General features: G+C 43.8%; 1 protein-coding gene across 1 annotated transcript; it reads left to right on the top strand.

Moving 5' to 3' along the window:
• The first annotated feature begins 10,695 nt into the window (after positions 1 to 10,695).
• UMODL1 (uromodulin like 1) lies at positions 10,696 to 62,015 on the top strand. Its single transcript, XM_066571800.1, has 22 exons — positions 10,696 to 10,771; positions 16,640 to 16,882; positions 23,556 to 23,717; positions 24,116 to 24,222; positions 26,113 to 26,305; positions 27,131 to 27,272; positions 28,425 to 28,540; positions 29,813 to 30,067; positions 31,644 to 31,756; positions 34,206 to 34,425; positions 37,901 to 38,038; positions 38,582 to 38,656; positions 38,702 to 38,818; positions 42,584 to 42,696; positions 47,970 to 48,183; positions 50,794 to 51,272; positions 52,062 to 52,204; positions 53,761 to 53,997; positions 54,852 to 55,011; positions 57,583 to 57,670; positions 60,148 to 60,355; positions 61,904 to 62,015. Exons 1-21 carry the CDS (start codon positions 10,696 to 10,698, stop codon positions 60,333 to 60,335), a joined length of 3,579 nt encoding a protein of 1,192 aa, XP_066427897.1. The 3' UTR covers positions 60,336 to 60,355; positions 61,904 to 62,015.
• Positions 62,016 to 69,889: the final 7,874 nt, after the last annotated feature.

Genomic DNA, 69,889 nt, shown 5'->3' with positions numbered 1-69,889 from the left:
TTCCTGGCACTTGCTGCAGCTCTTCAGAGTGCAAAACTGCCTCAGCCATGCTGGTTCTGACATGGACATGTTGCTTTAGTTGTGGATGGAGCATATGAGAAATCTTTTCTTACTGGACCCTTGTTATCCATAAAATATCCTTGTTACCACGAGGATACTTCTCCCAGCATGAGGTTTCCACCTTGCTGGTGAGGAAACCTCTTCTCCACATCCTGAGGAAGCGTCAAATACCGGCACTGACATCAGGGTGATTTTCTCAGACTGATGATTAAGGTTTTACCCATCTGCTGCTGTTTATAAGCCCTCAGGGCTCATCCTGTGAACATTTCCAGTGCCTAAAATTGTCTTAAGTATTTTTGTCCCTTTTGCTTCTGGAGGGACAAGGCCTATCAAAACCACATATTTTGCAAGCAGGGAATGATGCTGCCCCTCAATGTTTTTCCTTTTGGTTTGAAACAGGGGCATTTAGGCCAAGTGTTCATTTATTCTCATCAGCAGCCAAGCTTTTGCATTCTTATTTAAGCAATAAATTGCAGCAAAGGCATGGAAGTTTTGTAGCCTGTCCTAAAGCCTTTTGTGGCTTTGCCAGTGGGTCCCAGTCCATCCACCCCATCAGATCTCTGAGAGGAACAGTGAACCAAACAAAAATGTGGTAGATACAAACTTCTTTCATTTGCCTCCCACTTTTCAAGGCATGCACATCTCTTATCTCTCATTAAGCTGATTTCACTGATTCAGGTAATTAAATCAGCAGGGTTGCCTTTTGGAGGAGGCTGACACACCCTTGGCTCCCACCTTTTTTCAAATAAGAATTTGAGGCTTTAGATCAGTTTGTGAGCTCTGTCTCTCACATTGGACAATACTGAGTAGTTTTTAGAATATGATAGAAACTAATTGCAAAGATAGAGAGCAATTAAATATGTGTGCTGATTTATACTTGGCATTTTAGTGATAAATGAATGTTAATCACAGCAACAGTCATGCTCTCATCATCTCTTAGTGGCAGCATTAGCATTATTGTATCCATAAACAGAAATCCCTGTCATTTTCAGCAGCAAATAACAAAGAAAATCCTCCCTGCCCCAGAGCTCTTGCAGTCCAAATATCACAAAGGACAGGGTTGTGTGTCTCCTTAACCAAAGCCAGATGTTTGATTTCAAGGAGGGAATTAAAATCTATTTTCGCTAGGGATTTTTTCTCATGCAGAAGGTCATCATGGGAGAAAGCATGCAGGAAGTTCCCCTACTGGCATTTGTGCTAATTAAGGGTGCAGAACAGATTCAGTAAATAACCCACTGCTTTCTCAAGCCAATAAACATTTTGAAAATCATCTTGTGAGCTTTAAATATCCACTCTCAATATCTAACAAAATAAGTTTTGTTGTGGATTTTTTTTTCTTTTAGTTAAATAGAGTGAGATAATTTTAGTTGGGTTTTTTTGTGGAAAGAAAAATCATGAAAATTATTTTCCTCCTGTTTTACAGTGCATGACCACATATTTCTCTTCACCTGAGAATGCCAAAACCTGGTGTGAAGTCTCTTGGCATTCCAAACATGGAACATCCTTGCCAGGCATTTCTCATTTTTCCTGATTAGCTTTGCAAAAAAGGTGATAGATGGTTTCTTTTATGGGTTACCAAACCAGTGATGCAATATATAATCTTTATTCCAAAGCATTTACATTTCTGCTTCTCCTGTCAGCACTCTGGTACCATAAAGAAACTGCCAGTGTTTGTGTCAGCACTTGATGCTGTTAGGAGGTAGGAATGATTTTCTTTTCCTGAGTACCTGGAAAATCCAAGAGTGCTGCCTAACTGAGGCAGGGGCTGCACTTTGGAGAGGATGTGGAAAGAGCAGGAGATTTCTTGGCATCAGAAGTGGAAATATCAGTGCTGAGAAACTCCTGGAGACAGAGGCTCTTCCCTGGAGTGGTGTGAAACTCCTGCTCTGAGCATGGAGCTGCACAGCCCTGGAGGTGCCTTCCTTGGGAGACACCTGTGGGCTGCTGTTGGAACCCTGGATGCTGGGAATTTTAAACTTTATGTGCTTAAAGGCACAGACCCACGAGGGAACACTGCAATTGACCTGAGGCTGTGGAGAGGACTTCCAAAACTGATTGATAGCACTGGGATTACAGGTGTGTAGTTGGTTAGAGGTGTGTAATACCACAGGGTGGAAAACTCAGAGTTTGGGGTTTTAGAATATAGTAATGAATATGAAGCAAAATGGAGGTTTTAGGGTGGAGGCAGGTTGTTCTTCTTCACCTTCTTCTTCATGGGTTTGGGTGATGTTTTGTAATTGGACAGAAGAGTCCTCATTGTGGGCTTTGAGTGATCAGTTATTGGGTTAAAAGGGAAAGTAATTTAGATGTCATTTCTTAATTGGATAGTTTAGCCTTAAAATACCTCGTAACAAGAGTTGGTTAACCATTTTGTGCCTTGCTAATGAAAGGCTGCAGAACTCATGGTTGTGAGGCTGTTTCAGTGATAAGAAATAATAAACACCTGAGTCCAAACATGAAACACCATCTCAAGTGCCTTCAGTCCCGACCCAGAGGAACCCACAGGCCACTCTTGGACTTCCACTCTTCCCCTGCTCAGCTCCCAGGTGCTGATGGAACAAACCCTGTTGGGAGCTCTGTGCAAGCTGGAGCTCTGCCCTCCTGTGTTTCAGCAGCAGCTTCAGCCCAGCAGATGCTCCAGAGCGCTCAGTGGGTGAAACCATGGCAAGAGCCCACGTGCCAGGGTGCAGAGCCAGAGCAGCAGCAGGAGCCATCCCCAGCCTGGATGAGCCCAGCACTGCCTTCTGGCAAGGCTGCATTGCTGCTCAGACTTGGCTTGTTCCTGACAGGCACCTGGTGCAGGGGTTCTTACAAGGAGTTGGCAGCCTTTATCTGGGGGAAGGGTGTGAGCAAGGCCGTGGAAAACCCAGAGATGCTTTAATTGCACGGATGATTTAGTATCAATCTAAAAATAAAAGAAATAAAGCAACAGTTACCCTTGACAGCCAGCCAGGATTTTCTTTTAAAGAAAAAGAAGAAAAAGGAAAGGCATTTCTTCACTGTGAGATCTGTGAAACCACCAGTTAATTTTCTGTTTGTTCAGAATCCCCTCAGACACACAGATTGGGGTTCATAACTGATCTGGCCATTACACCTTGGCAGAAATATTAATACATGTATTCTTATCCTTGCAGCCCAAATTTCCCTGTGCCTCAAACTTTCATTTCATACTGGCTTTAATAATTTGTTGTTTCAGTCATCTGGTGCTTTTCTGCCCACATTAAAAACTCCCCACTTCCTTTGTGCTGAGTAATCCAGTATTTGTTCTGGGTTAGTCACAATTACAGGTATGAACAGGGAGGAAAAAAGAAACAATACACCTCCCCTAAACTACCTACTTTGTTCCTCCTTCCAAACAAATCTATTTAAATGTTGGTGTCTTCCAACCAGGTTAAAATGTGCTGGTTTTTTGCAACCCTGACTGAATTCCTTACTCAGTATTCACGCAGTAGGAGCAGGATGCTATCCCACACCTTGTCTGTATCTTAGGATCCCTAAATCCAGTGTTTCTGCTTTGAAGGGCTCCTCCTTCATGGGCTGCTTTTAGTTGAGCTGGCTCAGGAGCACACAAAACAATGTGCCTTTAGGTCCTTCAAAATGAGAAGTTTCCTAAAAACATTTAAATTTAATGCATCAATAGAAGCTCTGACACAAATTGTGAAACAGGTTCTGGGGTTTTGACTACAGATTCACCTCTGAAACAGTTTAGGAAAATCTCTCATCAGAAAGGTGTGCTTGGGTCTGTGTCTATGTGTCTGTAACTCTTAGCTGGCAGTGAGGGTTAAACCTTATGTTGACCAACAGCAAAAAGCAAATTGTGTGTTTTGGTTTCAGATCTGCTGAACAGGGGCAGGTTTTGCATCTGTGTGCAGGAGACTGATTCACAAGTGGAATTTCCAGTTGCATGCAAAGTCATCTGTCCTTCCCATCTGTATCTCAGCTGTGTCAGAGAGGATTTGGAGGGATAAAAAAGGTGAAGTCATCCTTTTCCCAAGAGGAGCAGCAGGTGCCTTCAGTCAAAATCGGGTTCCAGGCAGCAGCAAGGGCACAAGACAGTGAAGCAGGGCCAGGTTTTTGGGCTGGTCCCTGGTGTGGGCTGTTTGTGAGCCCTGTGGCATCCATGGGGACGTGGGATTGGTGTCAGGGCCCATTCCCAGACCTGCAGGGATCTGATCAAGTGGGATTGGTGTCAGTGCCCATTCCCAGATTGGCTGCAGGGACAGATCAAGTGGGATTGGTGTCAGTGCCCATTCCCAGATTGGCTGCAGGGATCTGATCAAGTGGGATTGGTGTCAGTGCCCATTCCCAGATTGGCTGCAGGGATCTGATCAAGTGGGATTGGTGTCAGTGCCCATTCCCAGACCTGCAGGGATCTGATCAAGTGGGATTGGTGTCAGGGCCCATCCCCAGACCTGCAGGGATCTGATCAAGTGGGATTGGTGTCGGGGCCCATTCCCAGATTGGCTGCAGGGATCTGATCAAGTGGGATTGGTGTCAGGGCCCATCCCCAGACCTGCAGGGATCTGATCAAGTGGGATTGGTGTCAGGGCCCATTCCCAGACCTGCAGGGATCTGATCAAGTGGGATTGGTGTCAGGGCCCATTCCCAGATTGGCTGCAGGGATCTGATCAAGTGGGATTGGTGTCAGGGCCCATTCCCAGATTGGCTGCAGGGATCTGATGGCTCAGCAGAGCCAGGACAGGCTCAGTCCCATCAGCAGCTGCTGGCACAGGCCAGGTCCCCACCTGGATGGGACCTGAGGTGGATTGGTCCTTGTAACCCCTGGGGGATGCTGAGCAGGAGAGCCTCTGTCTCTCCACCCAGTAAAGCTCCACAGCAAAGGGCAATTCCCCTTTCCAGGCTGCTTTCCCTCAAAACCACCTGGGTTTAGAGCTAAAAACAAGAAGCAGGCCACGTAATGTCTGAGCTGGGATTTACTCCCCTGCAGCACTGCCAAGTCACAGATGAGGTCTGATCAAGCCTCCTCTGCTGCCCAGCTCGTGTTGGGGATGGGATCCTGCCCTGGAAGTGCTGGAGGGAACAAGAGCTTCCCTGTGCTGGGATTGCACAACCTCCTCTGTCAGAGGAGCAGGGCCAGGCAGAGCTTCAGCCTGACCTCTGCCTGACTCATGTTTTTTCCTCCTGTTACCAATAAGAACTTTTTCCTCGTGAGTCACTTTGAAACAGTTTGTGTGTGTTCAGGGGAAAAAAAAAAACCAAAAACCAAAGCAACAAAACTCAAAGATTTTCCTGAGGAATGGTTTGTTGGTGAGACAGAACAAATCACTGGGTACTGTCAGGGACTGTTCTGCCTGCACAGTTCAGTTAATGAGCTCCTAGGGCTGTCAGGGATTTTTTTATACTGTCATTTGTGTATGTCCCTTCCTTTTAATGCTTTCTTCTCTGAAATGCAACAGTGAAAAACACAAGTGCTACTCTTCCACTCTTTGGATTCCTGAAGCTCAGGGAAACAATGACCCCTTCAAAAACTTGCCAGTTTAGCTGTGTCCATCCTAACACAGACATAAAATGTGCTGGCAAAACTGTACTTGTTCTCTTCCACTTTCTTCTCAGGTCACAGAAACAGGAGCACATTTATAATGTTGTAGCTGTGACTCTTAAAAGGTCTGAAATATTGGGATTTCTGCCCCCTCCCATCTCCATGGCTTCCTTGCAGTGGCAGATTTGACCTGTGTGACTCACAGCCCAAGAGCTCTGTGGCAGTGAATTCAAGTCCCTGAAATCACAGACAAGTGTTTTAACTCTGAGAGCTGAGTAGTTCCTGAGAAATTCTTTTCTCTGCAGGGAGTCAACAGTAAGGTGTTCATTGTATGTATTCATTTTCAGAAGCAGGAATAAGTTTGTATCCTGATGGCAGGAATGATTTGGTTTTTGTATTTGGCTGCAAAAAAATTATTTCTGGCTAAGTCAGCCTGTTCCTCTCTTCTAAGGACCCACTGGCCTTGCTGATTGATTTAAGCCAGTTTTGACAGATCAGCTGCAGACTCAAAGACAATTAATTTTCTGTGGTTTTGGTGAAGTTTAGGAATATCAAATAGGGAAGAAACCTTAGCACTGCCCCACTGAGGGAAAGACTGGCTTGAGCTGAACCCTTGCTAAACATCTGAAATGCCACAGCAGGAGCAGTTTTAAGACTGCCCTGATGGTGAGACAAAATTCACTGGGCACCAGAAAATGCAGTCATGGTGCAGAAATCAGGTGGAAATCAGGTCTCATCTGAACTTCTTGTCACCTTCATTGGCAGAGTGGTTTTGCCTTTGCCTTCCTGTCCTGGATTTGTTCATTTCCACCGTGAGATCTTCAGGACTGGTGAATGGACTCCATCCCTTCCCACAGTGGCCACAGCCTGGACTGACAGGCTGTAATCAGGCTGAAACTGTGTGAGCCTGGTGAGGTCTCTGAGTATTTACTGACAGCTGATTTTGAGAGGTTTTTGAGTGGCCAGAAGGTGAAGGAGGTGGCTCTGCCCCTCTTCTCTGCCCTCGTGAGACCCCACCTGGAATTCTGCATCCAGCTCTGGGATCCACCAGACAAGAAGGATGTGAAGCTTTCAGGGTGTACCCAGAGGAGCCCACAAAGATGATCAGAAGGCTGGAAGCCAGTTTGAGAGAGCTGGGGTTGTTCATCCTGGAGGAAAATGGCTTTGGGGAGAACTTGGAGCATTTCTCAGTGACAAAAGGGGGCTTATAAAAAGGAAGGAGATTTTTTTTTTATATGGCCGAATAGTGAGGGGGAAAAGGGCAATGTTTCAATGTTTTTAGCCTGAAGGAGGGCAGGTTTAAATTAGATTTATGGAAGAAATTCTTTACTGTGAGGTTCTGGCACACATTGCCCAGAGAAGCTGTGGATGCCTCATCCCTGGGTGTGTTCAAGGCCAGGTTGGGTGAGACTTGGAGCACCCTGGGATAGTGGAAAGTATCTCTGCCCAAGGCAGGGGTTTGGTACAGGATGAGCTTTAAGGGTCCTTCCAGCCCAAGCCATTCTGTGATTCCATGATTCTAGGTTAAATGATTTAATAGTTCTCAAGCTTTAGATCCTATTCATCTACAGGAAGAGGAGTAGGACCAGCCAGGTGCTGGCTCCTGAAGCACAGAGCAGTTTTTTGTCATATTCCCAGTGATATATTCCTCAAACATAAATTCCCAATGAGCTCATAGCCCTGTTCCCCTTGTCCATATCAGTCTGTCCTGAAATGTCATGACCATTTTTTGCATCTGAAATAATGATTGCTTTATAGACAAAATAATACAAAGCAAGAAAGAAATGTTCCAGCAATGACCTTTCTGTGTCAAACCCCTTGCCTAGAGAAGATCAGGATCTTCTAAGTGACTAATTAAATCAGAAGTGAATCTGTCTAAAGCAATAAATGCTGAAAAAGTATGATGAGAAAGCCTGCTGCCAGCCACAATATTTCAATTACTGACAGTACAGTCTAGGAGAGTCAAATCCCATCTCTAAAAATCTGCTTCTTGATCCTGTAACATTATCCACAAATGGATTTCAATGTGGCTCTTAGCCCTTCCTTGTACAAATGGCAAAATTTAGATCAGTTTAGACATTAGAAATGTAACTGCAGAAAGTATAAACAGCAGAGCTGGGAGAAATGATCAGCTCCAGATGACTGTGCCAGGAGCACTGGGATGAGCTCCTTCCAGGCTGGAGTCCAGCTCACTTCCAGCACCACACAGCCAGGGCTTTGATTCTCAACATCTCCTTTTCCTTCTCTATTCCTGTCCTTCCTCACCACCAAAAGAGAGAGTGGGCAAATCTTCTGCTGGAGTCTTGAGACAGAATCACAGAATCATTTAGGCTGGAAAAGACCTCCAAGACCATCAAGTCCAACTTTTGACCCATCCCCACCTTGTCCCCAGCCCAGAGCACTGAGTGCCACATCCAGGCCTTCCTTGGACACCTCCTGGGATGGGGACTCCAAACCTCCTGGGCAGCCCCTGCCAATGCAGACAACTCTTTCAGTGAAGAAATTCCTCCTGATGTCCAACCTGGACTTCCCCTGGAGCAGCCTGAGGCCATTTCTTGTTCTGCCACTTGTTCCCTGGGAAACAGCCAACACTTACTTAAAAGGGATAAGGGAGAAAAGACCAGAAATTCATCTGAGAAATACAAAGATGGTAACTAAAAATGGAGTAATGTGCAGTCACCCACACATGTACAGATGTTCAGTTATCCAAAATATTGATGAATCTGTAGATTCCTCTGTTGGCTTGTGCTGAGCAAGTGCAACTGATGACAAAGAGCACGTGCTGCTGCAGGGGATGCAGGACATCATCCTAAACTTGCTGCAATTAATGCAGGACAAGAATGGGGCTGGAAGATGCGAAAAGGGCTGGACAGGACACTGTTTGCATCCTTAATTGCCTGAGTGGTCTTTTCCAGTGTCTGGATTGTTAAAAAGTAAATTGCTGTGAGCCTAACTGATGGTATTTGAAGAAATAATGCTGATATAAAGCAGAACCTCAAAGAATTTGCAAATTGCCAGGTAAATCCTGAAATACTCATGATTTCTGTAGCCATTTCTTGTTTGGGTTAACTGTTCACTGACTTTTATCAAATTTTTATTTGGAAAGGAGGTTCTGCACATTCTGTATTTAGGAGCCATTGACTCACTACTGCCATGGAGGTCCAACTCAGATGCAATCCAATTCACATGTCAGTCTGGCATTACCTATATCTGAAATTGGACAATTGTTCTTCTTTATGGGAGGGACCAAGTAATTTCTAAGGGTTTCTAAGGCTAAAGATCTGGTTTTTGTCAGTGCTAGCCAAAAAAATTTAACCAAGGTATTTTTCCTGAAAATTTAGATAGTTAAAAAAAAACAGATCATGAAGAGAAATATTTATATTTGACCATTGAATTTCACTGGTCTAGGTCCTCTTTCTTGTGATTATTTATTTCTTAGTCTGGGTTTTAAGTCAGATGTCATCCCCTGCCCAGCCTACATCCAGAGGCTTCCTGCTGCCTTCCTGGCAGGAGATGTAAGTGGTGCATCTTGGATACAGCCTGGCAAGACATCCTGGTGCTAAGGTGCACATTCTCCTTAGATCAGAAATGTTTCTACATTTATTCTTTTTTTCTTTTTAATTTTTTTTTTATTGAAGCACTCTACAATACTGATTTTTTTTTCTTTCTCCTGGGAAAGCTTTAATTTTCCATTGTTTTTCTTGCTTTTCATTTTCTTTTCCCCATGATAAGCTTGATATTTGATTTTCCAAGCCAGAAGAACAGCTCACAAGTGCCTCAATGCTGCTCCAGGCCCCATCTCTGCTACCTGAACATTCACAAATGAGAGGGTCTGTGGTTCCAGGTCCCTTTCACTCACATGAAATTGTCTGCAACACTGTGAAACGTATTGAAGTGTTTTTCTGAACATATTGCCTCAGCTCCAAGAGCTGTACCTGTGATTTTTCCATCCTTTAGTGTCAGCTCCTCATAAAATATCATCCTGTGTTCACTCCTTGTCTCTGCCTGAGCCAAGTGACATTGCACTGAAGTTATTGTCATGTGCTGCAAAGCTGGAGGCACATCTATCTTGGGAATGTGCCTTGATTATTTAGACAATGAAAAAAAAAAAAGGGATCTTTGGTTTTTCAGACCTGATTCATGCCCTGCTTAACAAGGCTCTTGATTGCCTGGCATTGCTCTGTCTTAGGGGATGCTGGAATTGCAGTGAAATGAGGAGCACAGTGACAAACAGCTTAAACTCAGGAATGAACATGCACAGAGAGATTTGCTTTTACTCTTAGTTTGCTTTCAAAATACAGAAATAAAGTCCTTCAGAGTAATACCACCTGATGTGTGGACAGGAACTGAATTCAGGATGTTTATACCTTGTGACCGTGTTCACAGGGGTTCTTGGATGAGGGAAGAGATGAGGATCTGACTCCATGTTTCAGAAGGCTGATTTATTATTTTATGATATATATTACATTAAAACTATACTAAAAGAGTAGAAGAAAGGATTTCATCAGAAGGCTGGCTAAGAATAGCAAAAGAAGGAATGATAACAAAGGTTTGTGGCTCAGACAGAGAGTCCGAGCCAGCTGGGCTGTGATTGGCCATTAATGAGAAACAACTCCATGAGCCCAATCCCAGATGCACCTGTTGCATTCCACAGCAGCAGATAACCATTGGTTACATTTTGTTCCTGAGGCCTCTCAGCTTCTCAGGAGGAAAAAATCCTAAGGAAAGGATTTTCCATAAAAGATGCCTGTGACAATATCTGGTTTTTGAGGTGTGTCAGTCTGGCTCCCAGATGTTGAGTGTTTAAGGGGTGAGAGGGAATAAATGCTCTGAAGGATGAACAGGACTAAAGCAGAAATTTAAAATGCCATTTTTCTCAAAGTCAGGCTGGGGGGGAGCCAAGTAGAACAGGCAGAAGAGGAAAATTCCCTGGAGAGAACACAGAGGAGAGAGAACCAGCAAAATTCCCAGTGGAGCATATTTGTTTCTGTTGCCAGCAGTTATCACCTCCCTGCAAAAGGAAAAAACCCAGAGCACCTTTTCCCCTAATCCAAAAGACTACCAGTGAGGACAGCCAAGCTCTGCCACCTTGGAAACAAAGAGATAAGGAAGGTTTATCTAGGATTGGCCCTGCAATGGCCAGGATCACCCTTATTTCTGTTCTCGTCCTCTGGGCAGCCACACAGCAGGGAAGGGGAGATGAAACTACAGGTGAGTGATGCAAACCTGGCCACAGGACTGCTTAGTTTGGATGTTGCATAGATATTTCTTTCAAGTAAACCAGCCAAGGTGGCCACTCTCCAGAGAACTGGCAATGTCCCACTGATCATTTGAGAATCCTCTGTTGATAATTGAACAGAGAAATTCTGACCAAGCAAAAAATGCAACCTTTGTCCCCAACCTTTCATCCCCAGGCAAAAATCCTTGTCATTTCCTTTGTGCCAGAAATGAACAAGGAGAATTTCTGCTTTGTCTTCAGTATTGTGCAAATTTTTATGAAACTTGTCTTTAAAATAAGCATTAGCAGGAAATGTGCCTGGCAGATTCCTGGGGATGGATGAGAGGAAGCTGTATAGGACATGCTTAAATTTCATCTGTGGTATGGGCTGTAATTTTGAAAAACCCTAACCCAAATGTAACTTCTAAATGAACCCCTAATTTATTCTTAATTTCTGGTTTGATTCATTTAAATGAGAAAATATGATTTTTGACTGCTCTTCCTTGCTTTTCTTTACTTATGTGGTTTTGTGAGTCTCAGTTAAATATAAACCATATTTCTTAGAACCTTGCAGGCTTTTCTGTTATTCTGTTCAAAGCCACAGCTGAAAAGAGATTTGCAGACATTAGGACCAATAGAATTCCCACCCCAGTGCCATTTAAAGTAAATGGTGTTGACTTTGAAATTTGGAATTTGTAGAAAAATCAAGTCCATGATCCTTTTTTCATTCATGTTTTGGAGCATTGGCATTTCAAAACTGAGCTTGAATCTGCCCTCCATGAACCTGTTCCAACAGTTTATTTTTGAGGTTATGCCAAGACAAGAAAGGGGCTTGTCTTGCAGTCTGACTGCTCTCCAGTGAGAAAAGATTTGGCAGATCCCAGCTCACAGTGGCTCCTGTGGCACCTGAGTGGTGAAGTTTCCAGAATTGCAGCTCTGTCTGTGGCATCAATGCTATGAAGCATTTTTTTATTGCTGTCTTTTGGTCGTGCTCTCAGTTCTGATCTGGGTTTAACCTTGAGTTCCAAGGAGCCCATTCCCGTGCAGCCTTTGCTTTCCTCTCAGTGTTTGTTCCTATTGACAAAGGGTTTGCTTTAGTTGTTTATGCTCTTGCTTTACATAAAAACAAAACTGATATTTTCCCTGATGGTGCTGAAAGCTGGTGGTTTCTGAGACAAAATTCTAAAATCCAGAAATGATAGGTGTAACACATCCATAATAATGGCAGGTGACTGCCTTCTGCTGTGCCATTGACTTCAGCTTTGAGTCACTGAAAACAGCAGCCAGGGCATTTCAATTCCATTTGACTGTGCCATAATCCCATAGATGGGAGTAATGAGAACAGAAAGCCAATTTGCTAAAGAGCCCAAATTGATCCAAGCCACATTGCTCAGCAGCAAACTGCTGTCAGCAAAATAATTGAACTCTGTGAGTGCCAAAGCTTGTTTTGAATGGTCTGGAAGTGATGGATGGGGCAGAGGCTGGTGGTGCTGCACCTTTCCCTGACACCTTCAGTCCAACTTCTTGCACTGAAGGCATCTTTTTGTACCACCACAGCCTCATCTCAGAGCTCCTCTTTAGGCTTTGGCAGCCTCATTCTATACCTACTGTGTGTGTGTGTGTATATATATATATATATATATATATATATATATATATATATGTACCTAGTATCAATGTTTAAGTATGAATTATGACTTCATATCTGCTCTGACAGCTGTAGCTTCCAATTATAAACTGTGTCTAATTCTACACCATCTTATTCTCAGTTTCATACCTGTATTTATGTTGCACATTGCTGTAGAGACTAAGCCAGCTCAGCTGACACTGGAATTTTTAGCTTTCCAGTGCTGCAGCCTCAGCTCTGCATGGACAGCACGAATCCTCAGTGCTCTCCTTACTCAGATTTTCCCTTCCAGTCCCTGCTTTGCTCTTGCCAGGCTTTACATGAGCTCTGGAGAAAAGGAGGGATCATGGGCATGAGGAACAAGGCTGAGCTCTTGCTTCTCACCTGCCCTACTCCCCTCAAATCTGATTTTATACTATAACAGTCCGATTCCTTAATGTAGGAGTTCCTCTTTCTCATTTTCATAGAACAGTACTTGTCCTGCCCTACTCCCCTCAAACCTGATTTTATACTATAACAGTCTGATTCCTTAATGTAGGAGTTCCTCTTTCTCATTTTCATAGAACAGTACTTGTCCTGCCCTACTCCCCTCAAACCTGATTTTATACTATAACAGTCTGATTCCTTAATGTAGGAGTTCCTCTTTCTCATTTTCATAGAACAGTACTTGTCCTGCTCCTGCCTCCTTCCCTGGTTACAACAGATGTTTGTGCACTTTCTCCAGGGAAAGGCTATAACCAAAATTATTTAGGTATTAATTCTGTTCCACTCTGGTTATTTAGCCATCCAGGTTACAAACAAATTTTTAAAAAACCCCAAAAAACAAATTAAAAAGTTGGAGCAAGACTTTTTTTCCCCCCCACACCTACATGCCTAGGAGCATTTGCAGAGAAAGGTATTCTTGGAGCAGTGTTAACACATGGCAAGGCAATGCTTTCCAAAATGCAGTGACAGCTGCCTGCTTCTTGTCAGGCACTTGTGCCTCATGTGAGGTGCTACTGGATCAAACACATTGAATAAAAGGCAGCCCTTGAGCTCTGATTCCTGCTCCAGAACCCACATTTGCTGTCCTTTCCCATTCTCCCAGAGAGTTATCCTAAAGTTAGCCAGAGGCAGAGGTCCCCTTGCTTTCTCTGGCTCTCTTCTCCTTCCATTTCATCCTGCACAGCCATGTCCTGGTCAGAGCTCCATGCCAGCCTTGGGGCTCCTCTCCTGGCTCAGGCAGGGGCTTGATCCAGGCTTTGAGCCAGCCTGGGTGTCCTCTGTCCCTCCTGAGCACCTCCCTCCGCCCCCTGCTCAGGGACAGAGAGCAGCCTGGTGCCTCTCAGGGCTGTGCAGACCTCAGCAGTGTCCCCAGAGCCCCAGGGAGCAGACACGGGGGTGTCCTGCTGGAGGCTGGCGGGGAGGAAGAAGCAGGGATGAGGTTTCCACTCTCAGTATTTTCCTGCTGACCTGCTCGGAGCAGCAGCACAGAGCCCCTGGAGCCTGTGGGAGCTCTCTGGCTCTCCCTGGAGCACAGTCCAGCATCAGCTCTGCCTTTGGCTGCAGGAGGAAGGCACAGAGGAGTGAGGCAGAGCAGGGCTGGGCTGCCACAGGCCATTTCTAGACACCAAAGTCTATTCCATGTTTTCTTCTGGACCGTCCCTGCACTGCAAATGGATCCTCCTCTCCAAAGCTCTTTTCCTAGTCCTGCTCAAATTGCACAAATGCTTTTTGTTTAGCTGTGATAAAAGCACGGGATTCCTAAAAGCCTAACAATTTTTTTTTCCTTCTTGAATTGTTTTTAACACATTTCATGTTTTCAGACAGGAGATAAGTTGTACAAATACGATGAACTGTAAATGTTTTAATTGTCTGCCTGTTGTGTATATTGTGTTAGCTTCAGTCTGTCTGTTGGCTGACCCTGGTGCCCTCAGAGCTCTCAGAAAAAAAGAAAACAGTCCTGCTATATTTGAATCTCTGCAGCTAATTCATATTTATCCTTATTAAAGTTTCTTCTGCTTTGGCTGGAGGATGATGCAGGCATTTTAATTCCATCTGATCTATTTCCCAAGTGGGACACAGGGTGACTCAGCCCCTCTGGCTTCTATAACATCTCATTAGGAGCCAGCCTGATGTCTGTGACATGACTGTAGGTTTCTTACTGCTAATTCTTAAACTCCATCTGCTTTTGTTACTGTTGTTGGGGTTTCTTTCTGCTGTTTGGTGCTGGGGTTTTTCCCCTATCTCTGCTGAAGTATTTCAGTTTTAAGCAAAGCACCTTGTGGCAGTTCCAGTTGTTGGTTTCTCTGGGTCTGGATTGAAGGCACTTGAGATGGTGTTTCATGTTCAGACTCAGGTGTTTATTATTTCTTATCAGTAAAACAGTCTCACTGCTGTGAGTTCTGCAGCTTTTCATTAGAAGGCACAAAATGGCCAACAATCTCTTGGTACAAGGACTTTTAAGACTGAACTCTCCAATGAAGAACTGACACCTGGATTATTTTCCCTTTTAACCCAATAACTTTATCCCAAAGAGCTGCAATGGGGACTTTTCTGCCCAATTACAAAATGCCACCCAAACCCATGGAGAAGGAGGAAGAAGCATGAAGAAGAAACCCAGGACAACACCCCGTGCCCTCCATCTTGCTTCCATCCACAACATACTAAAAACCCCAAAAACCTCAATTTCTCACCAAGTGATACACCTACATTACTCTCTATAATTTATTTCACACTTTTGTGGATTCTGGTCTATCTTGAAGTCTGGGAAACTTTCTCCATGAATGAGGGTCAAAGTCAGTGCATCCCTGGGGGTCAGGGCACCCCAGAGCAGACAGAGAAATATTCCCACTGCCCTGGGTTTCCACAGCACCCAGCAAGTTCACTCCTCATCAGAAATGGTTTCAGAACTCTGGAGGCTGAGTCCCATCCCCAGACCTGTGTGAAATGATGCAGTTAATGACCTTATCACTGACTTTGTTTGTCAATGAAGCACTGCAGGTTTCCAGTGGCTGATCAACAAGGTCTGCTACAAATGCAGAGAGGCAGTGTAGGATCTCCAGGAATACCTTTTGTGTCAGATACCTGGAAGTGCTTCCCCGTGATGTATGAGTACCCAGATTTAGCCTAGGGTGATGTCTGAAGGATGTCTTATTCCAGACATCTCCTGTGACTCATCTGCCCATGAGTTCCTCACCCTTTGTTCCCTTTACAGTCAGTGGGGAGTGATGAAGGTTTTGGCAGCAGGAGGCTGGAGTGGGCTTTTAAACTACTTGGATGACTCTGCCCTGGAAGTGCCTATTGTGCTGTACTCTTAATTTATATTAACATATGTAAATTTCTTTAATATTAACTTGAGTTAAATTGCCCTTTTTCTGCCTCACTCCTGAAGGCACCAAGAACTCTTTGAATTTTCTGCCAATCTTCATCCTTTCATGACCAAAGTGATGCCCATGACAAGCAGTCACTACCAATTCTTTCTTGTGTCTGTTTTTTGAAGAGATGTTCTTCCCAACGTCTGCCTTCCTGGGAATCATTCATCTGTGTTGGTTCTGTCACTGCTTTCTTATAACTCTGTTTTCCACTGGATACTGCAGGGAACTCCTGCTCTGGGGTGATGTTGGAGTTCTGGATGCTGAGAATTTTAGACTTTCTGTACAGACAGACTCTGAGTCCCTGGAGAGCAACTCATTTGACCTGGAAGGCCTGGAACAGGCTTCCAAAATTGATTAACAGCACTGGGATTGTGGGTGTGGAGTTGGTTAGAAGTGTGTAATATCACAGGGTGGAAAACTTAGAGTTTGGCATTTTAGAATATAGAAATAAATCTGAAGCAAGATGGAGGTTTTAGGGTGGAGGCAGGTTGTTCTTCTTTACCTTCTTCCTCCTTCTTCTTCATGGATCTGGGTGATGTTCTGTAATTGGACAGAAAAGTCTGCATTGTGGGGTTCAAAGGATCAGTTATTGGGTTAAACACGAAAATAATTTAGGTGTCATTTCTTAATTGGATAGTTTAGCCTTAAAATACCTTGTAACAAGAGATGGTTAACCATTTTGAGCCTTGCTAGTGAAATGCTGCAGAACTCACAGCTGTGGAGCTGTAACATTGATAATAAACAATAAACACTTGGGTCTGAAGTATCATCTCAAGCGCCTTCAATCCCAGCCTCGACAGAGGTAGAAAAAGGAAACCAAAACCCATCAGGGTGACAAGTTAATGCTGATCCTTTTCTTCCCTGTTTCTGATTCCTAGAAAAAGGCCTCTCTTTGCTAGGGTACCACCTGTGCAACTACACCCTGACCAAAAGTGTGCTTAAAATGGTTGCCTACCAAAAGTCCTATGAGAAGAAGACATCCTGTGGAGGGTGGATCCCGTGGATGGTGTGTCCCCAGACACACCACAGAACAGAGTTCCACACTGTTGAAGTCCCTGAAACCATCACTGTCACAGATTGTTGTGAAGGATATGAACAAGTTGGACTCTACTGCTCTCTAGGTAAGTTTTAGCCAGATTAAGAGAGGAAATAAATGCTTCTTATGGAAGAAGATTCACTTCAGCTGAGATGTGTAAAGGCTTAATTCAGTCCTGGGCCATAGGTTCCTATTCACTGAAATAAATGAGTGCAAAACCATGAACAGTAAACTTTGTCCAACATGGCAAGGAGTAAACATAGCAGATTAAAGCTCCTGATTCTTGCTCTTTGCCACCTCTAGTCACAAATTCACTAAACTTCCAGAGAGCCTGAGGAAGGCACCTGCTCATTAGCCCTCCAAGGGCTCATTACCTGTCCAGGCTCAGGCCAATATCCCTGGCCAAGGGCAATAATTCACTGTCTGGTGCCTGCAATTCACTGAGCCTGCCTGCATTTACACCAGGAGCTTTCTCCTCAAAAGGAATTCAGGATGCACTTGGGATAGATAACATCTCCTTTGATGTGGAGCAGGGTCTGTTCCCAGAATGCAAACCCAATTTTGGCTCCAATTTAAAACAACCTGTGACCTCAGGGCAATGTGATAGCAGAAGCTTTCCAACCAAAACTAGACTAGGAGCCATTTTCTGAGGACTTCCTGGGTTACCTGTGTGGGAGGTCTGAGGACTGGTGAACTTTTTGGTGGATCTGATACAACATCTGAGTGTTAATAAGAGTCTATTCAGGAAGACTTTATCACCTTTGTCTCAAGATGGAAGCTTTTTCCCCTTCCTATATAAGGGTTACCAGCTGTCAATAAGAAATTCCCAGTTTTATCAGAACTTGAGACATAGATGGAGGGGATTCCTTGGGGAAAAGGAACTTTCTTTTTCCAATGGATAAATTTAGATGCTTCTAAGCTGAACAGGCATCTTGAATTATCTAAACCAGCACTGAACTTTTCTGTCATCCAGAAAAGTTCTGCAGGATGTAGTTTTGTCTCTTATTTTTGCATTTCCACTTTTCAGTACGGACCTGGGTGTTAACATAACCCCACACAGGAACAGCAGATTGAAAGGAAAGGTCCTGTGGCAGCCCTGGCCCTTGTTTTGGGTCATAAGACTTGGGTGACTCAGATCTGTGGGAATGTCCCCAAACCTGCTCCTGCAGAGGCTCATGTAACATGGTGTGAGGGGGGATGAGCCATATGTCCTGTCATGGGATCTGTCAAGAACAATGTGCTCATCCCACATTTAAGTTGCTTCAGAGCATTGGAAAAAGAATTTCCAAACATCATTTTTCCCCCAGAGGCGTTTTCTCCACAGTCACAGGTAGAATACTGTGTCTAGCAGGATTTTAACAGGATGGGGACACAAAAATGGTCTATATGTTTTATTTGTTCCTAAAAATATTTGCTAGAGAAGAGAAATTAAAGCATAATTCCTAATTTACTGTATCCTGCTATTGTTTGGCTGTTGTGGAGTCCCAGCAAAGCAGAATTTGAGCTGCAGATTACTGTGTGCCCAAGCAGATTTGTCAGACAGGCAAAGGACCTGCTGCTGATCATCTCTATTTTCCAAGCATCAGCTCCATCTCCAGTACATCTAATTCTGGTTGAAAAGTTATTCAGTGAAGTCTTTTGGATATACAGACATGTGCATACATGTTTGCCTGTAAGTATCCCATGGCAAGACTGAGAGGCAAGCAGAGAAAATGGCTTTTTAATTCTGTAGTACAAGGAAAGAGCTATGCCAGCTAAATGTGGAAAACTCACCATGGTTGTCGCTGTTTGCACAAGAAATTCAGGTGTTTCTGGACCTCTGAAAGTCAAGACCATCTTCTTGTGTGGAAAGAAAAGCATCCCAGTAATGCTTGAAATATTTCTTTCCCACTATAATTCTGTCTCTTAAAAGCATCTCTAGGGATATTTTAGGCTTGAGAGCTGTTGATGATTCTGTTTCATCCAACATGAACAAATCTGTAAATCTCTTGTAAAGCTCAGCTGCAGAATTTCCACCCTGCCCTTGCCATGTTGTTGATGGGCACTCTGGGCAGGTTTGTCCATGAAATGCTGTGGTCACCCTGACACTTTTTCCTGTAAAAATTAATTTGGGAATATTTAAAACCATTTAAGGATTTGTATGGCTTCTAGGTGATTTCCATGTTTACATTATTCTGGTATCTTTGCTTTTTCAGGGCATTAGTCATAAATTCTGTGAATGGTAATGCACTGTCTAGACACAGTCTTAAATAAATGATGAGAAGAGAAACTGGAACTGCAGAAATTACTGCACAGCACACTGCTGAACTGCTGTTATTTTCTTCATGACATTATCCATGCTGGCGTGCTCCCCACCCTGCCAGGGCTGGAAAGGTCTCCATGACCTTTCCCAGGAGCCTGCTCCTGGCCACTCCTCACCTTCTCTTCATAGAAGGAAACATTTGCCCCTGCCTGGGATATGGCAGGCCCAGCTTTTATCATTTCTTTACTCTGGTCAAGTTGCTCTGGTAGTTCTCACTAGTTGTGTGTCTGTCCATCAGGATACTGTTACAGGTGCGCACACAAATGACTTTGACATTTTTAAATAACAGCTGGAAAGTTAAATATCTAAAAGTTAGGACATGCTGAGATTAATTCTTAAGGTAGAATTAAATTTAAAAAAAAAATTTCTCTCTTTTTACCCATGCATACAGATCAGTGAACCATTTTAATTACCTGATCCGGCTCTGCAGTGCCCCAAGGACCACATTTCCCAGTGCCCAGGGATGATGGAGGAGCTCCCCAGAATGTGCCATCCTGACCTGCACATTCAGTGCTCTGCTCAGCCTCTCGCTGAGTACAGAATTATTTATCACCTCTGGAGGTGAATCCTGGTGGACCCACAGGCAGCAATTTCACAAATTTCACAATTTCACAGCCTTCACAAAGGCTGTGGGTGTGTTGTTCACAGATGGGCAACTGAGCTGCAGAGAAACTGAGATCAAGCCATTCTCTGTTGGTTTCAGACCTGCCTTCAGACACCTTGGGTGCAGTTTTAATTTTTTCATGGATTTATTCTGATTTTCATGGTGCTTAGTGCTGCTTTTAACAACTTGTATGGTTGGAGCACAGGGCTGCAGGTCAAGCTCATGGACCTGTGAAACCCTGAAGGTTGTTTCATCATAAAAAACTTCCCCCAGCATCTTGTCTTTTAGGTAGAGACAGGATCCAGCTCTCCAGGCTTGTTTCCAGCTGCCTGAATGGATGCTATGGGTATTTCTCCTGGTGGCTGGCTTGCTGCCCACTTTCCAGCCTAAGATGAAACCAGAGAGTTCCTCATCTGCCATCTAACCCTGCCTGATCCCAGCTAGGGAGGGAAAGAGTGCATCAGCACATGATGAAGACTGGTTTTTAAGCACACGTGTACAAAAATACCTTGAAATAAGAAGGCTCAAGACAACTTTAATGGTGGAGTTTCTTGAGAGCACTTGATTTGCAATGGTAAAGCCAGGCTTTAATCAGCGTGCCTTGCGTGTACAACTTCTGAAGAAGGAAAACAACTAAAAAGTAAAAAAAGGCTCATTGTAGGTGTCCCTCAGCAGGGCTGGGACCTTGCAGGGCTGGCATGCAGATGTTCCCATGCTGGCTGTGACCAGAGCAGCAGGAGGTGGACACAGCTGTCCCTGTGCTCGGCTGTCACAGGAAAGCCAGGGGACACGGGTGTCACATATGGGCAGCACTGCAGCATCAGCCTGGGGTGGGAAGGTGCCAGAATGTCCTGTGGGACTGCACCCAGGAGCAGGTGGCTCTGGCTGCCCTGCCGTTTGTGTCCCTTGTGTGCCCCCGGCAGCTGCAGAAATGGGATTATTGACACCCCTGCCTGCTCCCCACAGTGTCTGCTGATGGGAATCCTGTCTGGGAATTGCCTTGTCCCTTTTTGAGCCCTCTGAAGCTGTCTGTCTCCACACCCCCTGTGCTGACAGATTGCAGAAGTTCCCTTTTGTTTGGGTGAAGAAGTGAGTTCTTTCTCCCATTTTATTACTGTGGGCTCTGGTGAAAACCTTCACCTTGCCCCCTGCCTTTGGGATTTTGTAAACCTTGCCCACATCCCCCTCAGCCTTCTCCCCTCCAAGGCAAAAGGAACACCCAGCAATGGTGTTAAATACTTGTCAGGTGCTGGATCAGCACAAATCCCAGTTAAGACCTTGGAGAGGCAATCAGGATGGAAAACGCCCACCTGAGCAAGTAAAGCCTACCAATGCTCCAGGACCCCAAAACCAGGGCTGTGTGATGGAAACTGCCAGCCTGCCTTTGGAACAGACTTTCCCAGGGGCCTCCTCTGTCATTTCATAGATTTGTCTCCACCTTCTGATACCTGAGACAAATGCAGGGTGCTGTTCCCTGGCTCCACCACACACACCCTCTGGAAGAACCCATCCCTTCCAGATGGAAGGAGGGAGAGGAAGGGGGTTATGGCTGAGCTAATGTTGTCCCTCAGCACCAATCTCCTGGGAGATGCCCCCTCCTGCAGCCACAGCAGATCCAGAGGCAGGCTGGCAAGTGACCTTTGGTTGCTAAGCTGCAGTTCTGCTTCCATACATTTATGTAAATAACAGAGGAGAAAAGCCTGTACTTCATCCAAATGACACAGGACTTGGCTGCCTTGCTCCTCATTGCTTGCTTGGTAGGTGACTGTCCCCAGCATGATTGAAGGGGAGAGCATAAATTGAATTTCCAAAGTGCATCTGGTACAATTAGGCAGCAATGTGAAGTGAATCCATCTCTGTTTCCGTTGATCTGAAAAAGATGACCTTTTGATTTCAGATAAATGGCTCTGTGGCACCCAGCCAGGATTCAATAGTGTTTTCTGAGATTGCGTGGCACTCATTAAACCATTTACACTGCAGTTAAACACACACACACAAAAAAGAGACACAGGTGGGAAAAAAAACAAACCTGCTTTGACTCTCAAAGCTGCTTAAAGTGCACTTGAATCTCAGAGCTGGAGGAATTTCCATGCCTGGGTCCAGCTGCCTGGTTTGAACAGCAAAGAGCACTGGTGAATAGGGAATTTTCTAACACAAGGAAATCCCTTGGTGCTGGTGTTTGTGCAAAATCCAGGATGAGAGGCTGCTCAGCTCCCTGCCCAGGAGGCTGGGAAGGAGCAATCACTTGAGGCTGGGAATGTGTGTGGGACTCAGCTGAGGGCAGCTGAGGCTGTTTCACACCTGAATGTGGCTTTGAAAATCAAGAGGGATATTTCTAGGAAAAGGAGCTGTTTGGGGGAATAACCTGGGGAGTGACAGTCCCAGAGAGAGGAGAAGCTGGAACATGTATCTGGCAGCAAGTTGTGCAGATTCAGTTTAAATCTTGGTTAATCAAGATAATTTCCCTGGCTGAGGCTGTATCACACCTGAATGTGGCTTTGAAAATCAATCTGCTTCTAGGAGAATGACCTGTTTGGGGAAACCACCTATGGAGTGCCAGCCCCAGAGAGAGGAGAAGCTGGAACGTGCATTTGGCAGCAAGTTATGTAGATTCAGTTTAAATCTTGGTTAATCAAGATAATTTCCCTGGCTGAGGCTGTATCACACCTGAAAGTGGCTTTGAAAAGCAAGAGGGATATTTCTAAGAAAAGGACCTGTTTAGGGAAACCACCTGTGGAGTGACAGTCCCAGAGAGAGGAGGACCTGGCAGCAAGTTATGTTTAAATCTTGGTTATTTAAGATAATTTCCCTGGCTTTATAAAGTTCAGTTTAAATCTTGGTTAATCAAGATAATTTCCCTGGCTAGGAAGGTTACTTGGCTGAGGCCAAAAGTGCTAGATTCAATATCCCCCTCCTGCTCAGAAACCTCACATTTACTCTCATCCAGAGCCTTGGGATAACAGAAATTGTAAACCCACAATCTGACTGTTCATAACAGATTTATGGTTTGCTGTGGACTTTTCACTTGCTCTGGGCTTTATTACGTCAAATGTGGTTTTCCTGCACCACAACTGTTCCTGTTGCACCAGCAAGTTCATTTTCTCCTGGCTGACTTCAATTGCTCAGTAAAGGATCAAAAACCTGGAGGTGCAAAATGAATGGAAAAGAGATTTCTTTCAGGTTGCTTAGAAAGACCAGAGCTGAGCACTACTTGGAGCTGTGCTTGAGAGTGTGGGTAAAGAAGTGAGTTTGTAGGGCTTGGAAATATTTTCTCTTTTCCTCCCTAGAAGAGATTTCGTGCTGGCACTGACTCAGAACCACTGTCTGCCCTTGGCTTGGGAATCAGCCACCTCCTGCCTCAGCTGCCCTCTCTGCAGGGCTCTCTGGTGTGGGCTACCAACAGTGGCCAGCTGGAACAGAATTACTGCAACTTAGGTTAAATTTGTGCCACAAAATGTTAAATGGAAGTTCTCAACTTCTACCTTACGCAGTACCTGTTTTCTTTGATCATTAGATATTATTTGGATTAGTCACAGCTGCTATCAGCCATATTTTCTGTTTCTCAGTGCTTCAGTGTCTCCACATTTAGAAACTTACCTATGAGCCCATCCATCCATAATTATTAATGAAAAGTTAGAAACTCACAATTTCTGTAACAGAAATGTCATGGACAAGTGAAAGATCTGAGAATATTTACATTCTTGAAATGAAATAATGACATTTTAGGCTGCTGTTTTCTTCCCATTTAAAACTCAGAACAGACACGCTTCTAAAATGAGGAGGAGGTGTTTGGTATAAATTAAATATCACAATTTCTGTACTTTTGTTCTCAGAAATGTTTTTGTTACTTAGCACTCAATAGATCCAGTGTGTTTGCCTCAAGACCTGGTATTTGTCCAGTGAAGGATATGGAAATATTTGATTATCCTTGCACGTTCGATACTGAATGTCCAGGGCTGAAAAAATGCTGCAGCTCATCCAAAGGAGCAGGCTGTGTGGATCCCATGCCAGAGGGTATGTTACTGATAAATTCAACGCTGCTTCTAATAGAAATATCCTTCATTTTCCCTCCTGAGGGTGGGAGTGGGCAGGAAAACTGTTACCACAGCTCTTCCTAAAACAAATACGGGAATGTGCCTTGGATGGATTCCAGGATATTCAGCTTCAGTGCTTGCACCCCTGAGCAGTGTGTGGGTGCTGTGGGTCCAGCAAACCTTCCCTGGCTCCTTCTCCTGGGCTGGCTCCTCTGCCTGTGGCATATGGCAAACGAGGCCCTAGCTGGGCTCTTTGTGGCCCCTCAATGTTTGCCAAGTGAAATCTTGCTTGGTTTCCTCAGAGCCCCCCTGCAGCCCTGTCGCCTTCTGTAGCAGCAGACCTCAGATGACTTGGCTGTTTTATTTCCTACACTGCAGGGAGGATGTTCTGGTACAACGTGACAGTGCTTGTGAAAATGGATTTTAGTGAATTGATCTGGGTGGATTCCCACCTTCTGAATCATTCCCGCCTCTTGCACTCCGTGGTATGTACAAAAACAAACTCTTCCCTCCTTGTGCCCACGATTCTGTTACTCAGGGGCCACTCTTTGCTCCCCCTTGGTTCTGCCAGATTGATTTTTTTTGGCCCTATTTCTGATTATTTCTGTATTTCTGATTACTGAATGCCAGCTGCATCCATAAGCATTTCAAGTAACATTGATTTATCAGCTTCTTTAGCAAAATTTTCAGGTCTCTTCCAAAGGCAATTTAAAGACATACTGAAATAAAGAGGGTTTTTCTGCTTCAGTAGTGCTTGCTCCAGCTTTGTCTCAGTTCAGTTTTGGGCCTGTGAAAGACTGGGACCAGACTTCAAGACCTTCAAAGCATGATGTTTTCTGATATGGAATTTTAAGTAAAGCCTTTCCAAGATAAACCTACCTGCCATAATCTGCTGGCACTGATGGGCAGCAGAATAGAAATGATAACAACAGCATGGGTGTCCTTCTTCCTCCTGATTTCCCCTTCTCATATCCTAAAAAAGCAAGAAACCCTGGTCCTGTTGCTGTGTAGTAGGGAGTAGGGGCAAGGATCCACCAAGGCTTTTACATCTTGGTCTAAAACAAGCAATGTTACAGTCAAACACTCAATAAATGGGGAGTTGAGGTGAAGCTGTTCAATGAGCTGCTCCTCAGAGTGTTCTGCTGTCTGTTACACTGATTCTTAATGCTCAGCTCACCAGCAAATCCCTTCTCTCATTCCTTACTCTCAGTTGGGATGGCTTGGTCTCTCTGGGGTCTCTCTGTGCCTCTTAATCCCACCCCTCATCCTGAGTCTATGGCTTTTCCTCTTTTTCTTTCTATTTCATTTGCAGCAGTCCATTTAGCTGTTCAAAGAAGTGTTGGGCAGCTTTATTGCAGGTGAATTGTAGTGGCCTGTGTAATTTATTGTAATCCACTGAGACTTTGCAAAGCAGGACTTTTCCCACCTCCTCCTGGATTCGTTCTTGTCTTGGTTTGAACAGACAGGTGCCTGCTAAGAAAGCAGAAGCCACCCTTGAAATGGAAAAATGTAAACTCCCTCCCTCCAAGTTATTATGATTTTGAAATTAAGGGGTTCTCAGGCAAAGATATGGGAATGGGAATAACAGTTTTTTATTAGGGAAAAAATAAAAATAAAATAAAAATGTAGTAATACAAACCAACACTGCCAGAGTCAGACCATGCCCTGTTCCCCTGTGTGTCAGGGGGGTGGCACAGCCCCATCCCATGGGGGCTCAGCCCTCCTGCAGTGCCAGCTGTGGCTCTGCTGGAGCAGGGATCCTGCACAAGGGGGGAGTTTTCCTCTGCAGCTCCAGGGCTGCTGGAGATGGGCCTGGGCTCCCTCTGGCAATGCAGGGCAGCAGAAGCTGCTCCTCTGGCAATTCACTGGGCAAAGGCTGCTGTGCTGTCCCAGCACCTCAGATTGGATCCAGGTAGGAATGCTTGGCTCCTCCCCTGGGCGCAGCATCTCCCCATGGGATGATGGGATTGGATCAGCCCTGCAGGGACACTCAGTGGCCATGGACAGCAGAGATCTCCTGCAGGGAGGATTGGCTGTGGGAGAGAGAAAGAAAAAACTGCCCCATGGACAGCAGAGAACTGCCCCAGCTCTGACAGATGGGCAGCAGAACACACACTCATCTTACAACCCAGGACAGTCCTCCTGCCAAAGCATTTTGAGATCAGCTCAACACCCCCCTAGGCTTGGCATTTCTGTAGCATAAATCTGCTGTGAAATGTGAAAATAAGAACTCACCTTTCATAAACACAGGCCTAAACCACTTTGCCATGGTTTCTGAATTTCTTCCTCCACTCAGATTATGATAATAACCACTGCATAATTCATGTGCTGGGAAATGACCAAGGTGCTCCAGTGTTTGCTGCCCTGTTTTCCAGATCACTGGTGCATTGCAGCCCCTGAATGCCTCTGTGCACCACATCCAGAGTAACCCTGGGGACATCTACAGTGGGACAGTGGCCTCCCAGCTTCTCCTGGGCATGCAGCATCCAGCTCCTCTGGCAGAGGTTTCCTCCTCCCTGAAGGCCATGGTGAAGCGTGTGTATGAAGTGATTGACACACAAGTGCAAGGTGACTGACTGTAATCCTGTCACATTCTAGGGGATTTGCCCCTCTTCACTTGGGATCTCATTGATATAACCATTAATTTGGTTTCAAATAGCACAGAGATATACACAAGATAGCACAGAGGATCTTGCAAACTTTGCAAACACAGCCCTGACCTTTCTGTTATAGGATGGAGAATCAATGATTATTTTGGAGTGAATAGTTTGGAAGGGAATGCTTCTGAAACCTCAAATTTATTTTCTCCCAGTAACATAGTTTTCCAGATGAAAAAGCAAATATGTGCCTATTTGTAGCACAATTATTAGTTGTATTAAACAGGCTCTTAAAAACCTGTTTTCTTGGGAAGCAAATATATTACTTCCAGTAGCTTGTATAAAACGAGTCATATTTGTAGTCTGTTAATTACTACAGCATATTGCCACATACTTTTTAAATGTTACATAAACATTTCAATATATTAATTTTAAATTATGTCAAGCTACTTATTGCTCTGCAGTTGTCTGAACATTTTCACTCCTAAAATCTTCTTATCCTGTGTTTGCTCAGTTCAGCTTTCAGTGAAATCAGTGGGTAGTCCTCCTTCCTCCTGTACTGACATCTCAGGTTTGGAGGGCATCCTACAGGTGTAAGCAGGAGCTGCCCCTAATTGTCCTCTAATTCCAAAGAACTGGGGTAAAAAGTGATAGGGTGGTAACATCCAGAATGGCTTTAACAGCATTACTGCAGATTTACACTGAATTTATCATAGCCACAGCCTGGTTTACACACAGTGCAGCTCAATCTTGATGCTGCTCCCAATATCTGTGCAAGGTGTGTTGTTCTTCCTAGATGTCAATGAATGCTCCTATGCTGAATTCAACGCTTGCCCTGAGAAAAGCAGCTGTGTGAACCTGGAGGGTTATTACAGCTGCCACCCCCAGCATGAACATGCCACTGTCATCCCTCCCTGGCTGAGCCCAAGGAAGGAAGGTAAGAAACATGGGTCTCACCCTGGGAAGTGCTGAGGATGTTCCTGCAGGACGTTGTGCTCCTTTGCAGGAGTCACCTTCAGGAATTTCTGGAGTATGAGTGCCCTTTCTCCTCCTGTTGGGAGAAAATGCCACATAAACCTGTTACCTGTTTCTGATGGAAATGCAGAGTATTTATTTCACAGTCCCTCGTGTTTCTTCTGTTTCACCCTCAGCTGTCCTCACTCATCTGCCAAAACCTAAAACTTCAGACCCTAATGCTTCTCAGAGCACACTTGTTGTCAGTGCACCTCCCCAGCTGTGGTGGTGTTCACAGGGGTCCCAGGATGAGGGAAGAGATGAGAATCTTGACTCCATGTTTCAGAAGGCTGATTTATTATTTTATGATAAATATATTATATTAAAAGAAAATGATATATTAATACTATACTAAAAGAAGAGAAGGAAGGATTTAATCAGAAGGCTAGCAAGGAAAGAGGTGGAATGATAATAAAAGCTCGTGACTCTCAGAGAGTCTGAGACAGCTGGACTGTGATTGGCCATTAATTAAAAACAACCCCATGAGACCAATCACAGATCCACCTGTTGCATTCCACAGCAGCAGATAACCATTGTTTACATTTTGTTCCTGAGGCCTCTCAGCTTGTCAGGAGAAAAATCCTACCAAAAGGATTTTTCATAAAATATCATGGCTGCACCCAGCCTCTTGAGAAACAATTAATGGCATTATTTCTACCATTTTCTTTGTTCCTATTTTGACTGCAGCCCTGACTCAGTGGTTGTGTGATCCCACCCTGAGCTCCTGCACTGCTGCTGAGCTCTCTGGCACTGGCTGAAATAATTCCTTCTAGTACCAATTCAGCAAAATATACTTACAGCCCACAGACATCAATGGGCCTGCTAATAGGCTTTAAGATAATGAGATGAATAACTGCTTGCAGATTCAATGCTTTAATTACAAAACAATTTTACAATCCCTTAATCTCAAAAATGAAGATAATGTATTGCTTTATGCTTTTGTGATATGATAACACTTTTATTTTTTATTTATAGTGCTTCTATTGCTGCTTTTCATGTGGAAAACCTGAATGGTATTATTTTGGATTTGTTTTCTTAGAAATACTCTAACTGGGATAATATGATTTTCCCCTAAACATTGTAGCATCTACTCCAAGTTCAGTAAATGCTGTTAACACTGGCAGTAGCTCTCCTTCTGTAAGGAACTCAAGTCTCTTGTCCATAACCAACCAATCTACAGATGCTGAGTGCTGTAAGTAACCTTGGATTTTAGCAAATGTTTTCTTGATTTGTGATGGGAACCAACCTCAGTAGATTTGTGTTTATATAGGTGATCCAGCCCTTTCAGGCAAGAGTTATTACAATCCTTTTAACAGCACCCTGTTCTTCTGTGGGAGGAAATAGATTTAAGTTATTCTTTGAGAGTTCAGAGAGACAGGCCGGGTATTCTTGATCTTCATCCACAACTCCTGATTGAAGCTGAAGCCAGAGGAATTAAACTGAGGCCCCTCTAGCACAGGGGGGAGTGGCTTGGGGAGTGTTTGGCAGCCACCTGGCTCAGAGTGCTGGAAAAAATTGTGTTCTATTGATGAAAACAATTTATGAATGTATGAAAACAACCTTTTCTCCTTAGTCTATCCATTAGCATGAAAGAGCTGAAGCTGTGGCAGCAGCGTGCCGTGGTCTCTGGGTTAGTGTGGGGTGTGAGGCTCATCTCTCCTGCTCTCTCCAGCAGAGGTGTCTTGTCTGGACTCCCTCTTTTGAGCCAGACTGACTGGCTCTGCTGCAGGGCAACTCATCCTACCCAGTTCAAACACCTCCTCCTCCCAGGACAGGAATCATCTCTGAAGGGCCCTGTCTTTTCCCACTGACATGACAATGATTGCACTGCATTAGAGTGCAATGACAGGTTAAGTGCTGCACACCACTCTCCCCCAGCCCCTGTTAGCTGGCTCTGGGAGGATTTCCAGGATAAATCCAGGCAATCTTTGCCTGAACAGGGGCATTTTGATGATTAAAGTGACAGGAGGCAAAGCAGGTGTCAACACATGTAGAGTACCCAGAGTCAGTCTTCCAAACTTGTTCCTGTTGCTTGCACCTGTAGCTCAATGGCTGATTGTCTCTGTGACTGGAGATTTGGAGAGGTTGTCCAGAGGGACTGTGGCTGCCTCATCCCCGGAGGTGTTCAGGGCCAGATTGGATGGGGCTCTGAGTAGCCTGGTCTAGTGGAAGGTGTCCCTGCCCATGGGGACACCTGGATGATCTTTAAGCTTCTTTGCAGTCCAAACTTTTCTGTGATTCTATGATTCTACAGAAGAGCATATTGTAAAAGGAAATAAAAAGGTCAAACACTAAATCAGTCACTCTAGTGGGTGGTTCATGGATGAGGGGATCTGCTGGTGTGAGAGGGGCAGATTCTGTCCTGACCCTATTGACTGTCAAAGTGCTTGTCTGTAGTGGATTTAGAACAGCACAAGGTTTTGAAAGTGAAATGTTGCTTTTTCTGTGCCAACTCCTGCAACAGATCCCTCTGCAGTTACAAACCATCGAATCCTCAGCGTCACCAGCAACAGCTTTGAAATGTCCTGGCTTGTCAGTTCCACTCTGAACCACACTTTCCATGTCCGGGTGGCCAAGGGCAATGAAATTGTGCAAAGCCTGAAGACAGAGGAAATGCAGGTGGATGTGTCTCATCTGGAAGCAGGTGTGATGTATTCAGTAGAGATCAGCTATGAAGCTTGTGGAAAAACCATTGTCTCCCATCAAAATGTTAAAACAGGTAAAGAAACACTTTAAAATACATGAATATAATATAATATAATATAATATAATATAATATAATATAATATAATATAATATAATATAATATAATATAATATAATATAATATAATATAATATAATATAATATAATATATAATGTTATGTTATATATAATAGTATCTCTGTCTTCTCCATTCTCCTTCCATCCCCACTCATTTGCAGTTCAGCAATGACCCTTTGGTCCTCACTGAACAACATTTCCTACCTTCTTCAGCACTTTTTATCTCATCTTCTCCAGCATTTATCCAATCCAGAATATCAGGCAGCAGAACTTGGGCCTTAGTTGATAAAGCAGTGCAGGAGCTGATTAGACTATTACAGATATCAGGCTAAGCTAGCTATAATTCTTTTTTTAAAATGTATTTCTTTGGTGCCTGCCACTGCTTTCTGCTGCCACCCATCTCCCAGCAGGCCTTGTTTTTCCCTGGTTGATGGCTGTGGCCAGAGGGAAATCCAGGCAACTGGTTTGTCAAGGGCTCGGTTGAGCTAACAAGAGTGCCCAGAGGAAGGGCAGATTCTGCTGAATAAAGGGTTAAAGAGAATTACAAGCTCTGAGTAAGAAAGCTGCAGACTACCTGCCCAGTTCTGTTCAATTAACTGGTGGTGGGAGCTTCCTGAGGCCCTAGTGTGTTGATCAAACATAATTTTGCTTTTTCTCTAGTCTTAAATTATTTCCTAAGCCTCCATGCAAATAAAGAAATAAATCTGTCCCCTCTTTTTCAAAGAGCAGGCAGTGAACTCTTTATTAGTGACCACAGCAGGAATGCTGCTGTTCATGTTTATCCCTAAGAGCCTTGCCTTTGATGAGATGAGGGATGACTTCAGTTTGGGTCAGAAGGAAATTACTCTCTTTGTGGAGGGAAAGTAGGAGGTCTAGTGGTTATGAAAACAGTGGGCTGAACTTCAGAGTATGAAGTTGGAGCCTTTGAGAAAAAGAAAATTTTTCCAAGGATCAGTCCAAGGAGTAACAGCCTGGGAGTGTTTATACAGGACAGAGCAGTTAGAGATTCCTTGGCTCTTGGTTTTTGGCTCCTGTGCTCTGTACAGTATCTGTCAGGGCTCACCACACACACCAGGGACATGCACAGCTTTCTGTTGTATTTTCAGTTTGAGAATATATTTACTATCCCTACTGCCAAGATCAGGAAAATAAAGAAAGAAATTAAATAAAAACTGTGACTGGTGGGCCAGAGATGAGCCCACAGGCAATTCAACCCTGGGTGTGACTTCAGGGCAGGAGTTATGGAGGGCCAGGCCAGGGATGTGTAAACCCACACATAAAGTATGTGTACACCTAGTTCTCATGCAGTTGCAATCAGGCACCAAAATATCTCTTTAGACATAATATAAATGCATCTTCTCAATATATCAGAAGCTTGTATGAGCCTATTTGCCTTATTTTTTTAAATTTAATACTAAAATCTCTCAATCCTGCCCTCCTTTCTTCTGTCAGCTGAGATTTTGGTCCAGGTACATAAATTTTAGCTGAATCCTTTCCTACTTTGTCAGTGTGTTTTAATGTTGTGTTTTACAGAGGCCAAGCTATTTGATGTTACTATGAGGATTCTCAACTACAACTTCACTGATGATTTCCATAATTCCAGCAGCTCAGCATATGAGGAATTTTCAAGACTGTTGCTTACAGAGGTAAAATGACTACATCTCTGGGTAATACATATGGGGTTTTTTTCAATGTAAAATTTATTTAATCTAATAGAGGATTTTATGCCTGGATGAAATAGTCCTTCAAAAATCAGCATACAATTTCCTGTGACCTTTCTTTATAATTGCAACAAAATTCAACTGACTAGACAGATCAAGCCTTTGGCCTTGTTAGCAATGAAGCCAGTGAGAATTTTCCTCTGCAGAAGAGTGGAGGAATTATAAATGCAGGCATGCAACAGGGGCTCCTTTCCTTGGATCTTTAATTTGGCAATAAACTCACAGTAAATTAACTTGAGGCTTTTAAATGGATTATTGAAATGGCATTCCTGGCATTCATTTCAGCACAGTCTGCTCAATAAATGTCTTCCTCCTCTCAAATAAATAGTTCTCTGCCTGCTGTCTTTCTTCTTTCAGGGAAAGTGTCTGGATCAGGCTCTCCTCTCCTTGCCTGCACACATGTGGCCACTGTCCACAGTCAGGTGTAATCAGCCTGAAACAAAACCTGAGTCATGAAGTCTGGTGGCAGCTCTGAGCTTCCCAAAAAAGGGAGAGGTTTCAGATGGAGCATATTTCCTACAGTTTTTCTGCTCAGAACAGGGCCCATACAGAGGAATTGGGATCTCCACCCAACACAAGGCTTCCCCAAAGCAAAGGGTGAATTGTAATCGTGTTTGAATTTAGATGCAAGAGAAAAACCCAAAACAATAACGGAGCTATACATTCAAGGGCAGCAGAGGAGAAGCATTTGCCCAACAGAAATTGCAAGTTGAACCTCCTTACATGGCTTTATTTCCCACAGTTGCAAATTATTCACTTTTGTTGTGTAGGAAGATTTTGGTAACTGAGTCTTCTCTGGGATTAATGCAGACCTGATTGGCTTCATCAGGATGGGAAGGAAAAGGAGCATTGCCCATGTGTTGCTTCTGCCTCCTTGGGAGTATGTGAGCACAACATCCCCCTCTCATTTCTTCTCTCCTCATTTTCTTGCCTTTCTACCCTGATGTGAGCTTAGACCAGCTACACATTTTGTTTGTAGGGATCTTTTTGAGCAAGCTCTGGCTGAATGGGAACAAAGCTGTGCTGATTTATGGCTCTGGATTCCTGCTCAAAGACACACTTTGAGGTGTATGCAGCAACAAAAGGCTCAAGCAAGGAGCTGCCTTCTAGATATGTAAGGTGAAACTGCCAGCTCCTGCACAGCTCAAATACTGACAGCAGTGTGCCAGCTTCAGTGTTCAGAGTAATGCCATTTGTTCAGCTGGTTTGGTAATTAACCATGATGTGATTGTGATGCTGCCTTGAAGCTGGGCTGTCTCAAACACATTTTTGAAGTTATCCACCTCCATTATTCTTGTCTCTCATCCTGAGGTTTCTTTATTATTGGACTGGGCTGCAGGCTGAACTTGAACTGGTGAGTTTGAAATGCTCCCTGGGAACTGAAGCCATGGTCACACTTGCAAATGAAACAAAATGTATATGTGACATACAGAGATAACATCAAGGCTCTGCTGCATGCATTTACCAGGACAGTTCAGCTCTGCTGCAAGCAAAAGGGGCCAGGGGAAATTCTGCTCCCTTGAGCCAAAATTTGGAACTTGGTCTGTAACACCAGTGGTCAGATACAGTTTTCAAAGGTATCATAGAATTATGTAATCACAGAATGGTTTGGTTTGGAAGAGGCCTTGAAGATCATCCAGTTCCAAACCCCTGCCATAGACAGAGAACAAGTTGCTCAGAACCCTGTCCAACCTGGCCTTCCAGTGGTGGAGCATCCCCAGCTTGTCTGGGCAACCTGTGTCCAGGCTTCACCATCCTCAGAGTAAAGAAGTTTTTCCTAATATCTAATCTAATCCTACTCTCTGTCAGTCTGAAGTCATTCCCCCTTGTCCTGTCACTCCAGGCCCTTGTAAATGGTCTTGCCTCATCTTTCCAGTAAGTTCCCTTCAGGTACTGGAAGGTCACAATTAAATCTCCCCAGAGCCTTCTGCTTTGCAGGCTGAACAATCCCAATTCTCTTAGCATTTCCTGACAGCAGAGCTGCTCTGATCCTGCTGCCTCCTCTGGACTGGCTCCAGCAGCTCCTTGTCCTTCCTGTGCTGGCCCCAGGGCTGGATGCAGCTCTGCAGGTGAGGTCTCTCCTGAAAGGGGCAGAGGGGCAGAATTCCCCCTTCTCCTGCTGATTTTGGTGAAGCCCAGCAAACAGAGGGTTTCCCAGTGCACACAGCCAGGGCATGTCCAGCCTCTCATCCACACTCAAGTCCTTCCCAGCAGGGTTACACTACTTTGTGCCACAATAATCTCTGAAAAATAAGATTTCAGAAATACTTTGGAACTTTTCTTTTTCCAGCATCTTCTATGCTGTGCTTATATAAATATTTAAAGAGGTACTTATTGGCTCCCTAATCATCAATGCTTGTCTCCTTTTGCTCAGCTTGAAAATTCATTCCCACCCAACATTTCTGCCTTGTACAAATCTGGGAAGCTGAAAGTGCAGATTGAATCCCTGGCAGCAGGAAGCATCATTGTGAGGCTCAGAATCACCGTGCAGGATCCTGAGTTTCCAGTGGATGCCTCCACATTTGCCCCAGTGCTCTCCTACCTGCACAATGGCTCTGTGCTTGTGGTGGATCAGCAAAACACTGCAGTGGAAGGTAATTTTTGTTATTGTTTTTTTCAAAGAGGAAAGCAGCATTTGTGTTTTGATCACGTGCAGTGTCACCAATATTCTTCTCAAAATAGAGAAACAAAGGATGTGGTTTGTTGAAGAGAAAACCATGATGTGAGAATTCTTCCAGGGGTTCTATCCAAAAGCTCAGGAGGGTCAGACAAATGACCACTGGCTGTCCCCAGGTACCTGCAGGCACTGCTTCTCCTCACTGTGGTTAACCCAAGTGGAGCCCTTGGTTTCCCTATTCATTTTCCTCCCTCTCCTTTCTGTCCCCAGCTGGAATTTTGCCATATCTTTCTCAAGCTGAAAGGCAGACAGAATTACTGTGGAATATCTGTAGCCTGTAGATCCACACACCCTCTAGACAGTTTTGTGCTCCAAGACTGGGGGACTGTATTTGGGCCAAGGTTTAAGAAATCTAACATCTTCCCTCTAGAAACCCAGCCAGAGGAATTCCCAAACGTCCTTCCTGTGAATAGGACTGAAGGAACATGCATGGAATTTATGTTAAGTTAGGCCTTCGTTTGATCTTCAGTAATCACCACTTTTATCTTCAAAGAACTGAGTTCTGTCCTCAAGTTTCCCAGCTGGCAGAGACAGCAGAGTTCAGAAAGTTGCTAAAGCCAACAGAAATGGGTTATTCTTCTCTCTTGGTGTGTTGAGCCTTTTTGAGCAGGAAAAGCTCCCTCTGGAGTTGCATATGCAGGTTAAGGAGAACAGGACAGGAAAAAACCAGGAGACAAATTGCACTTGAAGCCCACAAATATCACAGTGGCAGCTGAATTGCAAGAGGCTGATGTGTGCCAAAATACTTTGTAAATGTTATTGATCCTGGGGCCAAAAGGCTGAGGAAGAAGAAAGTGATGGCTCTGGACTGTCACTTTAGCTGCAGAAAACCAGGTGGCTTCCAGCAGCACCACACTTATCCAGGGGCACAGCCAACACCTCCACTCCTCCTCAGGGACATTGTGCTAGAAGGGTCTTGGGCCTGACTCAGCACACATCCCTTTCTCTTCTCTCACCATGCCCCACAAAACAGATTTTATTGTCTTTATTCATCATGGCAATAAGTTTAATAATTAATGCATCTTCAAAGATGATTTCTTATCTCTACCCAAAGAAGAGTTTCTTCAACATGAGTTTCCTAAGTGGAAAATAAGGAGTGAAACACAGGAAGGAAGGATTTGTCTAAGGGGATGTTTTCCTTCCTGACCCTGGAGAGCCCCAGGACATGACCTTTGGCAATAAGCCCACCCAAACCCTGTCCCCTGGATCCTCCCTGCAGCCTGGCCACCACCTGACTTTGTGCTGGGTTTACTGACAGTCCATTCAGCTGTGAAAAGCAGGGCTGAGCAGTCAGAAGGGACAGCACAACTGAAGGGAGTGGACCAGAGCTCTTTGAAGATGCATTAATTATTAAACTTATTGCCATGATGAATTAAGACAATAAAATCTGTTTTGTGGGGCATGGTGAGAGAAGAGAAATGGATGTGTGCTGAATCAGGCCCAAGACCCTTCTAGCACAATGTCCCATCCAGGAGCCAATTCCTGGAGAAGGCATCACCTCCCACAAATAATCCCTTAGCCAACAACTGGTTTTAGTTCCAGGACTCCCTGAATCCAGAGGGATTTCTTTGGGTTTGTTTATCCCCCATGAATCTCCCCCATCAAATCACATAAATCTTCAGCATCTGCAACATCATTTGGCAAGGAATGTCACAGATTTTTACCCTTTGCATGTACCCCTTACAGGTGTAAAATAGGTAATCAGAGTGAACACAAATATGGCATTTTAATAATTTTTGGACTAGGACTGTTGGTTGAGCTGTGTGTAGGGAAGTGCCAAATGTGAAGGGCCAGAGAGGTGCCAAGAGTGCAGAAAGAGAGCTCAGAGCAGATTTTGGCTGAGATGTGATGGTTTGGACAGGAAAAAAGGGCAGTGTGTGTGTGTCGATGTGCACAAGTGATGCAGTGATGCACCAGTCAGTGGCAGCGCTTTTACCCGATGCATGATTGAATGTGGCCATCAGAGGTGAAGGAATTTGCTTAAAAAGCCGTGCTAAGTGAGGAGAAAGGCAACCCTCAGAGACAATGGAGGCAGTGAATGTAAGTGATTTGGCAATTAGCATCTCTCCGATGGTGTTGGAAGCCACCGAGGGTCACAATTATTTCATAGCACAGTTAGGAATTAATGAGATTTCATCTCTGGTGTTCAGTCAGTCCTGCACCCTTCTTCATTCCCTCTAAGTGGCTTAGGCTGGAATAATAGGCAACTGCTGGCCATAGGCACATGAAATTGTCTAATGGAGACTATCATGGATACAGCAATTACCCAATGACAAAAAAAAGTGAAAAGAACTGAAATATTAGCTAAAAGGAAGGAAAAGCAAGCAGAAAGATGAGTGTATGTGCATGCACATGGAGTGGGATATTCCTTTGTTTCAGAGAATTAATCACCATCATTAATCTGCAAGTTTGCAGATCAAGCACTTCTGTTAATTTGTTATTCAGAACAATTTTCTAGCCTCTGATCAGAATTATTTGTCCCAACACACAGTTTTTAGCCTCATTTGCTGCTCTCCCTCTTTCAGGGCCCTGAGGCAGAAGGTGAGTGCAGGAGGCTGTCACACAGGGAGGGCTCACCTGGAATTCACTGGAATTATTCCTGTCCAAAGGACTAACTCAGCCCTTGCAGATTTGCTGGAATAGGGTCTGAATGGCAGCACAAGACTCCAGATATAAATCCCTCAAAAGAGAAGAGACTCAGCAATAAAATAGGTCTATAACTACATGAAAAAGCCACTCTGACTGATACAGAGCAGCTGAAATCAGACATAAGGAGCACCCTTAGAGCATCTTCATGCATTGATGAATCAGGATGTCTTTTCTGACACTACCAGAAAGAGGGTCACAGTTTTACAGCATTACTTTTCAGAAGAAAAATTGTATAAAAAGAGATTTTGTTGCCCTTAGCACTTCCTCTGTTAAGAACAGAACAGTGCTTCCCCTGGGAGTTACTAGCATTTACTTTTTATGTGAAGCAGAAGATTATTTGGATTAAGTCTCTATTTAATGTTGTATCTACTGGTAACTAGTGGTAACAGATCTATTCATTACCTGATATATCTGGAGGTGCTGTATATAGAACTTGGTGTAGTGAGTGATTTTGATATAATTGTAGTACAAACCTACAGCTTTTTTTTTCTCTTTAATGTGTTTACCTCTTAAAACAATGATTTTAAAAGTCTTTACTCAGAGAAAATACTTTTCAGAGTACAAGAACAAGAGAATAACAAAACAGTTAGTGTTCTGCATCACTCAAAGCTTGGCTGACAGGTAAATGATGAAAAAGGAAGACCACAAAAGTAAATTAAAAAAGGACTACTTAATGATTATTTCTAGCCTAATGCAGCCAGCAGGGAGGCTCTCTGACCCTTTCTCTTGTTTTGGTCCCACAGACTGGGATGAATGTGCTTCCCAAGCTGAGAATGACTGCTCTGTGTTTGCAGAGTGCATCAATTTGATGGGTTCCTACATGTGCAGATGCAAGACAACCATGGATACCAATCCATCCCGACCTGGAAGGAACTGTGAGGGTGAGAAAAAGGCTGGCATGTAGGGTTTTATTTTTGCCATGAAACATGGGAATAAGTTGTGGGGTTTTACATCTGCTTTTATAGTGTCTGTTTATATAATTGCACCTTTGCAGTCTGTGGCTGAAGGGGTATATATATGTGTGTGTGTGTGAATAAAATTATTCTTTAAATAAATAAATAAATCAATAAACAAATTCAGGTGAAATCTCTCTGAGATCCTCCTTGATAAGCTTGATAACTGCAAGGAGTACTTTTCCCTCTTTTGCTGTGTCTGTGGCTAATTTCCTTCCACCAAATTGATCCACAGCCTTGCCAACCAGAACAGGAGACCCAGGAACCAAATCTGCTTCTTTGTGTCAGCCCAAACCAGATTCAACCCCACAAAAATCCCGTGTTCTACACTGTGTTCATGACCATCCAAGACCTGGTTTTGTAATGCAGCCATGGGTGGTTGAGTGCCCTTGGTGCCATTTTCAGGCCAGGCCCTGGTGCCTCCTCGTCCAGTGTCAGGCCCCATTTCAGGGTGTGTTTTCTGTGTTGCAGGTGAGATTGTGGATCCTCTCACCAAAACCGTGGCTCCTGGAATAAAAACCAGCACGGACATGGCTCCTGAAGAAGGCAGAAGCCCTGCAGGCCCTGCTCCCACTGCCACCATGGGGACAGCGGCTGCTGCAGGCCCCGCGTCTGGCGCCACCACACTCCTCCCTGCTGCGCTGGCCTTGAGTGACAAACGAGCATCCCACGATCCCACCGGTGCTCCTCCAACCCCTTGGCAAAAAGGTCAGTCCCCACAGATGGCTTTCAGCAGGGCCAGCAGCCCCATGGCAGTGGGGGTCACTGTCAGCAGGGCACTGGCCATGGGGGCAGTGGCTGCTGCAGGCCCCGCGTCAGGCACCACCTTACTGCTCCCTGCTGTGCTGGCCCTGGGTGACAAACGAGCATCCCATGATCCCACCAGTGCTCCTCCAACCCCTTGGCAAAAAGGTCTGTCCCCACAAATGACTTTCAGCAGGGACAGCAGCCCCGTGGCCGTGGGGGTCACTGTCAGCAGGGCACTGGCCATGGGGGCAGTGGCTGCTGCAGGCCCCGTGTCAGGCGTCACCACACTCCTCCCTGCTGGCCTTGGGTGACAAACAAGCGCCCCACAGTCCCACCAGTGCTCCTCCAACCCACTGGCAAAAAGGTCTGTCCCCACAGATGGCTTTCAGCAGGGACAGCAACCCCGTGGCTGTGGGGGTCACTGTCAGCAGGGCACTGGCCATGGGCACAGAGACCATGAGCCCATTGCAGCAAAGCTCCATGGCCAGGGCTGCTCTCCCAAGCACACCCATGGGCACAGCCAGGCACGAGCAGCTCGGCTCACTTGGGCTGTTTCCAACTCAAGCAGCCCCAGCTGCCACCAGCACTCACACAGTGCCCCAGGGCAGCTCTCCAGGTGGCCCCAACACAGCTCTGCTGGCCACCAGGAACGCTGGCATTGCCACCCCCAGAGCAGATGGAGGGGTGGGAAGGGAGAACAGCTCTTGGTCTGAGGGACACTCTGGAGTCCTGGGGACACCACCTTGGCCAGGCACCTCTCCAGCCCCCAGCCTGGACCGCAGTGAGTGCACGTCCCATGGGGTCTGCACGTATGGGAATTCACCTGGGGGAGAAGCAAGTCTCACTCAGAGTTCAGAAAAAGGCATCTAAAACTATCTTTTCAATGTCAAAGTTATTGTCTTGGTGCCTGCAATTTTTTTCTATGTCAATAATATTTTCTGCAGGAATTGGCACTTTCTCTTTGCTAAATCAGCTTGTGAAAGCAATTCCTCTTCCTGGCAATTTAGCAGTTGCTTTTATTGATGTTACATTTCTTCACTCCAAAAGGAGGAGGCACAATAAAAGAGTGCACTGAAATGTGGCTCATGGCAACATTTGCTGCTTGTCCTTTTGCCACACATCCTGGTTTTTCCTACAGCCTCTGGCACCAGGACATGGCAGCAGCAGCTGTCTGTGGAGTTAATTTAGGGAGCCAGGGAGGAAAAGGACCTGCCTTCCCATTGCTCTCAGCAGATGATGATTAGACAGAGTCCTCCACAAATCCCCTGTGAGGCAGGAGCTGCCTGGAAACCCGCGAGACACTGCTTCAAGAGATGCAGTTGAGAGCAACAAGGCTGCTGAAGGTTTCATCTGTTTGGGTTTGGGCAGATGTATTGCAGTTAATTAGGGGATTTTTCTGTTGATTGGAGCTGAATCATATTTCAGAGAGTCAGATTTGGTGTTGAAATTACAGTTCTGTTTGGGGTAGGAATGCTGCTGTCTCTGCCCATCACTAAATGTATATTTTTTCTGTAGTGTGTCACTATTTAGTTTGGCTATTTCAGTTTTGCTTCTGCTTGTCTTTATTCTGTCTCTCATGCCCTCTACATCTCTCTGATCCCAAGTCACACATTCCTCTGCTCTTTTATCTCCCTCTCCCCCTGTGATCTCATGTTCCTGGTGGTCTCCACAGTTCCTGCCCCACTTCTGGTGCTCCCTCATTCCTTTCTCCCTGGAAAATGCCTTTTTCAGCCATGTAAAGCCAGTTCTGCTGCTTCTCCAGCCTCTCTTGTCCCCCCAGCCCTGCTCACCAGGTGTCCTTTCCTGTCATCCTGCCCTGCCTTGGCCAGCTGTGCCAATGCCCTGCTCAGCTGCTGCCTTCTCTTCTCTTAAAAAAAGAAGTTTTGTTTTGTTTTTTTAATGAAAACAAAGATTTTTTTTTTAAGTATAAAATTAGCTATTTTTAACTGACAAAAAGCCACAAAAAGGCTGTTCCCAGCTGGAAAAAAAAACTGAAGAATTCTACACAAAAGGAGTTCAGTTTATAAAAACTTGTTTTATATTCCTGATGAATCATATATTTAGCCAAGTGCTTTTGCTGGGAAAGAAGCTTGTAGAGGGATTATGCCTAAGGAATAAGAGCAAGAGCCACCAGAGTGGCATCTCACTAGCCTGGGGCAGGAAATACAGAGGGCAAAAGCCCATGTTTGGTGAGGTTTCATATGCAGCTCCTCCTTGTGGCATCATCTCTGACCTGGAGGCTCAACCTCAGCCAACTCTTCATAGTCTGGTCTTTTAAATACCAGGGGACTTTTTTCTTATTATTTAAGAATTGTTCAGAACATTTTCCTCTCTCACCTGAGACAACTGAATGTGTTTTATCCCCTAAATACCTGTGCTCACATGACAGGACAAGCCATGGCAAAAAGCAAACCCAAATCCTTTGATCTGACTCTCAGTGGTGAGGATTCCTTTGGGATCAGGATTATGCTGGGATGAAGGAACCCTCCTCCAGTGGGCTCAGGAGGTTCAGGCAGGCATTTCTCTCCTCCTCTGTAAAGCTTTACCTGATTACTATTTCCTTTCCTCCAGTACCTGTCCTGGTTCAAGTGATTATTTTCCCAATGTGAGTAGAACTTGGGTGTAAAGTGGTCCACAGAGATTATGCAGAGCTTTATAATGCCTCCTGTTTCAAAGAAAGCAGCTAAAATGGCAGATTAAAACTGAATATAGGAGTCAGACAGTCTCAGAGCTGGAACCTGGTGCCTGATCCCCTGTGGAGGTGCAATTGGGTGTGTGCAGGGAGGAAAGCAGGTTGCTACACCAGAAAGCAAAGACTGGTAACTTGATTCAGAATTTTAAACTGAATCCTTAGCCAGATGATAAAGTTCTTGAGGTTTTTGGTGAAGACAATCTTGTATTTATATAAACCAGTGAGACATTAGGTTTTGCTGTGGCAGGAGTGATGATTTGTTAGGAGCTGGGGGCAGAGTGAAGGCAATTTGCGGGCAATGGTCACAGCATTGGATGATTGCAGTCATCACTAAATGCATGCCAGGGCACAAACCATGCCTTGAGAAGCCCTTTCTCTGCTCTCTGATCACTTCAGTGTCTGTAGTAACAATGCCAAGCCCAGAGACACTGGGAAATACAGAGAAATCAAGAAATAAACTCAAAATGTTTGAGTCTGCCTTGATGTCATTTAGCAGATGTGAACTAGGAGGGAAGTGTACAAACCCTGCTGGGATTCATCTCATCCCACCACAGCTGTCCAGAGTGTAGATGTGTAAGCTCAGGCAGCAGCCCAGCCTTCCTCTGAGGCTGCAGGGAGGATTTGGTGCTGCAAGGGTTTCCCTCTGGAGGGACTGGTGGAACATCCAGCTGAGCCTGGGAGAGCAGTTCCAGTGCCTGAACAGAGCAGCATTCCAGACATCAGGAAGGATCCCAGGCAGAGCTGGCAGATATGAGACCTGCAGGAGGTCAGTGCCTTTCTTGAGAGCCATCTGGGGCTCAGGCAGGGCAGACTAAGATGCTGGATGATTTATTTTTAGAATTTTGGGGTTTGGACTACATTTCAGAGGGCTGGCCTTCTGCTGCTATAAGTTGATTCATGTGGCCACCTGTCCATGGGCTGCAGCCCATAAAGTACATATTATATTTATATAATTGATATATTTATAATCTCTATATATATTTTATATTTATATAAGATATTAATATATTTATTATATTTTTCTTACCTTGCAGCCTTCCAGAAACTTAGTGGCACAGTTCGGATAAGAAACATGGAATACTCTCCAGGCTTTAGCAATAACAGCAGTGAGGAAAATCAAACCTTTGCACAGCTCTTTGTGGCTGAAGTAAGTGGTGAAGAAGGAAGTGACCTGTTACCTGTCTCAATAAAACCCTGTGTATGGTCTTTTTCCCCCAAAGCCTGTATAACTCATGTGTGTCCCTTGATGCACCTGTAAGGTTTGGCTTCCCCTGACTGCCTGAGGCTGCAGGATAAGTGTGCAGCTGTGTTTTAGAGGAAGATCAGGATTTTGGGATTCTCTGGTACCTCCATGTCCTCTCCTTCTCATACCTAGGTATATTGAATTATTGATCTCCTCCAGGGGTGTGGTGGAAAGGTAATGGAACCAGCAAAGTGCTCTGATACCCTTGCCCTGAACAGCACTATCCTAATTAGCTGTATAATTGTTATTATCCTTTGCAGCAGTACCTCAAGGCTGACAGTTCTTGTAATCATCCTGGATTTTGTAGCCCCATATCTGGGAAGGGAGTGGTTTCTTGAAAAGTCACCTCTGCCCTCACTTGTAATTGGAGTGCAGGATATCAAAGCACAACCTGATATCTGCTGTGCCTTTAACCCTCTCAGCATTCTGGGGTGTTGCCTTTGACAATATCTTGTATTGCAGTGAATTTGCCAGAAGTTTCTTCCTGCTGGTGCCTCCTCCAACACACCCATGCCTGGAAATCCACTGGTTATGCTGGGCTGCCTTATTGCCTCTCTTACTACCCCTTCACTGTCTATGTTTTAAGAGGCCTTGATAAATGTGGTGATAAATCCATCACTGGCAATTTGATGGATTTTCAAATCCTGCAGAGGCCTCCCAAGACTCACTGGGGACAGAGTCACCACTGGAACACAGCTGGCACAGGGGCACAGGCCAGCCTGGGGTCACAGACAGCTGCAGGGAGGGAAGAGGGGGATCCATTTATCCTTCTTGCACATCAAATCAGTTTCCCACTGGTTTGCACCTTTCTGGGTGTGTTAGCAGAGCACAGCTTTCCTGGAGCTGTTTTGGCCCCAAGCTGTCACATCAGAAAAACTGTGACAAAACGAGAGTGATGTGATTAGCAAAGTGAAAAGGGAGCAATTCTCCACTGACCTCTCTCTCATTCAGCACCACGCTCTGCCCGAGGCTATTACAGAGCAGCACAGTATTGAAATGGACTGAAATTAATGTATTTCCTTCATTCAGTCAGATATCTTAGTCCAGGAATATAATATAATATATTTAGAAATATATATTTAGGAAATATATTATATATATTTAGGAAAAATATAAAATATTTACCAAATATATATATTATATATATTTAGGAAAATAAATATATTATATATTAAACATTATATATTATTATATAATATATTTAGGAAAAAGATATAATATATTTAGGAAAAATAGAAAAATAATTGTAAAATGGTTACATGTAAAGGAACACAATGAAGTTTTGTGTCAGTTTTACCTGGGTCTCAAATTTTCAGGCAGTAAATGATCATTTGGGATTGTAAGGAACTCACTCCTTTTCCCAGCACTCTGGTTTTGTGGATCAGTTGGAGAGATGTGTTAGTGTTGATTCCTTCCACCTCTGAGCCACTGTAAATGGGCTATAATTGCATAGCTGCTGTAAATAATATTATAAATATTGTATTTCTAGATGCCAAAGAAAATTTAGGAGACCAGAAAGATCTGTATATTTTCTTTTCAGGTTATGAGGACGAGAAATGGATCTTTTAAAGTAAATGAGGAAAGTTTTATGAGCTTTAAAAGCACTCTCAGGTTCCAGTTAAATACAGTTTGCCAGACATTTTTTTAAACTTCTTTGGAGTCATAATTACAATTCGAAGGATTTATAAATCTTAATGTGTATAATGTTCTTAAGCCCCAGCACTTAAGTGCCATGTGGTTAAATTGGCAGCACAGCAAATGGAAATATCATCCTTTAAATAATGAGAAGGAGGTAAAAACTTGATGTGACAACCTGCACTGTCATTGTCCAGGCCAGTTCCACCACCTTTCTTGTAATGCCACTTAAAAACAACAGAGCTAAAGGCAAAAAACGTATTTTAGTGCTGGGGTTTGTTCAGCTTGTGTTTTATAACACCCCAAGGAGGATATCATGGCTTGTCCTCAACAAAATGTTGGGAAAGCAAAAGGTTTGAGTTGAAAATACATTCCCTGAGGTGCAATAAATTCCCAAGTGGAAAACTTGATTTGAATTTGGGTGTCTTAAACTTAGCTGAGTGACAAAAGGTGTGAAACTAATAAATGTTAATGCCTTAAGAGTGACCCCCTCATTTGGAAGGCACATGGCCTGAGTTTGTGTAGCTGAATGCACCTAAAACGATTGTAGTTGAAGATACATGAATGTGGAATGAGTGTAGGAACAGGGATTAAGGAATTTTCACTATTCCAGTGGAATTTCACCCTTTTGTTAATTTGAGTTTCTCCAACTCCACATCCTGGAAGCTGCTGGTGATGGTGGCTGGGCAGATGTGTGCTCTGGTACCTTCTCCCTCAAGGTGCACCCAAACCACACACAGTAGGGAGGGGTTTTTTTCCTCTCTGAGTGAAAAAACAGTCTTCAAACAATATTCTGTTCAAATTACTGTACCTTTTACTTATTTATTCACAGTTTCCAGACTGTCAATGCATTCCCTGATTAGATTTCCTTTGTGTGTTATAGAAATTGCAGATCTAATGACAGACCTGAAGATAATTTCTCTTGTAAGAACTCCCCATCCTCAAGGGTATTATATGTTGAATATTTCATTCCAAAAAGTTCCGTTCCCACACCCCCATCCCGTTTTGTTTTTTCCTAGCCCTGCTTCATCAAGCAGGGCTTGATAACCCAGGGTGTGGTACCTGTTGGGAAATCCCGGAGCCTCTTGGATAAAGGGTTTTGTAGTGTCACCTAGTGGCTAAATACAAATACTGTGAATGTGCCCTGACACTGTTCAAGCTCTGGATCCTGTTTTGGGAGGAAAAATAGGAATAAGGATAGAAACAAAACAAACAAACACGTGTAGCCAGGTGAGGGCCAGGCTCTGGTCACAGGGAACAAGAGGAAATGGCCTCAAGCTCCTCCAGGGGAGGTTCAGGTTGGCCATGAGGAGGAATTTCCCCATTGAAAGGGTGCTCAGGCCTTGGCAGGGGCTGCCCAGGGAGGTTTGGAGTGCCCATCCCTGGAGGTGTCCAAGGAAGGCCTGGATGTGACACTCAGTGCTCTGGGCTGGGGACAAGGTGGGGATTGGTCACAGCTTGGACTTGATGATCTTAGAGGTCTTTTCCAACCTCAATGATTCTGTGAAAAAGAAGAACTGATAAAATAAAATTTCCAGATAGGGAAAGAGGATGAAATCAGGGTGGGATAAGAGGATGTCACAGGTTTAATGTTGAGAAATTCAGACAAAAATTATGGCAGCTGAAAACTTAGGTCTGACCTCCAACTTTTCAGTACCTGCTTGTGAAACAGCAGAAAGAGAGAGCAGAAGGAGCCCAATAGGCCCTGTCTTGGTGAAATGGGAGATTTGGGGTCTGACAAGGACAGTTTATGTTCTCCCCAGGTGTTCAGAGGGGAGCCAGGTGTCTCCATGCTCCCAGCTCTGCTCCATGGGGCACTCCCAGGTTTGCTGTGCGGGACTTGCAGGCACAAGGCAGCTATTCCCAGGGGCACACAGGGGTTTGCTCTGTGCCATGTGGCCTTGGCACCCAGCACAAGAAACTCACCAGCTCTGGGGACTCAGGAAAGGGCTGCAGGACACCTGCAAATCCTGGGACCGTCTTCAGGGCTGGGAAACAGACAGTGGGGAAGTCAGGGCTGGGTAATGCACAGCAGGCAGGGCACAAGGCTGTGCAAAAGCTATGAGAATCCAGCACTAAAAGCACCAGCTCTGAGCGTGGGTGCAAGGCAAACAAGGCTTCTCCTGGTGGCTCCCAGTGTTTGCCTCTTCCCTGGGCTCTTCCTGGTGGGAATCACTGCTGGCATCCCTGAGAATCACACACTGAAATAAACTGTGCCTTAAACTCATGGCTCAAATCCAGCCCTGCTGCTCCAGATATTCCCTGCAGAAATCAGGGAGAGTAAGAAGCAGTTGGAAGTGGCCACAGTGTGGCCCCCACCTGGGCCCTTAATCCCCTGGTGTGGGCATTTAGAAAGAGGTGGGTATTGCTTGGCTCTGGTGAGAAATCAGCTGGAAAGCAAAGCTTGAAGGTCAGCTGCTCCAAGCTGTAATGTTCCTGGGCTGAGAGAGCCCTCTGAGCAGTGTCAGGAGCACCTTCGCTTCCACCAGCAACTCCTTGGATTGGATTCCTTGGATTGGATTGGATTGGATTGGATTGGATTGGATTGGATTGGATTGGATTGGATTGGATTGGATTGGAATTCCTTGGATTGGATTGGATTGGATTGGATTGGATTGGATTGGATTGGATTGGATTGGATTGGATTGGATTGGAATTCCTTGTACTGGATTGGAATTCCTTGTATTGGATTGGATTCCTTGGATTGGATTGGATTGGAATTCCTTGGACTGGATTGGAATCCCTTGGATTGGATTGGATACCTTGGATTGGATTGGATTCCTTGGATTGGATTGGATTGGATTGGATTCCTTGGATTGGATTGGAATTCCTTGGACTGGATTGGATTCCTTGGATTGGATTGGATTCCTTGGATTGGATTGGATTGGAATTCCTTGGATTGGATTGGAATTCCTTGGATTGGATTGGATTCCTTGGATTGGATTGGATTGGATTGGATTCCTGGGATTGGATTGGAATTCCTTGGATGGGATTGGATTGGATTGGAATTCCTTATATTGGATTGGATTCCTTGGATTGGATTGGATTGGATTGGATTGGATTGGATTGGATTGGATTGGATTGGAATTCCTTGTACTGGATTGGATTCCTTGGATTGGATTGGAATTCCTTGGACTGGATTGGAATTCCTTGGATTGGATTGGAATTCCTTGTACTGGATTGGATTCCTTGGATTGGATTGGAATTCCTTGGACTGCCCCTCTCCCCAGAGGCATTTTGAGAGGCAGAACATGGGAGCTCCCCTGCAGTCTCCTCCCTCCCTCTCTGTTACCAGAGGCAAGGGCTTGTGCCAAATGACAGATGAGATGTCTTAATCACTTGGCTCATTTAATATTTATGGTTAAATGTGCACCACATCCTTCAGCTGCTCTGGATTGAAAATGTTACAAAGCAAAAAGGTCAATTTTCTGCTGCTTCCCTCCAGAGCAGGAAGCACAACACTCATTTCTGAGCAGTGTACACAGCCTGGAATGTAATTGTTCCATCTGCCCATCCCCACATACATTTTGTTTTTATTCCAGGTGCAGAAATCTCTGCCCCTGGAGGTGCTCCAGCAGATGGATGCTGGTCTGATTAAAGTGCTGGTAACTGGTGTTACTAATGGGAGCACAGTGGTAAGTTTCAATTTGCTGCTTGCAGAAGAAGTGGATGTCCACCATGTCATCACCACTTTTTGTGAGGCCTTGGAACACAGCTCCTACTTCACCCTGGACAGGAGCAGCCTCTCCATACACGGTGAGGAGCAGCTTGTGCCCCAGTAATTCTTCAGAGACAGATAAATGACAAAATCTATTATTAATCTGTGTCTTCTGAGGTGAAAATACCTGTAAAACACATGGATGAAAAGCCTTTCTCTCTCCTTATATTGCTCCTGCTTACCCATCCAGTAAGTTTTTCAGAGAGCACCCACAGGTGACATAGGAAGTGAGGTACCACTGATCCAAAAGGACAAAACCAACTGGTCTTTGTGACAATGTCTAGAACCAGTTTTACAGAGAAAAAGTCAAGGAGATGTTAGAGGTCATGGATTGAGGGGTTTATAAGCTACCAGTGGAAATGAGTCCCTGAACACAGCCATAACTAGCACTGTTTAAAATCATTTAAAAACATATTACACCCTGCTTTGCACTAATAATTTTTCCCTGAAATAGAAATCCCAAGAAATAAATGAATATGTGGGTTCTTCTTCACTGGGAATAGTTGTTTTCCTCACACACCTGCGGGTCTGGAGCTCAGGTGAAAGCCTACACTTTGCCAAGCCCAGCATGATGGCTGATTGTACAACTTCTTTTCTTTTAAATGTAATTGAAGTAAGTAACAAAAAATATTAATCTCCTGACAATGAGCAGCTGAATTCTGTTTCACAAGTCACTTCTGGAAAAAAAAACCCAACAAATACTGTATCCCTGACATGATCCATTTGTTCTTTATTATAAGCTGTCAATTATAATCTCATGCAAAATTACTTCAGAAACATTTATGCTCTGCTCCATTTTTTTTTCCTGTTACACTCACAGCTGTAAATCTGGAAAGTTACACATCCTGGTAATTAGAAGGATCACTACTCTCTTGTGGTGGTGCTTTGTAGAGTGCTTGGCCCCCTCAAACCTGGGCTAAAACAAAGAGTTTGTTTAGGGACAGGTCCTCATAGAGCAGGTGGCTGCTGCTGCTTTCTGAGTCCCACCTATGCTCTGGTTTGCTCCAGTTTTTAGACTTTGGAAAGAGAAAGAGAAGTAAAAGCATGGTTTTTCTCTCAAAAATGAAAATTTTGGCTGGGTAAAAATTAAGACAGCAACTAGATTACAACCTGAATCAGTGACACAAGCCTTCTGCTTCACTCATGCTGGGCATTTACTGAGCATCTCCTCAGAACTGTGAAATGGAGGGAAAACTGTGGAGGCTCCTGGGGTTAGAAGCATCCCCTTGGGCAGTGGATCACTTTGGGAATGGGAATGTATTGTATTAATATTTAATGCTGTAAGGTTCTTTTAAGAGTTCTGATTCTCATACTTGTCACAAAAATTAGACAGGATTGTCAAGATTCTTAGTGATTTTCATTAGCAGTAGCAGAGGGGACAGAAGAGGTAATAGAGAAAGTAACAGAAAATACTTGATAGGTGGCTTGACCTCTGTATGGCAGCAGGGAAAGAATGCTGATATTACAAACTACGTTTTTCTATGAGCTGATTCATCAAGCTTTTCTTTCCTCAGGTCATCTGTTAGCTGCTGTATGATAGGTCTTTAATTTCCTAAATTCTCTTAAGCTTCTTCAGTAATTTATATTTGGTTTTGTAACAACAATGACAAGGAACATTTTTTACTGAAGTCACAATGATTTGTCAATTGATACCAACCTTTGTTCAGTTTTAACTAAGATATTAATGTGATGATAAGCTTTTGGGAAATCCAGCTCTGGAAGAGCTCCAACTTTTATTTTCCTTTCTTTATTGTGCAAATCAGTGACTTTTCATTTGGGGCATTTCTGGAAGCTGGGCAGTTCCATAAGGATTTATATATGTGTACAGATTTCATATGTTGCTTGGGAAAATAGGTGGTATTTTTATGTTTTAGCCACTAACATTATTTAGAGAAATTTTGTGCAATGAGACACATTGTTTGTGCTTCCCTGCAAATGGAGTTTATTATCCTGATTCTCTCTCAGTCGGTGGTGGGTGAATACTCAGGGTGTAACCCCAGACCTGTGCTGGATGTTGGGTGTTTGACACACACTGACCTGAACCTGTACTTCCCTTTTTCCCCACTTTTTTCTTCCTGGAACCATTACAGATTGCCACTGACAATTATTTATTCCTCTCTCTCAGGACAAACCTGCAATATGGGACTGCCACATGAGTTTTGTCCCATGCATCTCCCAAAATGAGTTTTCCAAAGCACTCAAGGTCCCATCTTTTGGGTAGTAACTGGTCACAAATGAGGCCTGTGCTTTTTTATCAAACTCCTGGTGATGCCCCCAGCCAGAACTGGGCAGTCTCCTACAGCTCCAGGCAAAAACATACAAGCCCTTGCTGAGCAACCTCCACTGGGGATTATTGTGCAAGCACTGATCTTCCAAAAGCTGTATGTACATGTGTTTCACACTAATCAATGCAGCTGCCAGGAAATAAAGCACTTCAGCTTTACTGATGGACAGGCACTTTATGTGTCTCATGGGCTCCTTTCTAAAAAAAACCCAGCTTTGGCAGTAAGTAGAGCAGGTTTAAAGAACAAAAGAAACTAGTTTCCTGCCAGTAACTGTGAGTTTCCTCCTAAGAGTTTGCTTTTGCCTAATGAGACCAATCTCAACATGTAAATTACAACAGTACCTTTATTTTTGGCTCTCTTCAGCACTTCCCTTCAGCCAGAAGGCAACAGTGACAGATAAGAAACCTGTGAACAGCACAGTTAAACCTGTGAACAGCACAGTTTTACCTGTGACATCTCTGCAAACTTCAGCTCATGTGTCGTCCCCTGCTTCACTGGACTTCTCTCCTGCTGAGCACAAAGCTCTGGAGGACCCCAGGTTCTCCAGCACAGTGCTGAGTCCTCTCACCATGGATCCCATGGCAACTCCAGATGTTTCTCCTCGAGCATCTCCAGCCCCCCTGGCCAAACCCGCCCAAGAGGTTTCCATTAAAGACGCTGTGAGTGTGTTTTGTGAGATTGAGAGGATCATCCTTGCCATCCAGAAGAGGTTCTTGCAGCAGGAGTCTATCCCAGAGAGTTCCCTGTTCCTGGGGGAGCCTGGCTGCAATGTGAGCACCAGCAATAGCACCCACGTTGTGCTGCAGGCGGGCTGGAGTGACTGTGGCACCAAGGTTGAGACCGTAAGTCCTCTGATAAGGGAATGCCAGCAAGCTCTGGAGCACTTTATTTCTCTTTCAGGAGGGGAGAGGCAGTGGCAGATCCTCAGCTAGGTGTGCAGGCTATTAGTTGCTGAACTTCTGTTGGAGAAAGAAATCCCCTTCCTGTGATGGAAAGTTAACTCTGTCACCAAAGAGAAGACGAATCTTTGAGGTCAGGCAGCAAAACTCAGCGGCCTGTCCAAACTGAGAGCCACGTCCCATGCCTCTTCTGGTTTCCCTTTGCAGCTGTCTTTACTTAAAAGTAATTTCATCACCTCATGCTGACAAATACTTCAATAGCTACCAGCAGTGGGGACAAAGAGTGACAGCTCTCTTTGGATCCCGAACCAATGGCTATGTTCAGACCATGCCAAAGTACAGAAACTCCCTCCTGGAGCAATGACCATTGCTAAGGAAGTATCATTGTCCCATCCCTGGAAGTGTTCAAGACCAGGTTAGATGGGGCTCTGGGAAACCTGGTCTAGTGGAAGATGTCCTTGCCCATGGCAGGGGGTTTGGAACTTAATGATTTTTAAGATCCCTTCCAGCCAAAGCTGTTGGTGGAGTTCTGTGATTCCATGTTATGACAAAAAGGAAAAGGAGGAAGACTGGTGTATTTTCTTTGCCTTCCTGTACAGCAACAAAGATACTGGAGGTTTAATCTGTTTGAGTTTTGCTGTCAGGAGAATGAGGAACAGCCAAACACCTGAAACTGGAAAGCTCTGGTACAACCCTGGAAATATTGATGTGTTTTCTCCTTTCTGTGTGCAGAACATGACTACCACTGTGGTGAGAACCACCCTTCAGAACGATGTTTCTGCTCAGGGAATAATCCACCACTGGAACATCGCCAGTCCCATCCTCTGTGTGTTTCAAAATGATGTCTTGACTTCCTCTGGCTTCACTGCAGAAGGGTGAGGAACAACTCTCTCTGCTTTGAAATTCTGCTGTGTGGCTGAGTGCTGCTGCATTGGGAAACCCCCAGGGGCTGTAGCTGTGCCCAGTGGCAGCACTGGAGCAGTCTGCCTTCCTGGGAGTCCTGTGCTCAGAATGATGCCTTAAGTTTTAGCTGTTATATTTTTCAGATCCTGCACTGCATTAGTGTATTACTCTGAACTCCATGTAGAGTGTTTGTAAGCTCTCTTCACACTGTGGTCAGACAAAACAATCCTTCCAGGCCTGAAAAACAAAGTCATCATCACAGCCTCAGTCTGAAAAGTATAAACAAAAGTAAATTGGGAGGAAGCAAACTGAGGAAATGTGACTTAATTACTTGGACAATTAACCTCTGATATGCAAATAGACCAAACTTGTATCTGCCTGAAAAACTCATGACCCTCATCCATCTTGGCTGTAGCCTCTGCCAGGCTCCTGCATGGCCCAAGATGTGCTTGTTAAAGGCCTTTAATAAATATCCACTTTATTCTCCAACTCTGTCTAGCCTGTGCTCTAGGCAGCCAATCCAAGGCATCAAGGAGATCCCTGCTGTGTGCTCCTCTCCTACTCCAGCTAATGTGCCAGTAAATCCAACAAGCTTGGCCTTTATCTGGCTAAACCACAGGTGGAAATAAACCTTTGGGAACTGCTGGTTCAGAAGTCAGAATTCCTGTCTCCTCATTGCCTTCCTGGGCAATCCCTTGTAGCAATAACAGCATTTTTCTGCTTTTGGAGCACATCAGTTGTGTTTCTTTCCACCTGATGTGGGCCTGTAGATTGCTATGTGGCTTCTGAGAATGGCAGTTTTCAACCCCTCAAAAATCCTTATTTGGTCAACTTGAAAAACCAGAAGATACATCAAGCAAATCCTTTTTTTTTGTTGTGAAATGCCCCACCTTCAAGTAAGATGGAATCAGAGCCACACTTCACAGAAAATCAAGGCTGTGCTGACAGAAAATGTGACAGCCCAAGCCTTTCTGTCATGGGGAGTGTCCTCCCTTCATACAAGTGCAGCTCCTCTCCTGCCTGTCATCCTGCTTAAACTATTGGCACCAAATCCAGTTCCTGTTTCCTAGCCCTGTCCAGAGATTGTATTTTCCTTCCTATTCCCCAGCAAAGTCTTTGTCAGGCCACTTTTCTTTGAGCTCTATAATTTTCTCATGCCTTTCACTTTCTGTTCAGATTTTCCCCATCTCATTTTTTTTTTGCTCTTCTCTTCTGCACTAAGCTTTTACTGTCCTTATTTTGAGCTTTCAGAGAGCTCATAGCCTTGTTCCCCTTCTGCTCCAATCTGGTCTTTCTCTCTGTCCTGCTTGAATTGCTGAGACCACCCTTTGGATTTTCCCACTTGTGTTTCCATTCTCTCTACCTTCCCAGCTGAAAATTCAATGCTTTTTCACCTTTCCTTTTGAACAGTGTCCTGCCATCCTGGTCTGCATATTTTAAATACGTGGGAAAACAGGCACTGATTTTAGACTTGCAGAAACTTACAGTCAACTTTGTGGTCTTTAAAAAAGGATAATTGATTTTTCAGACTTTACACCATCTTTGAGGATTTGCATGGATCTGGATACTTCAGAACAGAAATGCAGTTGTTCATTGGGAACTCCCCAGTCCCCAGAAATTTCAGTGTCTCTGCCAGTGAGGATGTGCTGATCGAGGTGGGGATGCAGAGGGCAGACAGCCAGCTCAAGGTGGTTCTCACTGACTGCTGGGCCACTCCAACCAATAATTCAATGGATTCCCTGGCATTTGTTTTTATCAGCAACAGGTACAGCAATGCCATTTGCAAACACTATGAGCCATGCCTTAGGTCTTACAGTGGTACTGACTAATCATGTGTTGTATTTTAAATGACTTTTGATGTGTTCTCATCATTCACATGCCCAGCCCCTTTCTATCTGGCCTGCTTACACCTTCTTTGAACAAGAAAGGTAGATATGAAAAAGGATTTCAAAGGGCTACGTGAAAGTTTTTTGGGTTTGGTCATCTTCCTTCCAGTTTTGTGAGGGAATTGTGCTTTTAACCTGAAGAAATCACTTGAAGGTGATTTTGGCAGTCAGTAGTGAAAGGGCATTTGAGAAATGGGTGCTTTATCTCCTGCTCTATGGTTCAGAGCTTGTGGTTGCAGCTTTATCAAGAGCTTATGTGTCTCTTGTCAACAAAGAAATAGGATATTTAATTCCTCACACATGATATTAGAGCAGCCTCTGGTGAAAGAGGAAATTTGTTTCTGTCTGGATCCCTCATCTCACCCCAGTTTCATATTTCTTAGGCTCACCTTAAAATACAGAATAATCATTTTGCTCATCTAGTCCTTTAAGTTTGAGGTTTTTTTTCAATTTGTGTTTGGTGAAGCCAAGTTTAAATCCTTCTTTCTGTTACTCTTTCCCTCCTTCTCCAGCTCTCCAACCACTTCTCACAGCTCCTGTTCCACTTGGTTACTGTGAGACTAAAGCAGCAAAAAGCCCCTTATCACCACTCTACTGCCAGAGCTGCTTCATGAAGGGTCTGGCTGTGACTTCCTAAAGGAAGGCAAGCCTTAAAACCCAAGCTCTGTGCTATAACCAAAACCTGCCTTCTCTAGCCTTAGCTGCTCTGTGTGGTTTTTGTCTCCCTTTTCAGCTGTCCCATCCCAAATACTTCCACCACGCTGCTGGAAAATGGGAATTCGAGCAAAGCTCAGTTTAAGATGAACATTTTTTCCTTTGTCAACAACTCTGTGGTTTACTTACACTGCAGAATTCGTATTTGTATGGAGTCACCAGGAAGCACCTGCAGGACTGTAAGTGTTTTGCTCTATTTCCCCCCTTAAAAATATATTTTTCTCAGTGCCATATGGAGTCCTGCAATGGGATAGAAGGAGTAATGTTTCCAAACAAGGTTTAAAATAACTCTAGAGTTTTCCTTTGTTCTCTGCTGAGAGCAGAGAGGAATGGGGAAACACCACAACCATGAGGAGGTTTCAGTTTTTCCTCCTGTGGCTCATCTCCTAGAAAAAAGCATGGAGCTCACACAGAGCTGGGGAACCTGAGAACTGGACCTTTCACTCATTTTAAGGATGACTAAAAAGCAATGAAATTAGGCTGGGTAGAAAAGTGTCAGCTCAGATGGATGTGTCACAAAATAGGAACTCCCAGAGTAGCAGTGTCAGAAGAATGTCTGAGTAAATTTATATATTTTTCTGTCCTTTTTTTCCTTATCCCCAACAGATTTGCTTCTTCAACTGAGAGTTTAGGTGCCAGGAAAGGAAGCTCAGTGTCATTAAGTTTCTAGGGCTGTGAGTTTTAATAGAGATTATTATGGCTTTTTACAGCCTGATTGCTTTTTAAAGCAATAATCCAAGCCATGTTCTGACAAGAACTGCAGTTTTTAATTGTCTGTGTTACAAAGCATTGCATTGTTTCTTTTTACTTGCAAGTAAGTGATACACAGCTTTATCTGAAAATGTGTTGCTACCATAGAAAGAAGGAAAAATATGTTTAACTGATGGCTTTTTTTTATTACTAACTGACACTTGGGAATTCTCCTCTTCCTCTGCCAACGTTCCCGGCTCTTTTCCTATCAAGGATGTTTTCATTAGCAGTTTGATATTCCCTCATTGTTTAACACTTTCCTCTAGCTCTAAATAAAATAGTTTAAACTCATTATAAAGCAAAGGATCTCTTCCTAAAGCATTTTAAAAGGCTACCAGAAGATGCTTGTTTCCTTTCTCAAAGTATAAGGCTTCCTCCAGATTAAAAAAAAATAAAACAAAAAAAAAAAGTAGGGACAGGAAACATGACTGACAATGGTAAGATGGCTCCAGTTTTTGCAGCTGAGTATGAATATAAATATATATATAGGATGCATTGTTCTTTCTCTTATGCAAAATTTACCCCTATTCAGAAGTGCTTGTCTTCACCACACCACAATTTAGCCTCAATTTAGTCAACTGAGGCTAAATTGTGATGTGGGGAAGAGAAGCACCAGGCACATCTACACAGGGCAAGCAATGGCTTTTACAAAGGGAGCGAGGAGCTGCAGAAGGTGCAAAGATCAAGGAAGAGGAGCAAGAACAGAGGATATTTGTAAATAATGTAAGATGGCTGGGAAAGTGCCCTGGGCCTGGGATATGACCCCTCAGATCTGTTACTCTGGAGAATAGGGACTTTCTTCAGGGCAGGTTCAGCTCAGCTCTTCACCCACACACTCAGTGCTTACATCTTGGGTTATTTCTTCTTGCTCAGTCTATTTATTCCTTGTTTTCTCTGTGGAAGAGAGTAAGGTGCTCTAAAGTTTGGAGCTGAAAAAAATGGACTGGCTGAGGAGGAAAGCAGTAAGAAATGAGTGAGAAAAATTACTTTGAATGGGAAGAGGAGTGATGTGCCACCACCATGCAGATGTTTGGTGGAATGTGGCTGCTCCATGGCCATGTGGAACCAAAAATTCATTGCCACCAGGGAGCAACTACATAAATGTGTTCTCTAATGCATCCACCTACCTGGGAAAGCTCCTTGAGAGCAGACCAAAGTCATAAATAACCACATGGGTACTTTTCTGGGGGCTGACCCAGCTGAAGACGCTGTTGCTGGCAGTGGATTGTAGAGGTTTTCCAGTGCAGCCAAACTGGTAACTCTGATGGGACATTCTGGTGTAAACAAGCTGGTAAGACACCCTGCTGATTTTGTTAGTCATGGTGTGATGCTGCCACTTCTCTGGGGTTTTTTTGTGCCCTTCCAGGAGAGCCACAGTACCCTTTGAATAATGCCAGGAAGTTTTGGTTCCCACCAGGGATCTTTGGGCTATGACTTAAAATGAAAAGGCAACAAACAAAAAAAAAGGAAGTGCACAGAAAATGCCTGTGAATGTGCTGCCAGGACAGGCATTTCAGCCTTGTAGTTCCCAGATTAGTGGTTCTCTTGTCACTGAAGCTGTGGGTAGCTTCAGAATGACACCTGGCTCAGCAGGGTCTGAAAGCTGCTGCTGCTTCTGCTGGTGCTGGCTGCAGGATCTGCTGTGCCTGCCATGGGCAGCACAAACATCCAAACAAAAGTGCCTGCAAACCCCTGGCATTAGTGATAAATTTATTCTCCCAAAAGGTTTCTCTAAAACAAACAGCAAGTTAATGAAAAGGTTGTCTGTGTGAAGTGTCTGTTCACAGCAGTGTGTTCCAGTGTGACTAATTACAGATTTTATACTGATTTTTCCCTGATGCCATTTCTTTTGGTGCTAATTTCAGTTTAACAGAGCATAACATTAAGAAACAAAAACTGGTTGGTGAGAGTAGCACTGGGCTTTCACAAGCCCATCAGAAGGTTTTGTGTTTTGAATTAATAAGCCACATGACTTGTTGGAGTTTGAATTGATGTTGCAGAGGTGCCATGCAAGGGCTCGGCTCCTGAAGGCTGGAGAAACCATCTCCCTGCACAGAACATCCTGGGGACCCCTGTGTAAATCAGCTGGTGAGTTGAGAACAGACTATCATGCCAGGATTATTTTGTGCTGGCCTGTGACACACAGGGGGTTTGTGCCCCTCTGTGTTCCCTGGGAGCAGGCATTCCTGCTGGAGCCACGTGGCAGCCTGGAGAAGCAGGTGCCCTCCTCGGAGCAGGGACTGTCACGTTGTCAAGGGAATGTAGAAAGGAAGATAAAGTGCTTTTGTGTGGCTGTTTGCACAGGGTAGCAAGTGCAACAACCACAAAATCAAACAATTATTTCAATTGTAAGGTGTGAAAGCAGACTCGATCCTGCAGATTGCAATCGCTTTTCCAAGTGTTTACACTGCTGTTAGTCTGCAATTATTCTGGGCTCTGAAGTCCCAAATCAGAGGATGTAAGAGACTTTATTGTTGTGTTTCCTTTGGCTCCCTGGTGCTGGCTTCATTACCACAGTGAGGGGAAGTGGCAGAGCACAGCTGATGCACAGAACCCTTGGTGAATTTGGTGCAGTGCAGGTTAATTGAGGGCAACCCCAGCACTAGGGACAAGCAAAGTCTAATTTGTTATGCACCTGCTTTTTCTGCATTTAACCTGAGTGATGCTTTCAAGGGCACCTGTGGTGTCCCATGTTTTCAGTCATTTGGCCCCCTCCAGCTTTACATTTATAACTTCTTAATATAAAATACTCATTGAGAGTGGTTTGGCTCACCAATATCAGAGTCTTAACTTGTGGCTGCCATAAACAGAAAGTTCATAATGTTCTTTTGGACCTAGGCACTGACTCTGACTTAGAAGAATATATTTTTCTTCCATTACATGGTCTGTTCAAATAGGCCCTCAGTGCTCATTTCTGAATTAGTTCTTAAAATAAAATAAAATAAAATAAAATAAAATAAAATAAAATAAAGCTACGAATGCAAATTTCTTTGTCTAGCTCTTACAACAAGTAGGTCTCACTACCATTTTTGCTGGAGATCCTGATTCATTTCTAATTTTGAAAAATGGTTGTTTCCCTGAAGGGCCTCTGGTGAGGGAAGCTTTCTCTGGGTTGTGCTAAATGGATAAGTTGATTTCTAGGTAAAGGTGGCACTTTTGGATGCTGTCTCTTATTTCTAGTTTGGATAACCACCCCACATTTTAAGTGATCTACATCTCTGTGTTGAAGGGGATAACATGGATAATGATGTCAGTAATAACAGGTGTAAATGCTGCAGTGAAACATGAAAACCTTTACCTGCTCTGCCAGCACTTGGTCACATGCCATGGCAAAGGCCACTATTCCATGTCCCCAGGAGGGCCTGCTCTGTGTCTGGCCACAGGCTGCCATTTCCCCTGTACATGTTCTACTTTATTCCTTTGTTTCATGCTGAAATTCAAAAATGAGACTGAATATATTACACAGCACTGCTTTGGCCAGTCTTGGAATGATGCCCTGGGTGTCTGTAGCTGGAACTGCTCTTACTGACCTTTGTGGCTGCCAGCAGTGCCCTTTGGCCAAAAATCTTGTCTCTAATTGCAGTGATATTTATCTTCTGTGTACCTCAGGTGCCACACAAGTGCCTGGCAAAACAAGTGCTGTCCTGAAAATGTAAGCAAACAAATGTTTTGTAAATGTAAGCAAATGCAGGAAGGAATTATAAGAACTTGTATAAGCATGAAGAGAACTTGTATAAGCATAATAATAAAGGGAGAGGGGTTTCTGCTTGCAGATTTGGACAAATATATGGAAGCGGTTCAAAGGGAACCAGGAGAGCACTTTCTGCCTGTGACCTGTGGTGCCTTGGGAGGCACTTGGCAATGTGGGACTTGAGTTTTGCCCACACTGGAGCATTTGGGTCGTTCTTTGCTTCCCCTCTGAGTTTGCTCTTCCAGCAGAGCACAGGGCTCCTGCAGGTCCTGTGCCCTGTCTGCCAGACTTGGGCAGACATTGCAGCCAACCTCAGGCTGCTCAGCTGGCTCTAAATGACTGCTCAGGTGCAGCACTGACACCAAGCCAGTGTCACTCCAGTGAGCCACACCTCTGCAGGCTCAGCTGGGAGCTTAGAGACCCAGCAGAGACTCCTTCCCCAAATACTCTGTGTTTGAAGAACAGTTACATACATGAGAAAAGCAAATCAACTCATTTTTATAATCATAGATGAATGGAGGCAGGGGTAAGATAGGGGAATACTCCATCTCTAAAGTACTTCTGAAAGTAAGGCAGCATTTTTAAAAGTCACCAGTAGTAATTCTTTAATTCTTACTTTAGCTGAAAATCACACTTATGTCTGCAGGGACTCTACACTGGTATGTGAAAAGAGAACATGGTCTGTCCTCACACCCTTTCCATGGGAATCACCCTCCCCAGAAGGCTGATACACTTCTGTAGCTCAGTTCTGTACTGGCACATTGGCTAATTAACATGCAGGGCTTGTTTCTCTCCCCACTAAAAGATTTAGGAATTTCTGATTTTTTTTTTCTTTCACTTCTGATTTTTTTTTTTAATTTTAATTTTTTTTTAGCATCTGATTCCAAGAGAGAGAAGGAGGCTGGAATGGGAATTGGATACATCGTCCTCATAGCCCTTGCTGTGTTTGGTTTTGTGCTGGGAGTTGTGACCCTTCTCATTTTCCAGTACCAGCGAAAGACAGGAAGATGCAACCTCAGGATCAAGTCTGACAACTTCAGCTACCAAGTGTTCTATGATTAGTGGCTCACAGGTCACCACATGTAAGTACTCAATTATGATCAATTGCATTTTTTAGCTGTTTATCTCTTTCTGAAATGGTGCAATACTTGTATATGACCACCTTTTATATGAGAATATTTGAAGCTGCTGTCCTTTTTGCTGTGGGTAAAGGCCATGCAAGTAAGAAAGAAATTCCTACTGTTCTTCCTTGTTTTCAAATGATGCAAACTACAAGAGTAGGAAAACAGCATTTTGTCCTTCATCTTCCTTCATGGCTTTGATCTCAGTCAGAGTAAATGACACATCACCTTAGAAAACACCAATAAGCCCTTCCACAAAAAAGCCATGTAATTTTTGGGTTTAAATCAGTGTAATAAAGGAGAGAAACTTTACCACTCTCTTTATAAATTTTTCTCAGAAGTTCAAGAAGAGTTCTCAGAACCCTTTTTACAAAAGCTTGGGTTTAATTATTATTTTTTGAGATTTTTTTTTTGAGAAAGTAGTAGAATGTTAAACATAAAGAGCTTGAAATATTGAGATGCATAAGCAGTGCTTACATGTGCTTGCAGAGAATCTGAACACACAGCTCTGAGGAGACTTAACCACTGCCACATGGTCTTGGGAATTTAACACTTTTCCAGGATATCACAGGATTCAGCACTTTTTCTGTAAAATCAGTCTGTTCTAGCAGCTCAGCATCATTTGCATGCTTGTCTCTTTAAGGGGAGGAGAGAGAAGTGAGAAATCTGGCAGGCTGAGGAACAGCACCTAACAGCACTTCACAGCTCAAGGATGTTTGCTGTGGATGGAATTCTGTTCCTGGAAAAGGGTTTATTTGTCATTATTGCCAGAGTTAGTCAGTGACCCTTCCCTGGTGCAGGCCTCCCACAGGACAATGCCATGGCCTCAGGAAAGGCACTGGACACATCCCTGTGGCATTTGCAGATAATCCATTTCAATTAATGAGCACAGAATTATATCATTTAATATACACCCAGGTAAATGGCAGGGAGCACTATCCCAGCTTCCTGCTTGTAAGTCCTGAGTGGTCACATTTGCTGTATTTCCATCTCTTTCATCCCTCTTACCCATCTCTGGGCAGCTCCTGGGAGATGGCTGCAGATGAGGGTGATGCTCTGGTGGCTTCCCAAGGGCTGGATGTGCCAGGAACCCCAAGGGAAGGTACCCAGGACTCCTTGGTACAACTCCAGCAGCTGCAGTTCCATCAGAAATCCCACCATGGAGCCATAGCCCAGCAAAAGGGGCATATTGAGGATCACTGAATTCAAACCTACACGTGGAATCTCTGAGTCTCTCCACAGAGCAGGGATGGCTTCTCTTGCATTCATCATTCTGCTCTCCTGAGTAATACCTCAGCAATGGGAATTCTGGAGCTGTGCAAAGATGCTGTAGCATAAAGGACATTGTCAGGCTCATAACACTTCTACATCATGGTGGAGCCTCAGCTGATGGCTCCATTTTGGAGTGGCACTGCTCAGCTCTTCTTTCCCATGTATTTACTGCCTTTGGAAGGGAGTTGATTACCTGTCTCAATCTTCATTAATTTGGTTTATATTTTTTTTCCCTAGTGGAATCATATCTCATCACATGGAGAACTGAAGTTTGTCTTCACTCAACATTTGGCTTTCCTTGCTCTACACATCACTGACTCTTTCAAATTATTGTAATATTAAAAAGCTTCTATACCCCCTTTCTCCCCTGAGCCTCTTTTTTTTCTTAGCAATCTGGTTCTTCCCTGGTATCCTAAGAACTCTTTGTGACAGCAGCTCCAGGTTGAAGTGAATTTTTGGCAGTTTTTCCACTGATAAAATAGAAGGGAAGAAAACAAAGACATCTGGGTCTCTCTTTTGAGTTTCAAGATCTGATTTTCTCACTGTGACATATCACTATGTGCTCAGCATCACTTGTGCCATTAATATTGACAAGCTGCATGTTTCCATTGATGTTCAAGGAAGTAAATCAGCAAACCCTCAGAGAGATCTCTTTTTCAGTTTGTAATTTGCTGTTTACTCAGGGTGAGGTTGAAACTTTGAGCTGCAACAGCTTTGATGACCCAATTGTGCAACGCCTTAAGTATACAGAAGCTGGGGAGCCAGCACTGGATTGCCACCAAGTAAGGAAAAGCTATGGTGGATCTGGGGTTTAACCAGATCAGGGTGTTCTTCAGCATGAGTTTTTAAATTTGATTCATTCTGTAATTGACAAGGTCTCAGTGGAAAATAAAGAAAAAACAAAAAAGAAATTATTTTTGTTGCTGGCAGCCCATGTTTTTCCAGATAAATCAATTGGTCCCTGTGTATTCAGCTCAATTAGACCCTAATGATTGTGCAGTCAAGCCACACACTGCTGCCCACCTAAGTGAGAGCTCTCCAATTGCAAATGAAGAGATAAATTTGACCTGAATTTTGCCTGGCTGCACGACCATCAGTGCAGCAGCACAGGCTCACTGTACACAGTCAATTGGGTGCAACAACAGACTGGCCAGCTGGATAAACTGGAGCAAAAATCTCTTTATGCAGGGCTCTTTCCTGGGCTGCTCTTCTCTGCTGCCCCAAATCTCCTCCTCAATGAGTGTGTTGGAAGATGGAAGGTGAAGAGGTGGCAATAACTTGTCCCACCAGCCCTGGGTTCTGTTTGCTGCAGTCACTCCTCCTACAGAGTGATAATCTGCTGTGCCTGGGCCACATCCAACTTAGTAACTTATAAATAAATTCCTCCTTAAGCTCAATGGACACCATTATAAATAACTCTTAGTGGAAAACGGTCCTTAGCTTGAAGTCATTAATGTTTCTAAGTAGTCACAGCCCTGAGGTGCTGATTTTTGGGTACAGAATAGCATAGGAAAGTGGCTTTTCTATTCTCCTAGTCCAACTCCCATTAGGTAGTAAGATTACTGGGTAAAAGACTTCCACATTTTGCAAAAGGTTGAACTGATTGATTTTGGAGATAATTTATATCAATAAATTTCAGAGTAATCATTTGCATTCTGCTTTAGATTCAAGTGACTCTATAAGGACTAAGACACTTTGACTTGGCTTTTCCTTTTGGAAATAAGAGTTATGAGATCCTGATTTAAAAAAAAAATCCATTTAGTTGTAAGTGGTGAAACTATAAATTATCTTTGCAGTCTTAGTCTGATGAACATGGAACCATAGAATGGTTTGGGTTGGAAGGGACCTTAAAGACCATCTAGATCCAAGATGGTCCTTCCACTATCCCAGGGTGCTCAGCTTGCCCTTGGACACTTCCAGGGATGGGGAGTCCACAACTTCTTTGGACAACAACATAACCATTAGTTCTTGTTACGTAGGAGTCTCTTAACCTTTGCTCAGTTTGCTGTCAAATGTGAAATGTGTTTGCCTTGTGTGCTCAGTGACAGGCTCAGCTATTTTACTATAAATATTTCTCTAGTTTTTAGTACTTACAATCCTGAACTTCTTGGAGGCGACAGGGTTAGAGATCTGCCTGTTGATTTTGGTGGAGCTATGCCATTTTCAAAAGCTGAGCACTACTCCTCAGGATGAAATGTCAACCAGTAGCTTGTATTTGATGCCTTGCATGCTCAGCAGAAACTGCTATTTGTGACTGAGTCTGTTTATAGGAATTTTGGTTCTTAATAAAAGCAGCCTTGTAACTTGTTGCTGACTTCTGTACTGATATGCTTTCCTGTGTGATTTGGTCACAGGTATTAAAGATGTGCCCTTGGTGGATGTGGCAGCTTCTGAACAGTTCCAGTATCAATATAATGTTCAGAAATCACTGAAAACATGACACAGGACCTTACCAAACCTCACTGAACTGCAGTTTCCACCAGCTGCAAGAGAAAAGATCTCCTAAGGGTCTCTTTCTTCATCTTTACAAAGGGCAAACACACTTTAGTTTCATCCTTTCCAGCAAAGGCAACCAAAAGAGCATTCAGCATTCCCAGTCCAATTTATTGCAGCAATGTGGTGATTCAATCTGAAACTACTGTTACACCAGCCTGCCCAGGTGTTCAATTTGCACAGTTCTGACAGCTGCTCCAAAAGAAGAATTGAGTGTTCTTTGTTTGAGTAAATAGGCTCCCAAAGAGTGGCCAGCTCTGCACAGCTCCTTTATCCCTGAAGGAAGTTGTCCAGGGGGTTGTATCCACTGATTCCTTAATAAACTGAAAGTTTGGTCTTCTAAAATTCAGAGTTCTGCCTCTTTGCCTGGCCTGTATACCTCAGGTGTGGTGGTGTTCACAGGGGTCCCAGGATGAGGAAAGAGACGAGGATCTGACTCCATGTTTCAGAAGGCTGATTTATTATTTTATGGTATATATTATATTAAAACTATACTAAAAGAATAGAAGAAAGGATTTCATCAGAAGGCTTGAAAGGAAGGAAAAGAGTGATAATAAAATCTTGTGACTGACCAGACAGTCCGAGCCAGCTGGGCTGTGATTGGCCATTAATTAGAAACAACCACATGAGACCAATCCCAGATGCACCTGTTGCATTCCACAGCAGCAGATAACCATTGTTTACATTTTGTTCCTGAGGCCTCTCAGCTTCTCAGGAGGAAAAATCCTGGCAAAAGGATTTTTCAGAAAATATGGCTACACCTCAGGCTTGTGAAAACCACCAGGCCATGATCACTGCAGCCCAGGCTGCTGCCAATGTTGATTTTTTTACCATTTAAAAACAAAAATGTAAACAAATAAACATAAATAAATTCAAACAAAGCCTCCAACATTCATTTTATCTATTGCTGCACCAGGTGCAGCAATCCTCCCTCTCTTTTTGCACCATCACTTGGATGAAGAAATTAACCTCCTTGTGCCCCAGAGCCTCACTGATTCCTTTCAAATCCCTGAGCTGCTTTTCCCCTTTCCAATTTGGCATTGCCCATATTTTGTTCTTTCAATTAAGCACTGGCTCTAAATAATTATTTAAAACAATGGATGGAAAATATGGATAAATGAAGATTTAATTTTGGCTTCTCACACTGTTTCCTAAGGAGCTCTTTGGGCCAGTGCTGTGCATGTCAAATGCCCCCATTGTTCACTGGGAGCAGCACTGCTGACACCTGATGCAAAACACTCACCACTATTCCTTTCCCCCATATTATAATGCTGCCAAATTCTGGTCCCAGTGGGGTTGGGAAAAAGCTGAGATATTGGAAAATTTCCTCATCCATTAAAATATAAACAAGACAGGTTTTTAATGCCTGCTTGGAAAGTTTTCTCGCAGGCTGCGGAAGGAAACAAAGGAACTGGAAAAGTTTGGCTGGAATTGATCTAAAACCATGATGTTGAGTGTGATTTAGTCAAAAACCTAGAGCAGAGAGCCTCCTATTGGCTTCCCTGATCCACAGGCAGCAAATTCCCTTCCCTGCCTCTCCTGCCCTCCTTTCCCCAGTGATTTTTCCTCTGAAATCCACAGAAGGAAGAGTTTCGAGACCTAACACAAATAAAAACAGCCATAGTGCAAGTGTAAAAGAAGAACTGAGAAAAAGCCAGAATATTTGGAGATGGCAAGGAAAAGATCAGAGCCATGAAATTGAAATTCTGTGTGGAAGTTTCACAAATAAAACACTGGTGTAGTGCTTGCAGAGGATCTCAAAACATCCACTCACAATATTCTCTTTAAATCAGCTGGTGTTCAGTCCTCTCTATGCTGAAGGCTAAAACAATTAGGATGGATGGGGTAAATGAGTTTTTCTGCTTGGAAACTGGATTTGGTGAAATAATAACTGTAAGGAATGAAAAAATATTAGTTTTATCCAACTATCTTTTTGCTTTTTAGGTGTGTTTTATGGAAAGTTAAGCATATTTAGGAATACTGCAATTTGATAGTGCAGAGAGATCAATTTGAGCTCACCTTTTCCCCTTTTCCTCTCCCTGTCCTTACAGAGGAAATATTAGTAAAAGTGCTTTTTCCTAGGTAATTTTCTCACATATAAAAATATTTAAGACCTTCTGGAAAATTACAAGTATTTGTAAGAAGGTGAAGTAATTATAGGTGTATTACAGGTGAAGTAATAAACCTTTATTTAAACAGTGGTTTTCTTCCTTTCCTGCTTTGTAACAGAAATAATAAATTTGAAAAGTGGCATTTCTCTTCCACAATATTTCAGTTTAAGCCCATAAAGAACACGATCATTTGGCAGCTGCTTTTCTTTGAGTTGTTGGGTATCTGGTTTTGCTACAGGTAACTCTGAGGAGGACCAGAACCTAAGGAAAATGAGAAGAAAAAATAAACTTTGGTTACTTTATTGCTGATGCAGTGAATATTTGGCAAATTGCTGCATCGGACTTTTACTCTTTCCTCACCTGGATCAAGCCTTTGGGAAAATCCAAGGAAAAATTTGATACAAGCATTGAGGAGTGCTTGGGACCTCTGGGTATTGGTGGCATTTGGAGTTGCTTTCACTGGTATTTGGAGGCAGATCAGGCATGGTTCAGCAGGGTATGAGGAGCTGCATTCTCAGCAGGCTGACACAAATCCATCCCAATAAAACCTTTCCCCTTCCAGGACTATGAAGGTGACTCTGAATTCCAAGAAGAGGCTGCCTTCCTGACAGAGACATTTGGGTAGGATTTCCATTGAGGTGTAACTTTTCCAGCAAACAATACCACTGCATCCTTGGGAATGTGCTGGCAGCCAACACCACCAGTGCCAGTGTGGATTCTTCGTGGCTTATGCTTAGTGATACTGAAACTCTGCAAATCCACTCAGGAAATCTCTGGCTTTGCCTCTCAGGGTGTCTGGAGCTTTGATGTGGAATGTTGGCCACAAACAGGGCTCTCATTTATTAGCTGCCTTTGGCACCAGGCAGTTTGAAAAGATGAAGGAAGGGATTCACAGCAATGTTTTGAACAAATACAGCTATTATTGGTACATGGAGACAGAAGGGTGGTGTGTTTGTTCTTGTGCCAGCCTTGAGAAAAAACCTGGTGAAAACCACCAGGCCATGATCACTGCATCCCAGGCTGCTGACAATGTTGACATTTTTACCATTTAAAAACATCAATGTAAATAAATAAACATATCAATAAATAAAAACAAAGCCCCCAACATTCATTACTCCATTACTGAGTGCTACATATCAATAGTGTTCTCAGGATTATTCCAGCACATTTAATTGTGCTCTGTACCATACCTGCCCAGTGAGCAAAGCTGTCCACTGGGTTACTCAGCCAAAAAAGTGAAAATATGGAGGAACTGAAATTCAGAATGTCATGTTTTACTGAATCCAACTTCAATTTTTACAGAGCAGCTCTGGGGCCCCACCTTTGTGTATGTCTGTAAGGAATATATCAGAAGATGCTGTTTGCTTCTGGACATGTTTTTACTGTCCCAGAAAGATTTTCATCTGATATGTTGTTTGAGACTAAATTTTGTAGCCCATATAAAAATCAGCTGGCTTACTCACAGGAGATGGTAACTACTGCTGCAAATTTCCTGAGTTTCTTGGCATTTATTTTTATTTATTATTACCATTATTATTGCCTGTTAGCATTTATCTGACTACCTGTTCTCCTCCTTTTCACTTGATTGGCTACAGCTGTGACATCAAATTCTTGAACAGGGCAAAGGCACCTCTGTTTTCTGAAAGGTCAGTGAGAAGCATGACCTTGTGAAGTTTGGTCTGTTCCCTGAAAGGACATCCAGCTCTCACCTGAGTTCTCAGGAAGCCAAAGTCACCATGCCAGGATGTCCATGCTGTGTCTTTGTCCTGCACCTGGGGTGTTCTGTATCCTGCACTTCTCTTGTGACACAGCACTCCCAAAGATAACAAAGTTCTTATGCTCTTCTGTGACTCTTCTGGTACTCCCTATACAGACTGGAGGCTGTGGGGCTTCCCTGAGAAAATGCATGTTTGGCATCTTCCAGCTTTGTTATTTCTAGCACTTCCCCCAATACTGAATTTTTTAAACTGGGATTTTCATGGGGTAAAGCCATACAAACCAGAGAAAGGAGCACCTGGGGTGGCCTCTGCTTGTCTCCCCATCCACATGAGCAACTGATGTTTGTGCCATGTCTTGGTGTGCTGCATCTTTGAATTCCCCAGTGCCTCTCAAATCCATTCAGCTGCTGTGACAGCCCCTGGCACTTGTCACTGAGAGCAAGATGTGACACACATTTGCCTCCCAGCAGCTTTCATTCAGGCCTGTGCAGGCATCTGCTCAACTTTGTCAAGGAAATTCAAAATTAAGAGTAAGAGGTGCAGTTTGAAGTTCATGTGATGGTGCCTGGGTTTTTTGAAAGTGGGTGCTGAGTGAAAATACAACTTCCCTTAGTGCAAGTTGCTGATATTTGAGGTAAGTCTTCATGGCAGCTTCTTGATGGAATTCCTGCTGCATTTGGCAGGTGAGGGATGAATAGAATTAAGGATGAAACAAAGCCTTAAATTGTTTCTGTGATTGTACAGCTTTTGTTTGTGTAGGGACAGGTATTAGTGACTGTCAGCTGAACAAACTGTGTCTGTGCTTTAAAGTCACCTGATTGGAGTTTGTTTTCTTTCCCAGTCTCCATAAGGATGCAAAGAGATCTGTGTCTATTTTAGCACTTTCCTGGGGAGTCAGATGGACCCTGCTAACCTACAGAATCCCTTGGCCATGCTCTGCATTTACTGGCACAGGTTTACTCAGGTTTTCTGTCTAGTTGCACACAGAATCTGAAATCACAGCTGCTGGACTTAATTGGCTCTTCCTGGTGCCCTTGCAAAGCAACCTTTCATTATTAACATGCCCAAGTAAAATCTCATGGAAAGTTTTACTGCATTTTTACTGCTGCCAACACAGCCTTGACTGATTCACTCAGCACAGGCAGGTGAGTTAATGTTCTGTACCTGTTTCCCAGTTTTCTGAGCTGTGAAAAACACCAATCACTTGGTTTTTTAAAATTTTAAATGTTTAATGATAATAAAATGGTTATAAAAATAACAATCTAATTAGAGTAATAATAAATTTGGACAATTTAGTTTAGGATAGTATGAGACAATAAAAGCAAAGAGTTATAGACAGTCTGGGTATCTTTTTTTTGGGCAAAATAAGCCCAAAAAAGGACCCACATTTACAGAGGATTAACCCTTAAAAGCAATGGCCTGTTGCACATTCATACACCTCATACATAATGCATAAATTCCATTCAAACACAGGATTCTGTCTGGGCAGTGTCAGCTTCTTCCTCTGAATCCTGACAGCATCGTCCTGGCTGTGTGAGGTAGGAAGAAGTTCATTTCTTCTGAAAATGGAGCAATAAATTCTCTTTCCCTGAAAGATTTAGGTGTCCTGTGACTGATTTCTCAATGTGAGTCCTTTCTTTAGAAAAAGTATCTTACATAGCATAGTTTCTATTTTAACATTATGTTATAACCTCAAACTATATTTAACACACTACTTAAGAAAATTAATACAGCATAACTTTCTAACACAACACATATAATATTCATTTGAATATTTACAAAAAGCCAGTCATAGAATACACATTTTTCACATGAGCTCTCTGCTGGGAGCTCACAGTGGTGCCTTTGGCCTCAGCTTTGCTAGGAGAGGATCTGCAGTCCCCAGCAGCCCCTCTCCCTGT

This window comes from Molothrus aeneus, chromosome 2 (genome assembly GCF_037042795.1).
Source record: "Molothrus aeneus isolate 106 chromosome 2, BPBGC_Maene_1.0, whole genome shotgun sequence".
NCBI classification, from domain to species: domain Eukaryota; kingdom Metazoa; phylum Chordata; class Aves; order Passeriformes; family Icteridae; genus Molothrus; species Molothrus aeneus.
This window is presented reverse-complemented; position numbering and strand designations above follow the sequence as displayed.

Excerpts from the sequence above, each read along its gene's own strand:
- UMODL1 (XM_066571800.1), top strand. The coding sequence starts at position 10,696 with ATGGCCAGGATCACCCTTATTTCTGTTCTCGTCCTCTGGGCAGCCACA. Across the intron at positions 34,426-37,900 it reads GCAAAACACTGCAGTGGAAG|ACTGGGATGAATGTGCTTCC; the intron begins GTAATTTTTGTT and ends TTGGTCCCACAG. Across the intron at positions 38,039-38,581 it reads ACCTGGAAGGAACTGTGAGG|GTGAGATTGTGGATCCTCTC; the intron begins GTGAGAAAAAGG and ends TCTGTGTTGCAG.